Source organism: Lampris incognitus, chromosome 3, assembly GCF_029633865.1.
Source record: "Lampris incognitus isolate fLamInc1 chromosome 3, fLamInc1.hap2, whole genome shotgun sequence".
In the NCBI taxonomy this organism is placed as follows: domain Eukaryota; kingdom Metazoa; phylum Chordata; class Actinopteri; order Lampriformes; family Lampridae; genus Lampris; species Lampris incognitus.
This window is the reverse complement of record NC_079213.1, coordinates 95,546,069-95,607,065: the sequence shown is the minus strand read 5'-3', so window position 1 is coordinate 95,607,065 and position 60,997 is coordinate 95,546,069. Positions and strand designations below refer to the sequence as shown.

Genomic DNA, 60,997 nt, shown 5'->3' with positions numbered 1-60,997 from the left:
AGGTTTCTCAGTATTTTTACTTAAATGTCTAAAGAGGTAATTTTGCTGCATGCACTTGGTGATTTAAATTTATTAACTACCTACCAGAGTGGAAAACTGTGGTTTGTACAGGAAGCCAAGAGGTGTGTTGTGCGTAGGAGGTGCTGAGGTAGAAAAGGGTAGCACAGGAGTCAGACTGCTTACTGCAGCACTATCTATGGCTATTTTTACATCAACTGTTGCCACGGCCTGCTGATATTAATTTTCTACAAGAACTCTAGGCAACATGATCACTATTCCAAATAACCTCATCCAGCCTCTTATTGTGCGTTGTTGGCGAGGAGGTCTAGGATTTAACTCCAGTTTTCTTTGTAATATGTCTAAAGGTACTCTTTATTTCTCTTTTCACTTGATTTACATCATGCACGTAATCGGGATTGCACTTCTGCATTTGAAACGCCTGACAGAGAACGATTGCAGGGCCAGGTAATTGAAGCTGCGATGCTGCCACCAAGTGGCAAAAAGAAGAACAGCGTGTTTTTGTTCACCCTCTCTTCCGTTCTCAGTCAGGAAGTCAACAGAGGTTTTCGTTCTTTAACAGAGGCCATTTTAGCCACGTTCCTCTAGCAAGTGTTATTTTGGGCGACGTGAAACCACAAGGTAAGTAAATAACAAACTTGCCGTCCTGCTTCAAAATACATTTATTAACTTGTTTACCTACTACTGGAGAAGGTTAGAGCAATTTTACGTCGTGTTATTAAACTACTCACAAGCTAATTGCGCCAAGTTAGCTAGTGCATGTCCGAGTAACATTGGTACTGGGTTTGGTTTTGTTACGACATAGCTGATGTTTTGTTCTTCCTTTTTTTATCGCAAGACATTTGAAAATACATAGCTAACAGCGCATAACCAAATAAAATACAATGGGCCTCTTACGTTAGGTTAATTAAGTAACATCTGGGTATGTTTGCTTAAGTTAGAGCCAGCGTTAACAGGACGGAACACAGCTCAGGTAATTCTTGTTGAAACAAGGCGTGGTGTTTGAATTTTTTTTAAAAGTATGACAGGGGTCAAGTGAGACCTAACACACAGTTTAAACTCGTTAGAAGCTACAGATACGATCTGTCGAAATGACATAAGCGTGTCGCTTGTCTCAAATCGTGGCATTAAAGTCAGACTCTCAGTGGTGTGCATCTTCATATTGGAAGTTCACTGAACTTTCCAGTTTGAACGAAACACAACACGGACAGGTATAAGGGACGCCTTCTGTTTTAACTGTCATTTTTGTCTTCAAAGCATCACCCACAATGTCCGACGAAGGAAAACTGTTTGTCGGTGGACTGTGTTTCGATACAGACGAAATTTCACTTGAAGAATCATTTTCAAAGTATGGAAATATCGCTAAAGGTACGCTGTTCAACCGCTCAGTTTGCCTCTGTAGATGTTGGGGGGGGGGGGTTATTTTCCAGTGTTCCCATATTTCCGAATTAGTTTATACAGAGCCTTGCAAAAGTATTCAATCCCCTTGACTGTCATTGCTAATTTCTGGATTATAAAAGATACTCACACACCTGTTGCTGAACATATTATTTTTGTGAACCCGTAAGTTCCCAGAGCCAAAATAAGTTATGTTTCGCGGATTTTTTGTTAATAAATTAAAAACTAAAATATAGTGCTTGCATAAGTATTCAACCCTCACATATTAATACTTTATAGAGTACCCTTTTGATGCAGTAACGGCCATGATTCTCTTGGGGCAAGTATGTACAAGCTTTGTAGTCTGTTTTTGCCCATTCTTGGCAGAACTTGTACAGGTCTTGCAGGTTGGTGGGATGACGCCTCTGGACTGTGATTTTCAGTCTGCGCCACAGATTTTTTCGTAGGGGTTGAGGTCCGGACTTTGACTTAGCCTCTCCAAATCATTCACCTTTGTTGCTGAGCCATGCCATTGTTGCTTTAGTCTTGTGTTTAGGATCATTGGCTTGCTGGAAGGTGAACCTTCTCCCAAGCTTCAGTTTTATGGCAGACCGCAACAGGTTTTCTTTCCAATATTTCCCTGTATTTAGCGCCATCTATTTTAACCTCAATTTAAACAAGGTTCCCAGTACGTGCAGATGAAAAGCAACCCCATAGCATTATGCTGCCACTGCCATGCTTCACTGTAAGGAAGGCGTGTTTTATGGCAAGAGCAGTGTTAGGTTTGTGCCACACGACATTTGGAGTTTTGGCCAAAAAGCTCAACTTTCGTCTCTTTTGAATACAAAACTGTTACCCACATCCTAACTGGTCTCTCTCATGCTTGGTAGCAAACTCCAAGTACTTTTATATGCATAGTTTTGAGCAACGGCTTCTTTTTTACCACCTTCCCATACAGGCCAGATTTATGGAGAGCCCGCGATATGGTTGACTCATGCACATTTACTCCAGTTTCAGCCACTGACCTCTGGAGCTCCTTCAAAGTGATTGCAGGATCATCTGTGGCTTTCCTCACCAGCCCACGTCTTGCTTGGACACGTGCTTGGACGGCTAGGACAGCCTGTCCTACAAATCGTCTGGGTGGTGTGATACAGCTTCCACTTTCTGACAGTGGATCCAACAGTGTTCTGAGAGACATCCAAACACTTGGATATTGTCTTGTATCCCTTTCCTGCCTTTTGCATTTTAATCACTTAGTCTCTTACTTCAGTATTATGCTCCTTTATCTTCATTTTCTGATGGAGTTCACACCTGGCCAATGAACTTTACATAGAGTTCTTCCACTTCCATTTTGCTTAAACTTCCACTTCCGGTGTGGGAAGATGGCGGCACAAATTCAAGTTTGCGACGGCCTCGCCCTGTACTGTCCATGCAATGTCTTTGTCCATGTCTGTGTCTAAGTTTGTCTTTGTTTGATGGCTGGAGAGCTTCGTCTGCTGCGTCCTGTGGGCCCAGTGACCACCGCCCTGCCAGGAGTTGTGCTTGAAAAGGTAACACCGAGGGATGTCTGACAGGACGCGGAAGCAGGGCATGCTAAGCTAACCACTATCCCATGCAGACCGCAGTTCCGATAACACCGAGGTTGGTCTGGTGGTGACCTCGCCTAGCCTTGACTATGTTTGTAGTGTCATCGTGTGGAGTGTGGGGAGATGTGTCGAAGGTGTCTGGCTGGGGGAGCTGGCGTTGGATTGGCTGGGAGAGCTTGATCTGCTGCATCCTGTGGGCCTAAGGACTCACAGCCCTGACTGGAGCTGCGTCAGAAGAGGAAAGACCGAGGGCGGTCTGACAGGACATGGAAGTGGGACAGGCTAAGCTAACTGCTAGCCCATGCAGACCGGTAGTTCCGACAGTCATCCTGGCTGGTGTTCGTTCTCCTGGACAGTGATTTTTTTTTTTTTTTTTTTGTTAGTTTAGGTATATGTGTTAGTTTGGATATATGTGTTCTTGTAGTTCTTGTAGTTTTTGAATGTGTTTTTGTTTTTGTGTTGCACTGCTGTGGGTGGGGGAAATTATGTTTCATTTCATGTGCACAAATGCATGAAATGAAATGACAAAGTGTTTCTGATTCTGAGTGCTTTATATATCCATAAAAGAGACTGTTACTTTAATGTCTTACAGGTGCACACTATTCGTTCATCTTCAGCTGCTTCTCCGGGGTAGGGTCGCGGTGGTAGCAAGCTAAATAGGGCACTCCAGACATCCCTCTCCCCAGTAACACCCTCCAGCTCTTGCTGAGGGATACCAAGGCGTTCCCAGGCCAGATTGGACATGTAGTCCCTCCAGCTGGTTCTGGGTCTACCCCGGGGTCTCCTCCCAGTTGCCCATGCCCGGAAAACCTCCAAAGGAAGGTACCCAGGAGGCATCCTGATCAGATGCCCGAACCACCTCAACTGGCTCCTTTCAACATGAAGGAGCAGCAGCTCTACTCCGAGCTCCCTTCAGATGTCCGAGCTCCTCACCCTATCTCTAAGGCTGAGCCCAGACACCCTACGGAGGAAACTAATTTCAGCTGCTTGTATCCAGTATGCAGTTCTGAGGTTCCCAAAATGGACACACTTCTCACCTTGGCCGTGCCTTAAGATCCTGTCCATGAATATCACAAACAGAATCGGGAGACAAGGGATAACCTTAGTGGAGTCCGATACCCACTGAAAACGTGTTTTACTTTGTGCCGAGAATGCAGACACAGCTCTCACTCTGGTTATACAAGGACCAGATGGCTTGTACCAACTGCCCCGGTACCCCATACTCCTGCAGTATTGTCCACAGAGTGCCCCCGGGTACACAGTTGTAAGCCTTGCCACCGTGTACCCCGGGGCACTCTGTGGGGGATACTGCAGGAGTATGGGGTACCGGGGCAGTTGCTACAAGCCATCCAGTCCTTGTATAAAAAGAAAAAAAGGTGCACACTAATTATGTCCAATTGTGTTAACCTGAGTTTCTTTTGGGAATAATTTGTCATTTGTGTAAAGTTGGAGCTTTCAGAGCACAAGGGGTTGAATACTTATGCAAGTACTATAGTTTAGTTTTGAATTTATTGATAAAAAGTCAGCAAAACATAACGAGCATGCTGTTAGAGCTTATGGGTTCACAAAAATGAGATGTGCTGTCTGATACAGTGCTTTTTGTTTTTTAACTGTTCTGTAAGATGTCCTTGAGTGCTGTGAAAGGCGCCCACAAATAAAACGTATTATTATTTTTATTATTAAAAATAATATTGTTCAGGAACAGATGTGTGAGTATCTTTTATAATCCAGAAATTAGTGATGACTGTCAAGGGAATTAAATACTTTTGCAAGACACTGTAGTATACATTTTCAGGAGTGACTTTCAACTGGGTGTGATTGGCAGACACTGAGCACCATGCACGTGGCGTTTGTTTGAATGGTATCTATGTTCCATTGTGCAGGCTATTGTCCCTTTAGAAAGCTCTGTAGCTACACTGAATCACAGCACCCTCTGAAATGACACTGTTTACACTGGTTGACATTTGTTGTCTTTTTAGTTGACGTTGTAAGAGATCGTGAGACGAGGAAGTCCAGGGGATTTGGCTTTGTCACATTTGAGAACCCACAAGATGCTAAAGATGCAATGGCTGCTATGAATGGAAAGGTGAGTGGTTATTCAAGTTCATTCTTTTGTTTGTAGTGTACATTGAATGTTATGGAGTAGTATGTGTAGTGAAGATTCTCGAGGATCAGCGTGTAAATAATTTTTGAAAATCGACATGAGATGTTACTCATAGTTGAGACCAAGTTGGCTAAGACTCAGTCTTTCTCGCTGTTTCTATAGGAGGGAATCGCATGTCTCAAGTTCATGCCAAAATCTTGCTGTCTAGCATTTTAGGGCGATTCTGCTCAAATTCTGACCTGTGACCTTTCCAAATCGTTAAAATACACATTTAAATTTAGCATAAACACAACCAGACTAAACAGAAATTTAAATCAGTTCATCTGGACACAATGTTTATTGAGAGAAATGTTTCGTCACTCATCTAAGTGACCTCTTCAGTCTCAACAGACTGCGGGTATCCCCGCCTTTATAAACAATACAATGGCATAACGACCGAAAACAACAATCAGTTTCATATGCAAGTTGATGAAACTGTTCATTGTTTTTGGTTGTTATGCCACCGTATTGTTTGTAAGGGTGGGGATACCTGTAGTCAGTTGAGTCTGAAGAGGTCACTTAGATGAGTGATGAAATGTTTCTCTCAAACATTGTGTCCAGATGTACCAATTCAACTATCTGTGATTTCCTTCCCTGAGTTATTGAGCATGCATAGACATAACCAGACTACAGAATCAAAAGGGTTTTGGTTTTTTTTGCAGTTCACTTAGCTGTTTTGCTGTCATTTTTTGGCTTCTTACACCTATATAATTATATGAATACAAAGTTGGCATTAGAACCCAAAATTTCACATCATGTAAGGTGTGTATGTTTGCTGAGAGGTAAGGCGGCAATAAACTAGAAGATTCTGACATAACATTATCCAGTACTAGAGGAGCGCACTCAGTAGAGTGCAGATCTCCGCCAGGCGGTCTGTGAATGTTCTCATTCATCCAGGTCATGGTTATCCAAAGGAGTTGAATCAAGTGCGACTGGACTAGCTTGGTCTAATCAGAAAGGCACGAACTGAGGAAGCTTCTTGGATGAGAGGCGAAACGTCTTTACGGATATATACCAAGTCCAGTCGCACTTGATTCAACTCCTTTGGATCTCCGCCAGGCATACACATCTCCTATTCTCCAGTGTTTGAACTTAGCCGACAATCCCTTTCGCCTACCAGGAGAAGGAAATACACACACACATGGACAGACAAACCAGTGTTTTTCCTGCCATTATACGACTTTCGCGTAGCGCCCAAGTCGGTTGAACGGGAAATATGGAGGGAAAAAAATCTACCTAATGTTTTGCCTGTCAATCTGTGGATGTGCAGCCTCCTAGGCGGACCCTCACACAAAAGCGACCAAGTCTGACATGAAATGACAGAGATCAGGCTATCATAATTTCAAAGCCCTTATTAAAAGTACACACGTGTTTGATTGCCACGGTTTTCATGATATAAAATGAATCAAGGCAAATGGCTACTCTGCTGATTGACTTTGATTCATAAAACAGTAAAAACATAGCTCAGCCATAGGAAATGTTTTATTGTAGCTACTGAGATGATTTCCAGCTGTGACTAATCCTACTCTTGAAATGTTATTTTCATAGCAGAGTTTTGACATTTGGGACTACGGCACTTCTGCGTGGCAGCGAGGTGAATAAGGCGAATTATTTTTGGTTTATCCAGTGTTCCTCCACCTATCCAGTGCTGAGATCAGCAGTGAATGATTTGCTGGCTTGTGAAATTTGATCGACTTCTCATTTACTTTCAAGACTCATACCCGAATACATAATGTTTATGTTTTGACACTATCATTGCCCGAACTGACTCAAACATAGATGTCGCGTATGCGCACTGTTGACTCAGATTGAGCAGCATTGCTCGACTGAGCTAGAGAGTGAATGAAAGGAGGGAGTGGCGATAGTGAGAACTTTTTTTTTTTTGCCCCCCCCTTTCTCCCCAATTGTACTTAGCCAATTACCCTATTTTCCAAGCCGTCCCAGTCGCTGCTCCACCCCCTCTGCTGAGCCAGAGAGGGCTGCAGACTACCACATGCTTCCTCTGATACATGTGGAGTTGCCAGCTGCTTCTTTTCACCTGACAGTGAGGAGTTTCACCAGGAGTACGTAGTGCGTGGGAGGATCACCCCCCAGTCCCCCCCCCCTCGAACAGGCACCCCGACCAACCAGAGGAGGTGCTAGTGCAGCGACCAGGACACATACCCACATCTGACTTCCCACCCGCAGACACGGACAATTGTGTCTGTAGGGGCGCCTGACCAAGCCGGGGGTAACACAGGGATTCGAACCGTTGATCCCCCGTGTTGGTAGGCAACGGAATAGACTGCTATGCTACCCAGACGCCCAGACAAAAAAATTTTTTTAAGGTTTTTAATCATCAACCACGAGAGGTTCTTTATCATACAGTCATAACTGCACAAAACAATTTTAGGCTGATAGGTCCAGTAGTTTGCGAGATTAACTGCGGACAGACAACACGCATAATCCCCTCCAGGCTACTGCCTGGTGTAAATAAAGAGACTAACAAATGGGTGGCGAAAACAAACCAGTCAAGTTTAGGAGTTGTGACAATTAAGATCTAGGCTTAAAGTGGTACAAGCCTGGAACAACCATTTTTTTCTGAAACTGAATACATAAGACTTGCACACTTGTAATGTTTGACTGGTGATGGAATGCCTTTCTATTCGGGAATTTTGTATTCTACATGTTTGTACTAAGAGTGCACCATATATATAGGTTCTATAGATGCCGTGCACTCAGTATAAACCAGGGGTCAGGAACCTTTTTGACTGGGAGAGCCATAAAAGCCAAATATTTCTAAATATATTTCATTGAGAGCCATATAGTATTTTTAACGTATAATAAATGAAATATGTCTTACTTTTAATGCGACTTCTGGTGCTGCATGGCGTATCGAAGTGCCGCTTTATATGTGACCGTTTCATCGATGCAATGTTATCATTGCATATGAGACATACGGCAGATCCTGCTCTCTCCACAAATGCAGATTCCTCTGCGCACGCAGCCTGGAATGCACGGTAACCACCGTCTTTTTTTCTTTTCGCCCTCTTTTCCCTTACAAGGGTTGAAGCGGATAAACTAGTTGGCTATCTGATCAAATTGATTTCTTCACCTTTACAATGACCCGGACATGCTCGCGAGCCATTGGTTCCCGACCCACGGGTGACCCGTGACCCGTGAAATTTATCTTCAAAACTAATTTCTGTTTACTTTAAAATGACACAGTATTATTAAGAAATATCACAAGTATTTTAAAATCAGTTCCAAACTGATTTTTTTTTCAACTCAAAATTGTCTGGGAGCCATATGCCGTCACCGGAAGAGCCATATATGGCTCGCGAGCCATAGGTTCCCGACCGCTGGTATAAACTGTGCTATATAAACATCAATTGCATCTAGCATATACTGGCGGCCTGTCCAGGGAGTCTCCCCCGCCTGCTGCCCAATCACTGCTGGGATAGGCTCCAGCATCCCTGTGACCCTGAGAGCAGGATAAGCGGTTTGGATATTGGATGGATGGATATACTTTTAAAGCAGCATAATGTGTTATATTTTAGTTGGGGAAGTAAAAGCTTGATACCTTAAGTTTCAACTGTGCGTAAAAGCCATTTTTAGCGTTCTAAATTTTACATGAGATGAGTTTTACTGCAGAGGCCAACTTAATATAACTTTCAAACCATGTTTGCTCCTAGAAAAAAATCCGACCCAACTCCAACCCACTTATGTTGCCAAAATATAACTTTAGCAAGGAGAGGTCATGCATTTTAAAATAATAAAGATAAAAGTATCATAGGAATTTATGTAAAGACCCATATGTGATGTCAAACCAGTTGGGTCCAAGACAATAACTTACTGCCTAGAAAACCAATCTAATGAACCATAACACTGGTATCATCTGTGCCTCTCTGGATTCCTTTGTCCTTGCAGTCTATCGATGGAAGACAGATCCGTGTGGATGAGGCAGGAAAGCCTGGAGGACGATCCAGCAGCTACCGTGGTTTCTCTGGGAGCCGTGGTGGGGGATATACCAGAGGGGGCAGAGGAAGAGGTGGGCAAGGTTATATGGGTGGTAAGGGCTGGTATGAACATGTGGCTCTTTCCCCATTTGCTCAATCCATGCCCTTTCTCATCAGTAATGCATTTCTTCCATGTGTCTTGCTTTCGTCACAAAAGTGAAGCACTTCAAAGTTTTGAAATGTTGTAATGGCCTTTATTGAGTGTTTTTGGCATGGCCTGGAGGTAATGTTTTTTTGGAGTCATATTCTTTGGTTTTACATTTTCCCAGTGGCTACATCCATGGTTACATTGATGGTGGTTGAAGTATGTTACCCCCTTCAATGAGAAGCGCTTTGGGTGTCTAGAAAAGCACTATATAAATGTAATTATTATTATTATTAGTGTTATTATTATTATAATTACCAATCCTGCTCCTGGAGAGCTACCATCCTGCCGGTTTTCCCTCCCACCTTAATTTAATACACCTGACTCTACTAATACCTACTTATGAAGACCTTGAATATATCTGCAATTGCTGATTGTTGGGCTGATGGTGGCCGGTGGGAAAATTTTTACATATCGCCCAACTCTAATTGATGGTGTAAAAAAAAACGCCCAAATTTCAAAATGTCCCAAATTTTTTCATGTCCCAAACTCTCAATCCCCATCTCACTTTTGGCCTGCACATGTTACACTACTGTGCTAGGTAACGGAGGATTTTATGACAGGAGTTATGGAGACCGCAGCTTTGGTGGGGAGAGAAGCTATGGTAGCAGAAGTTATGGAGGCAGCGAAGAGAGGAGCTATGGAGGGGGATACAGGAGTGGTGGCGGTGGATACTCATCAAGTGGTGGATACAGAGATAGCAGGTAAGAACAGACAGACAAATTGAGATGATGAAGTTTAGCAATCAATTAATCATCCAAAGTAGATAGTAATGACGTAAGCTCGGGTGGCAGGGGAGGGATCGTCTCAACAGCCTGTAAATATGATATTGGATCCCTACCAGCTCCAGTGGTGCTTAAAACTTAAACCCCTGGGGCACCTCAGTAGCTGAATGGTTAGAGCGCATACCACATGGTCGCAGCTGGCGACCTTTGTTGCATGTCTTACCTCTCTCTCCCCATTTCCTGTCTGCCTCCACTGTCACTATCTAATGAAGGTATAAAAAAACAACAAAAAAAAACAAACCCCTAACCCCATCTTGACCTCCATGTGGGTTAGTGGTAGACGTAAATGATTGAGGTATCAATAAATTTTGCATCGTTATGGATGTGACTATTCACTTGGTTAACACCTATAAATGGGCTAGTTTCATGTTTGACCAGTGACACCAGTCAACCTCATTTTTGTGTTGTGACAAATTGTAAGTCAATGCTCAGCAACTTTACACATGCAGCAGCAATTTGCAGCATGATCAGAAGAAATTACATGTTTTTGACATTATGAAAGGTTACCTGGCAATTTCCTTCAAATACCTACTGTTTAGAAGTTGCCGCATTTGATATTTGTTTGGTTATTATTGAGGAGACAGCCCTTTTCCAAAGCATAAATGCCAGACATTGCTTGACACTTGAATTTCTGTTACAACAGGCAGTTATTCATTTACTTCAACTGTGCTCTTTCAGAGGACATGATTTACATGTTTATACCCTCATAGTAAAGCTCTTCTTGTGTTGTGCATTGTTTTCATGGTTTCAGGAGTCGTGGAGGATATGGACAGCGCAGTGGAGGAACATACAGGGACAGCTATGACAGCTATGGTGAGTATCTGAGTAATATACCTCAAGCAGGCTGTTGTGAAGTTTTAACGCCATTGAAGTGCAGCCATGTAGAAATATGGAAAGCTCTCATCTGGCTCACCAAGACTGGCACTGGAAAAAAAAAAAAACCCAAGCTCTCTCAGATAAGTATGTTAAAAGTAGTCAATGTCCACTTAAAGAATCCCAGCCACCCAAATAGAACATGAAGTTGATTCAGATTTTTTTCTAGAACTTGTTGATTTAATGAAAAAAGAAACAAAAACAAGTTTCCCCTTTTTATAAAGTCCAGAGCAAAAAAAAAATAAAGTCCAGAGCACACTTATATTTTCCTTCTACATACTTCTGTTAGGACCAGTTGATAGCTGTATTGCAAAACATTTTAGGCAATGAACTTTAGTGTTCTTTGTGGGAAAAATTATCTGAATGCTGCTTCAGTGTCTTTACATCTGTGCCTACTTCTTGTCCTCAGCCTCACACGAGTAAAAACGCAAAAAAACTTCCTGATTGCAAGATCATCACAACTCCTGGCTGTTCTTTTTCTTTTCTTTTCTTTTCTTTCTTTTTCTTAGCTGTTCTTCGAAGACCTTTTTTGGAGGGGGTTTTTTCTTACTGTGGTACTTCATTCTACAGATTTGATAGTATCTGCAATTCCTTGTTTGTGTTGGAAGTGTCTGTACCCTCTGCACAGGAGTAGTTAAGAATACTATGGGATTTGAATTGGTTTCAGTCTGTATGCTCCACATACCTAACTTTTTTTTTTCTTCTTTTTTTTTTTTGCTTCATGTTTCCCACCTGGTTTAGATATGAATACGCCTTGGCTAAGTTTGCAAAACCCATTTGATTTAGAGATACCTTTTTACTTGAGATGAAACTTGTTCAGCTGAATTACTTGGTGAGATCTCTGATGCTGTTCAGCACAGCATAATAGCTTCTACATCACATTCAGTAAATTACAATTCAAAGCAACAATGACCACATGATTTTCTAAGACTTTGCTTTTTACCCAGACTGGTACCAGACAAATTTTGGCCTTTCAAAACTTTGAACTCAATTAAATTTGCTCTTGAAGCTTGACAAGCTGTGATATACTCTCAAGGTCTATGCCAATATCCCTTCAGCTTTAATTCCTTTGGTTAAGCAAGTAATGAATACTTACTAGGAGCACAGATTTCTAGTAAAAATAAATGGTGCACAACATTACTTAATTTGTGTAAACGCCTAATATATGAAAAAATTAATGACTTGGAAAAGGGGCTAGAAAATGCTTAAAAAGCTATCACTTAAATGTATCTTCACGTTGCTGGGCCATTGTCACATACTGATGATAACGGTCATTTGAAGTCAAGCTGTAATGAAGACTTTCATACAGAACTTTTTGAAACCATCCAATACTGATTAATTAGCATTTCCGGATTAATAATTGCCTTGTGCAGTTGTTTAAACTAAGCCAGCTGTGGTGGGCAGATATTATCATCCACAACTATTATTTCAACTGTGAGAATTCTTGATTCAGAAAGTGATTTAGGATTACATGTCTTGGCAACTAAATGCACTTCATTTAACCGATATTACCTTCAGTGTGATTTTGGCCACATCAGACTAACTAGCTCGATTTACAATTGTCTTGATAATTAATTTGTCTCCAGCCAGAGTCAGAGCCCTATGTTTAGAAACTTGGACTAATGGAATCAGTTGGGTCCTATTTTTGGCTGACATTTATTGATGGAACAAAAAACAAATCAGCGAAACATACAATTCCTTTCAACTAGCTGAGTTTTGGCCAATACAGTTGACCAACAAAAATGTCGATTTAAAGTGAATTTATAGATTACTTTGGATGAATCTTTGGCCAGAGCCCATGGTTATTAATTCAGAAAGTTGATAACACTTGTCCATCAGAATTAAAGGATATACATGTTGAAACAAAATCATGTTGTAGTGGAAAGGACACCAGTGAAGTGGAAAACCAGTGAATTACCTGCAAAGAGGAAACCACTTATGGCAACATGTGTTATTCACAAAATGCTTTCTAGCCCCTTTAAATAAGAATGGACTATTTAAAAATGCTCACAGAGGGTGTCAATTGTGCGTTGCTGCAGTTGACAACATTTGGACTGATTTTATTTTATTTTATTTTTTTTAAGACCACCACTTCAAGAAAAATGTCACTTCCACCAAATGTGCAGTTTTATGTATCAATGCGTTTGGATTGTTTTTTTTTTCTTCCCTGACTTCATGGAGCCCTATTAAACTGTCAGATGAAAATGTTCTGATTTCTTGTGCTTCTAAAAGAAAAAAGCCAGATTATATGGCTTTGACGGAATATATCTTTAAAGAATATAGTGGAACAAAAATGAAAAGCTAGTCTTCAGGTGACATATGGGACCTTGTAAGAGTGTCTGGATATAATTTCCTGGAGAAAGGGGTACCTAGGGTTCTTATTTAAGGGCTGTAAATTGGTCTTCCAAAATGACTGGTCTGCTAAGGGTAGATTGGGTAGTAAGGGTGGGCTGATTAAATATTAGTCTAGATACTGAAATGTCCTGCTGGTGCTGCTGTTGCTGGTTTTGTCATAATGCTTCATTATACCCAAGAGTTGTGGCTGCTATCGTTATGGAAATCGACAAAGTCCTTGGAGAATGAAGTGTTGGGCCTACCGACACGTGAATCCTCTGGTCTCTGGTGAAAGCTGCTCTCTTGGCTAGTTCATTATTGGAGATAGGCCGGTAATGTGAGGTAATGATTTTTGCTCTCCTGTTCGCATCCCTCAAACAGTTCTCATTTTGATGTCCCATCTTATCTCCTATCTACCTCTCGCCACTTCGCCCAAATCAGCGCTGTCACTTTTTGCCATGCGTTGGCTGTTACTGCTCAGTTTGTTAAATGAAAGTCATCCAGTAGGACAAACTCTCTTTTGGGGCCAGTTCTCATAAATGAAGCGAAGCAGGAGCCTCTCGAAACTCAAAAGAACTTTTGAAAATACATTTATCTTCAATTTGCTCAAATACCCATTGTCTAAAATCTTGATAGTTTCTACAAGTTTTGACCGTCCCCCAACATACATGTGACTCATAAAACCATGTTACTAGTGATCTCAAAGTTGTCTTCATAAGATGTAGACTGATACCACATTTTTGGTTTATGCGCCAAATATATTCCTTTGGTGCACTTAGTTTCGTGTAGTTTCAATGTTTTTTTTTTGTTTGTTTGTTTGTTGTTTTTTTTACTTATTTGGAACAGATGCTTGTTTTGATTTTGTTCTCAAAACTAACTCTTGACCATTCTGTACTTTGTCTCGACACTGTAAAAAAAGTAACTGCATGCCTGTTTGTGCAACTTTGCTCGCCTGGGTTGGTGTACCTAATACAAACTATTTTCTTTCGCTTAACCAGGTTAAAATCGAGTCTTGGACAAGGATGACATACCTTTGGTCTGCTGGGTTACTTTGATCCCTTGGATATTCTTTTACATCTTGGGCAAAGGTATGCATCAGTCCTCAACTAAGTTCATTCCAGAATGTTAACTAATGCTTAGTAAAGCCACATGTGAATTCCTTCCCTGAGAAAGCTAATTTGGAAGAACAGTGTTCAAGATGCAAACTGACCACTAAGCTTCTTTGATTTTCTTACCTGCATTATTGAGTATGCATAATGACCACTAAACTTATTTTCTATCGATGTTATACAAACGGAGATTGAGCAGGGCTCTCCTTTTTTAATCCAGTCATTAAAACTTGGTGCAGAATACTAAGTACAGAATACAATGCTGAAGACGAGTGTCTGAATATTTTCGACAATTGTTTTACCAATCATAACATATCTCTTACAGATAATTGTATGTCTTGGCCTGAAGAATGGAAGAGAAAATGTTGAAGATCATTCAAGGCCCGCGAAAAGAACATACAGTTGAGAACACCAACCTAGCGGTGGTCTGTCTTGGGTATGGATCTGTGTCTTTACGCCAGACAGGTTGAACGTATTTTCGAGCCAAACTGCTGGTAAATACTACAGGGGGTTAATAAGACAGACTGTGTTCAGCTATTGAGCAAAAAGAGGCAACCCTCCCTATATTAAAATAATCGTAGCTAGATATGCCAAGCGAAAACTAAGGATCCAATGCGAAACCCAAAAGTTTAATTTTTGGCCCATAAAGTCTCAGTAGCTCTATAATTTTAGCGCTGGAAGCAGCAAACTAATATCATGAACTTGATGTAGGTGTGCATATTAGGGGTCGTCTCCTGTAGACATTTATTGCACTTTTAGAGCAAAGTAGAAAAGGTAACGATGCAGACGTGTTATGAACACATGGCAATCCTCTACCAAAAAACCCAAATGCGCCCCGGTAGCGCGGCGTACGAGAAACGTAGAGAAAGGGATAGTACCGCCTCGGTTTAATTCAGCGGCCAGTGTATAGCGAGTAGCGAGGGCCATTGGTGACCATAATCCTGGGGGGGAGGGGGGTATGGTAAATTTGACGTATTTTCAGGCACCAAATGCGATTTCGACAAGAGAGCTCCCATATTTTGTTTTTCCTGTTGAGGTTTTTCTTGTTCTTTCGGGTTTAGAGTCCAGTGATAGATGGCGTCGTACATATTGCACTGTTGTGATTTGTGATTTCGGGCCATACATTTGAACTTGATTGGATATCACAGACGATATCCCATCTCTCCAAAATAAAGGCCCGGTGACTAGTCAGATGACCCGTATAAATGCTGGGCACGGTAGGCGGAGCGTCTCCGCGCGCCCATTTCCTGTCCTGCGCTCGTGCCTGAGGTAACGTGTCGGTCAGTCTCGGCGAGTAGATTTTCTGGTGGGATTGTGAGTTTTACACGACATGTGCGAGACATTTGCTCCGAAACATCGCTTCAATAGATTTTAATGTAGTCGGGAGCTTTGCCTAAACCGAAGCCATTGAATGAAACGCGTTTTTTAACGTCTTGCACGAAAGCCAAAAGGAGGCCGGGGGCTTACGTTTCTGCGTCCCGGTGGAAGTGGTCGGCCGAGGCGAGAGCTAGCATTAGCCGCTTGTTGGCTATTGGCTCCATTTTTAACCTCCCACGTTGGTTAGCTTAAAAGTCAGAATTGATTAGTTTAGTCAACTAAGAGACCAGGATTGAATATAGAAATGTTGCGATGTTGCCCGAGTTGATTATTGTTTAATTTGACGACCATTTACCGCTATCTGAATAGGCAGTGGGGGAACAAAGGATAGGATTCTGGGGCCTTGTGTGTTGAGATGCTAGAAGCCCGATCTACTTTGCTATTTACTGCTGATCGTAGTTCTATATCGTCACTAACTGCTACCATTTACTGGGTTATATGCTTAACGTTTGTTACGCTTTCTTTTTCTTTCCAATAGGTGAAGCGAATTATGTCTTCTGACGAGGGGAAACTATTTGTTGGTGGGCTCAGTTTTGACACCACTGAACAGTCGCTGGAAGATGTTTTTTCAAAATATGGCCAAATATCTGAAGGCAAGTTCAATGTAACCACCTTACAAATTAAAAAATAACCCTTAGTCGTAGGTTACAGTTGAGATGAATGTACACATGCTCACTTTAACTTTTTTTTTTTTTAGTCGTTGTCATCAAAGACCGGGAGACCCAGAGGTCCAGAGGTTTTGGTTTTGTAACTTTTGAAAATCCAGATGATGCCAAGGATGCCATGACTGCTATGAATGGCAAGGTAAAATATGGGTTTGAGTTCTTGGCCTTTACTTAATATTATACCTTGCCTTTGCTTGATATTACATTACCATATATTTTCAATAAAACATTTGTCCCCCCTAGCTAAGTCCCGAGTATCCTGAAGAACTATGCTACATTACATGTTAATATGTCCTTGAAAACAAAAGAATTAATCCCTTATTCTTAAAACAGTGATTTTTAATGTCTCCCCTGCATTTTTCTTGGTGTTATTTATTTAAACCCCCCCCCCCCCTCAGACTTTGGATGGCAGGCAGATCCGTGTGGACCAGGCAGGCAAGTCAGGTGGCCGTGGTGGCGGTGGTTACCGAGGTGGATTTGGTGGAATGGGGGGTGGAGGAGGATACTTTGGAGGCAGGGGCCGAGGTGGTGGTGGAAGGGGTGGACGTGGCTTCTCGCAAGGTGAGTTTTTTATTCCTTTGCTAAAAAATTTTTAAAAAAAAGCTTTATAAAATAAAAGCACATAAGTCTTGAAATTGTGCTGTATCTAGAATTGCATTCTCACCAGGAATGTTTTGATATCAGGTGGTGGTGACAGGAGCTATGGTAGTGGAGGAAGGTATGACAACAGAAGTGGAGGTGGCTACCAGGACAGAGGCTACTACAGCAGAGACAGGTGAATAAATAATCTCAAACTCCAAGCCAGATTGGAGTAACTTTAGACCAAGCTATCATAGATGTCTTCAGTGTATTTTAAAAAGCTGTGTAGCTGCCTGAAGTTGTTAAATTGTTTTTCCAAAGAATTAGTTGCCTTAGGGTATGAATGAATTTTACATGCACTTGATTCTAATTGCTTCATAACATCTTTCCATCCTGTTTGTTTTTACAGGGGCCAAGGAGGAGGTTATGGAGACCGTTCAGGAGGTTTGTACAGAAACAGCCATGATAGTCATGGTGAGGTTTCATAGCTTGGTGTTAACACCGTTAGCCTTGTCAGCCACAAGCCGTATCCTGTTGGTTGCTGATTGAGTTCAGCCCACAGACAGGCCCTTGAATTATGTCAACTGGAGTGGCCTCATCTCCAGGCCTGCTTGCCCCAGTTCATTGTCTTGAGCCCTGGTGTATTACCTGGCTTTGGAAAAAAAAAATCTCCCAACTATTGTCAACATAAAGACACAGAGATTCCAACAGCAGTATCGGCGTTAAAGGAGCTTCCACGTTAAGCCAGGCTTTGCTGGACTTGTTTCCATACTGGATCCTGTCGGACCTCCCTCCTTCACCCTCCACCTGGGTGTAGAGCCTGATACCTCCTTATTAATCAAAGGGCTTTCTCCTCTTTGAACAGGGGGTGGCGCTGTTCTCATTGGTGTCCATTGAGGCCTCCTCTAGTTGATAAGTTGGAAGGAACAATATGTTGATGGTCCAGTTTAGAATTCAACTGCAGAGTGGGTTCTAAGGTAGGCTGAATTCAGTCTGAAAAAACTTCATGCTGAGCTTTCTCCAAGGTTGCTCCCAGGTCATGGAATACCTGGAAAATATCACAGAATTAGAACATTGTTTTCTAAGCCTGGAATGAAGGCTGCTGGTAGATTTGGATGTTTCTGTAGTAATGTCAACATAAATAATAATGGTTGTATGTCAAACAACCTGGGATATTCATACCAGGTCTTCAATAAAACTAAAATATTGATCATAAATCATTCAAATCACAAAATTAACTTTTGTGCTACAACATGGACGTAGGCTTTTTTCAGGACTTCAAAGTTGTCACTTGGCACCATGTCCTGTGTTATCCCCAAATTCTTTTCATCTGACTGTCATCACTAATTATTGCAGGATAATGTGGGCACACAAAGAAAACACCATGTAATTAACTGTAATCTTAAGATATTGTTGCTAGTTTACCCATGATGGCAAAACAAATTCAGTTTATTTCATTACAAAAACACTTATGTAATTGTAAGATGGTCAGGTTAAGCCTTGCAGTCATTTTTACTTTCAAATGTCGGCGCTTTAAGAAGCTACTTTTTGCATCTCTGACTAGGTCTCAAAAGATTTTTCCAGAAGAAAGTTTTTGCATCTTGGACTCGTTCAGTTTGCTATGGAGCTATCCGGGTCACACAATCAGAAAAAAACTAGGAACGGTGTAATAGTAGGGCCTCCTCGAGAAGTGTACTTTTTCTGCGAAATCCTATTAACTTTTTTCCCCCTGCTTCCTTTTAGGTGACGACAGTGGGTGGTAGGCTGGCATTTGGGAGCTCTGTCATCCAGGCAACAACTTTGTCATCTGCAGCCCCATTCGGATGACAGCGGAGCTAGCTAGACTTGAATTCTAGCACAGAACCAGCTGCACAGATTAAGAGAAACTGAAACTAATTCTGTAGATAAGAGCAGTCCTGGTTAAGTTCAGGAGAGGGCTGGCTTGCATTCTAAGCCGTTCCGTCCCAACTGGTCCTTTTCCAAGTTTTGTTTTTTATTTAACTTGTTTTCCATCCAGCTTTGTGATTTTTGTAATTGGTATGAAGGGAACAAATTAAGATTGACATTTAGTGCCGCCATTTCTCACATTTAGCTTTATATACCCATTAATAAAGATGAATGTGAGTGGCAGAATGTACCTCAACTGGACAGTGGTCGTGGTTTGATGCTGCTGTGCTCTATAATGGTAGGACTAAAGAACAGAAATCATTATTGTCCTTGTTATCATTCTTTTTAAGAGAACTAAGAGCGATTAAACCGTTTGTAGACTTGTTTCATATTGTAAGTATTCTGCTTTCATTTTCAAGTATCACAGAAATATTGATTGAGACTATTTTAAGTCTAAAATCTTTGCATGAAGCTGTTGGATACTGGAGTTTTTGTTGTTGGCTCAATTGGAAATTGAACTGGCACTTATTTGATTTGAAGTCAGGTGCTACTCGAGCTTCAGCTTCAAGCACTGAAAGGTGAAGCAGGCCAGGTCTGTCACGTTTTTCCTCAGTATTCAGAAAACAGGTTTGTTTTACAGTATGTTGTTAATCATGGCATCGTGCTGATTTTTTTTTTTTTGCGTTGAATTTTTTTAAAGCATGCTTTAATTTGACATTTGTATTTTTTGAAATAAAAGCTTAAATAAAATTTATCGAAAAATGTGATTTTGATGATCATCTTGTTCACCAGTAAACTTGCCGATGCCCAAATTTTAGAGACGTTTCAACCAGAATACAACCCAGCTCTTGAGTATTTAGTTGACAAGTGGCTGGCTGTAGAGTCCAGTACACCCCCCCCCCCTTTCATGTGTACAAGGGCATGTTTATTCAAAAAGTTAAAAATTATACTTGGTCTACTGTAATGGGACCGCGACAGGTTATATCAAAAACAATTTTTTTAAGATTTTGGCTTCGGTTTTAAGGAAAATAAACGTTATAAGGAATCGTATGAGCACCTTGTTCTGTGCAAGTCAGTTGATGCAGCAGTGCAGAGTAGCAGGTGTGAGGTGACATACCCCTGTCATAAGGTCCCACCACGTAAGTGAAATTCTACAGGTTGAATTCCCATACCCGCTGTTGTCCTGTGAGGTTTTGCTTTTAAAACGAGGGGGTGGGAATCTTATCCAGAAAGGGCCAGTGTGGGTGAAGGTTGGCCCTTCCTGGATAATGCCCAACCCCCCCTGTAATTTTAAAACCGATGAGCTGCAATGGCACCAGTTTTGAGCTGAAGATGGTTTACCCGTGGGGTTTTAGGCATTGAAAGTTATTTGTTAATGAGCTGCAGGATCTGTCAGCCAGTGACCAGACATGGCAATGCTCAAGAACCCCAAAGCTCTCAAAATCACGGTGGAAAAAACTTTTTTTTAATTCAAGGTTTTGTTTTGTATGCATGTTCGTCACAAGATGGCAGTGTTGCTCTAATAATTGCTTTAATCCATGCAAAAGCACTATGAGTTTATTAGCATCGGGAGAGGTTACGTTTCAAAGCATGTGAATAGGGTTGCCAACCGTGACTCATTCCTTATTATACATGAAATATTGTGTGTGTGTGTATAGTGTAAGGCACATATTTGTTATGCCCGCGTCGCCCCGTCCATCCAACCCCCGTCCCTGTCTCCTGTTCCTTATTTCCTTTTCAAGGAGTTGGCAACCCTAGTGAGGAACAACATGGAGTACATATGATCAGATCTAAGTGTACATCCACAGAGCAGGACAGCCTAAGTCAAAATAGCATAGAAAGCAGTATCAAATGTGTATAGGCTACATTTCATTTTCTCTGGTCATCTCAACACGCAACAGGGTTTGAACTGTTTTATTTGCAACTACATGGTAACGTGGTGATCAAAAAGTTATGATTCTCATAAGGGACCTGGCCACTTACTGATATATAAACATGAAAACTCGTTATCCTTTACAATTGAAGCTGTTAAAAAGTATACCCATATGTAAGCCATGGTTATGCATTTACAAAAAAAAAATTAAGTGTGAAATGTATAAAATATTCGATTCTTATTTGCTGACGGTCCCATTTGAAGATGTCATTACGTTTCAGATTAGGCCACAGGTCCCAAGTCCATTGCAATATCACCGCCTACTCCTGTGCTGCATGAAAACACAAGTATACGATGAAGCGATTTGGGAGTTATTTTCCCGCATAATTGAGTGTCTCGTCGATCCATCTTTTGTGGTCGGGGATCTTGGTGAAAGCGTAGAGCGGTTCGTTATTTAGTTGCATCGTACTGTAGGACACCACCCCATATGCCAGGCCGTTCTCGCAGACCAGCGGGCCGCCGGAGTCTCCCTGCAAGGACACACACACACACACTGTGTTTCTGCTCCGCTCCCTCACAAACGAGTGGCACCACGCGCATCCCCGGTTTTACTCATTATTTGGCGCGTATACTTACTCTGGCAGGTCCGTTCTGTCCTTCGCAGCAGTACAAATGCTCCTTGGTGCATAATGGTGAATCGGATAGGGTCACGTTGACCTCCATGAGCTTCGGGGACATGTAGGTGCTGTTTCTGTTCGGGTTTCCCCAGCCGGAGACGAAGCAACGACCCGGCAGGGCGCGTTCATCTTCGCCCGCGAGGTCGATGGGTCTCACGTGCTTGCTCAGTTTGACTTTTGAGCTCAGCTTGGAAACAAGAGGGAGAGATGTTTAAAAAAGAAAAGAAAGGAAAACAACAGCTTTTAAAGAAGAAATGGAACATTGAGTCGCATCCTTCCAGTACTCACTCTGTGCATAACTGTGGTCCACTGACTTCCACAATTATGAGGATGAGGACGCTCATCCTCATCAAGTTACGTCCACAATTATGAGGAAAAGGATACTCATCTTCATAATTGTGGACGTAACTTGATATGTACAACTTGAACCCCCCCCCCCCCCCGTTTGCTGTGCAGGTGAAAGTCTGTGCATGTCGTTGACATTTATCCATGGTAAATCTTGCAGGCATGGCGAAAAGTATGCCACGGCCAATAAACAGGAAACTGGTATGACCGCTGCAGTAGAAACCGGAAGTCAGTGGACTACAGTTATGCACAGAGGCGATTATTTCAGATATTCATTCATGAATCACTGGCCATGCGGTTATGTAACAGTCTCAATGATTCTACAGCGTTAATAATTCAGATGGATTAAACAGGACCATATATATATATATATATGTGTGTGTGTGTGTGTGTGTGCCATAGCTTGTTTGTTTGTTTTACCTTGAGCAGCATTATGTCATGTGACAGTGTGTACGGACTCATGCTGTAGTTATAATGCGGGAAGGATTGAGTCACAGTGATGTTCTGCTCGGCTCTATTGTAGTAATTGTGGACCCCGAATAAGACATTATATGAGCTGAAAAGACAAAACTTTCACTGTAAAACGGGTGAAAAATCGGCGTCACGGCAACACAGCAGATAATGATCGAGACAATTTACACTTAAATGAGATTGCATTGACGAACTTTGCCCACGCGACGATGTTTATACTTAAATGTTCTGTTCAAGCCAATTGAAATGGCCGTGGCATTCTTTGAAGTCAGTACTTTGTGTCTACAACCATGTTTGTTCATGCTAATCTTATTCCAGTAGTTCTGCAGAAAAAACAAAATATAATGTTGCTTTTTACCAATTATGCATAACCGGGAACATTTGGCATTCACGATCAAGAGATTTTGTTGTCATTTGTTTCGAACCTGTTGTTGTGCAAGTTGGCAAGGAGGGCCCCAGATAGAGGGGGGGGTGAAATTGTACTAAGTGAGGCCCTCTGAATGGGGGGGGCGGTCCGGTGCCACATCTTTTTTTTTTCTCCCCACTTGTATCCGGCCAATTACCCCACTCTTTCGAGCTCCACCCCCTCTGCCGATCCTGGGAGAGCTGCAGACTACCACAAGTCTCCTCCAATACACGTGGAGTCGCCAGCCGCTTCTTTTCACCTGACAGTGAGGAGTTTGACCAGGGGGACGTAGCGCGTGGGAGGATCACGCTACCCCCACCCCGACCGACCGACCATAGGAGGCGCTAGTGCATTGACCAGGACACATACCCACATCCGGCTTCCCACCCGCAGACACGGCCAATTGTGTCTGTAGAGACGCCCGACCAAGCCGGAGGTAACACAGGGATTTGAACCGGCGGTCCTGTTGGTTGGCAACGGAATATACCGCCACGCTACCCGGACGCCCTGTTGCCACATCTTCTCATGTGACCCTGAACTCTCGACATTGTGTTTGTCATCAAATGGGTAAACGTTGAACAGACCTGGCTTCGCAGTGGGCAGCAGTCAACACGAAGTCCTCATTCAGCAAAAATCCATCGCAGAACGCCTTGTTCGATTCCGGACACAACCGCTCCAAAATCACCATGTAGGGCCGACTATGAGCGACAGCCTCGTGGCCTCCATAGATCTTCCCTGAGTGGACTGGCGAAAAGATTATAGAGGGCCGTTATGGAGAGGCGCACATCTAACCTGCATCACCAAAGTGACCAACTTGTGTCTTCAAACCCTGATAAAAATCACCCGATATGTGGTGCTCATCTGACAAAATACTAAAAGTGGGCTGTGATTGCCCGTGTACTGTTGCCTGACAGTGCAATATACAAAAACAGACATTCACACTAATACATGCACAGCTTTTAACATTTTAGCTTACCTCCACCAAGAGCCAGAGAAAGCATCAGGAGTGCCACGCTTTTTAGGACGTCCATGGTGAGATTGGAGTTTAACTGAGCTATTAATGCTCTCTGACACCTATCGCTCTCATCCTCTGCTTTAAAGAGTGAGAACAGGAAACAGGAAGTTGTATGTGTTATGCAAAACACGGTTCTGAACATCATTCTTCCAATGAGGGACAGCTTGACTAGTTTGTCTCTGTTCGTACCTTCACCAAGAGTAAGAACAGTTTGTCTCTTTTCTTACCTTCATGTTACCTTCATCATATCCCTCTCGGACGATGTGGGGCATCTCTAACACTACCAAGTAAGCCTGACATTCGACAATGGACTGCATTTTATCTATGAACGGTGCTATACAAATAAACTGTATTATAATTATTATTAAGGAGCCTGGGTTTAAGTTTCAAACCAGACTGAGCACCGATGTTTCACATGCAGTGTCTGTAATGGCATGCAACCTTCCTTTTTTCTAAAGATTATTTCTGATTGGAATTGATACGGTGGCGCAGTGGTTAGCGCAGTCGCCTAACAGCAAGAAGGTCCCGAGTTCGAGCCCCGGGGTAGTCCAACTTGGGGGGGTCGTCCCGGGTCGTCCGCTGTGTGGAGTTTTCATGTTCTCCCACTGTCTGTGTGGGTTTCATCCGCGGCTCCGGTTTCCTCCCACAGTTCAAAGACATGTATGTGAGGTGAAACGGCCATACTAAATTGTCCCTAGGTGTGTGTGTGTCGTCCCTGCGTGATGTGGCCTGGCGGCCTATCCAGGGTGCCTACCCGCCTGCCGCCCAATTACTGCTGGGATGGGCACCAGCATCTCCGCGACATTGAGAGCAGGATAAGCGGTTGAGAGGATGGATGGATGGAATTGATCTTAAAAGGGTCCGTTTTTTGCTAAGTGTGCTTTTTTCTTTTTTTGCTTATGTAACGGGGGCAGTCCTATGCTGTTCTATGCTAGTCAGCCTGCTGCACGCCCGTCACTCTCATCATTAGCTCTGCGTTGTGTTCTATTTTGGGTGGGGTCCCAGGTGTTGTGGGGAGCCCTCAGTCTCTCATCATCATCATCATCATCATGATCAAGGAAGGAGCGGGGACACACAGGACTCTATTTGGCCCACCTTGCCATTTATTTTGGTTTCAAACCCTTCGACAACCGTCCAGTCCTCCAGCGGGAGCGGTGTTTCTTACGGACGTGGGGGTCGAAGTTCAACCACTGCCCGGACTCCACTCGTGTGCGTTAGAAGTAGAAACCGTCCACGGGACTCCGATGTAATAAAGGATAAACAAGTATTTTATCCCACAGCTTGCAGTATCTTCTTACAGGGATACTCAAGGTTACGTTCTCCTCAACCAGCAAAACTGTCCCACGGTAAAAAAAACACGTGTGGCTCGGCTCGATTGCTGCTTGAGACTCCTCCCACAAAACAAAAATGGCCTCTCCCGCGTTCCCTCTTCCGTGTACCCACAAGACCTCTCTCTTAAAGCGACAGTACACGTATATGACGGTTGTTGGAAAACATACATAAAAGTAAATAATGACATAAAATAAAATGTAGTAAACACAAATAACAGCACACAGACAGGATTTGGTGATATTTCATACTCAAACAAAATAAAATAAAAACATTAATTTTAACCTGGTTACATTCACCCCTCCTGAAATTCACCAACATCCTGACAGCAGGATAAAAAGAGAAAGAGGAAAGGAAAAGCCCATCACTGACTACTGGCACAAGTGAAAAGAAGGACCTAGTCCTCCAGTCAACTTAGGAGCTACCTCAGTTACGAGGTTCAGAAAATAATGAGGTTGATCAAGTCTCAGTATTCCCCTAGATCAATGTGACGCCTGATACGCCACACCATGCACTTGGCCCAAAACAACCCTGTCTGATAGACACCTAATAACTCACATTAAACTAGTTTGAATGACTCCAACCTCCATCAAAGTTCAAACCCTCACACTCCGTAGAAATGGCATCTGAGCCATAGATTCTATTAACCTGTTCACTGACCTCACCACCCTCCCTGTGCGTGTCCTAACCCGACCATCGCTCTCTACTTGTGTGCGTGAGACAGTGCGAGCTGCAACATCTGTATCGAGTGAGGGTGGTGCCCCTGTGTGCGAATCAGTGTGAGATATAACACCTACATCGAGTGAGTGTGATGCCTCTATGTGTGGTGCATGTGTGTTGTGTGGTGCGTGTGTGTTGGGTGGAGACTGAGCAGTGGCCCCCACAGGACTGACTACCAGACTAGACGGAATGAACTCTTCCGCTTCTGCCCACTCAGATCTAGGCGAGTCTCCAAGTGATGAGACTGCTAGCCCCACTGCATCCCCTGAGACCGTCAGGCCATCTGCACTGTCCTCCTCATCGGACTCTGCGCAGTCAAGCAACTGACTGGTTGTACTGGACTCCTCACCCTGATCTAACTCAGGAAGGGGCAAGAAGTTGACGTCCAACAAACGGTTCCTGTGCACCACTCTGGTGTGCCCCTCTGCATCCTGAATCTTGTAGACGTGGATATTGGGATTGACACCGACAACCGTGTACACTCCGTTCTCCCATTTGTCAGCCAACTTTCTCTTCCCTCGCTCACTCTGGTTCGCAACCAAAACACGATCCCCGACAGACAGGACAGTGCCCTTGGCGTGTCTGTTGTACTGTCGCGCCTGATGCTGCTGCTCAGCCGTGGAGTGCTTCTGAGCGATCTCCATTGCACTCCTTAGACAGGAAAGCAGAGACTGAGCATAAGAGTCATAGTCAACAACGTGAGGATCATGCAAAACCTGCCTGAACATAACATCCACCGGCAGTCTTGGGACACGCCCATACATCAGGAAGAAAGGTGCATAACCCGTGGTCTCGTGAACAGTGGCATTGTACGCGAGCGTGAGAGAATGGATCTGCTGAGGCCACTGTTGCTTCTGCTGAAGCGGAAGGGAACGGAGCATATTCCCCATCGTGCGATTAAAACGCTCTGTCCCGCCATTACCCATAGGATGGTAGGCCGTCGTGTGGGACTTCGCTACACCCGCCAACTTGAGAAGCTCTGCAATCAGGTTACTCTCAAAGTTTGTGCCCTGGTCAGAATGTATTCTCTCTGGAAACCCGTAAACACAGAATACATGATCCCAGAGTTTCTTGGCGACCTGCTTCGCTGTCTGATTGGTGCAGGGGAACGCGTGAGCAAGCTTAGTGAAGTGGTCAGTAACCACTAAGACATCGACTGACCGCTGCTTACTGTCCTCAGCGGACCAGAAATCCATACACACAAGCTGCATCGGTGCGGAAGTTTTAATGCTCTCCAGGGGCGCGCAAGCAGCTGGCTCTGGGGTCTTCCCAAACACACATCTCTGACAGCATCTGACATATGCTCTGATATCCCTCTCCATGTCAGGCCAATAAAAACGCTGCCTTGCAAGAGAGAGAGTACGGTCCTGGCCCTGATGACCAGCGTGATCGTGGATGCCAGACAGTGCCTTGTCTTTCAGACTCAGAGGTAAAACATACTGAGACCTCCTCTGCTTGGACACTGGGTCCTTTGTCACCCTGTACAAGACACCATCATTGACTTCCAACTTCTCCCACTGTTTCAACAGCCTGAGGACCTTCTGGTTAGCACCATGCCTCTCACGCCTCGATGGCCGCTTCCGAACAGCGACAAAGGGCAACACCTTGGAGATGCAGGGGTCCTGCCCCTGACTCAACCTGAGCTCCTCGGTGGATAACATTGGCAGTGTATCCTGACCACCCGACAGATGCTGAACGTGCTGGACCAAACTGAGTGCTGTGAATACTGATGCATCAGGCCAGTCACATTTGGCTTGACAAAAAGCCCTGACCTCAGCTGCATCACAAGCAAACCCAGATCGCGCACTACTCACTGTTTGGGACTGGCAACTGAGTCTGAAAACATCCTGCACAGAGTCCCCCTCAACCCCGTCGGCTTCCTGAACAAGGGCCGGGTAGGGCTCCCTAAGTAGCCTCTGACTGACGGGCTTGGAAAAAGGGTCGCGACTCAACGCATCCGCCACCACGTTTTTCTTCCCTGGCAGGTGTTTGAGATCGAAAGTGTAAGACGCCAACTTAGACACCCAGCGGATCTCACACGCGTCAAGCTTCGGCTTCGTTAGGAGATAAGTCAGCGGATTATTATCTGTCCAAACGGTGAAGCTTTGACCCTTCAGCCAGTGGCTGAACTTTTCACAAACACTCCACTTCAGCGCCATGAACTCCAGTCTATGAGCTGGATACTTCCGCTGTGAGGCACTGAGGGACTTGCTTGCAAAACCAACAGGTCTGGCCTTGGACTCTCCTCGGGGCACTTGAGACAGCACCGCGCCGAGTCCGTCCAAAGACGCATCGACCGACAAAATGAAAGGCACCTCAAAGTCTGGATGGGCAAGCACCACACACTCCAGTAACATCGTCTTCAACAGATCAAATGCTTCCCCACATTCCACCGTCCAGTCTGCGGAGGTAAGCTTACGGAAGCTGCCATGGGGCTTCTTATCCTTAGCTGACCTCCCCCTCCTCTTTTGTCCAGCTGTAAGGGCGAACAGGGGCTTAGCCACGGAGGAGCAGTTCGGGAGGAAATGCTGGTAGTAAAATACCATACCAAGGAAAGATTTGATCCTACGAACAGAAGGCGTGCACCCATCACCTTCTGCAGCAGATGACACTTCTTCGGAGCCAGTTTCAAGTTGTTCTCCCTCAACCTCTGAAACACAGTGCGGAGCCTCGACAGAGCCTCAACCTCTGACGGCGCGAAGACAAGAAGATCATCAAGATAGCACAAAAGCTTCGTGAAGTTCAGATCCCCAAAGATCCCAATCATCATTCTCATGAAGGCTGCAGGGCTATTACAAAGGCCCTGTGGCATGCGATTGTATTCATGCAACCCAAGGGGAGTCGTGAAAGCAGTGTACTTCTTGTCATCTTCATGCATTGGGATGTTGAAGAAGCCAGAGGTGAGGTCCATCGTACTAAAGAGGCAGTTACCACCCAGCGCGGCAAGACAGTCCGACTGGTGTGGCAAGGGATGAGCGTCTTTCAAGGTCCGAGCATTCAGCCATCTGAAATCAGTGCAGATCCGAAGCCCGCCATCCTTCTTCCATACCATAACCAGCGGTGAAGCGTATGCGCTCGAGGACTTCCGGATAATCCCTTTCTCCTCCATATCAGTGAGAACCTTTCTCAACTTCTGATAGTGGGCTGGGGGAACCCTCCTGTAGGGCAAGCAAAAGGGGCGCTCATCCACCAGATGGATGCGATGTGTGTATCCTGTGACCTCGCCACAGTCCAGAGAGTCCCTGGAGAAGATGTCATGGTACTCGGTGAGCAGCTGAGTGAGCTGGGACTTGCATGCCTCACTAACCTGACAGGAGCTGAGGTCAATGTCACTGAGTCCGAGCTCTGACAAACTCCTAGCCGGCTGGACAGGGGGACAGGCACTATCTGTGGCGTTGGACTCATGCCTCCCTGCAACTGATTGCAGTCCCTGGAAAACATTAAAGTCCTCAATCGCCAAGCATGGAAACACATCAGCCAACTTGCAGTTCCTTTTCAGTGTGATGGCTTTGTCAGATGGATTGACAACAGTCATGGGTACCCACCTATCACCCCAGAGCGGTGTGACAAGTCGACCTACGAGGACACTGCGTGGCATGGCCTTGGAGTCTGTCGGCTCCACAACAACAGTGCTTCCAGCTGACATAGGCACCTTAGCAGGAAGTCTGCCCCAGACTAAGTGCTCGTGCCTCGGTAAGAGTGTCACGGCCTGGGTGAGCTTAGCAGTACCTATCTTCTCAGGAACTGCACCACCCCTCCAGCGCTCTACATTCATGAACATGGACAAGAACTGTTCAACGTCAGGACTAGACGGATGTTCCTGTCTGGACGCGATGTCCCAGTACTCAGTACCACTCTTGAGTACATGGGCCACATGTTTAATGACGTTTGTGCCGACTATCAGATCATCATGCTGACCGGGCACGACCAGAGTGGGTATGACAAAGGAAACACCATAAAGCTGCCTTTTGAGGTCATAAAAACCATCAGGCCTAGTCTCCAGACCACCGCAGCCAATCAAGACAATGTTCCCTTCAGGCTGCTGCTTCTCAGGTAAAACACCCCCAGAGCGGAGCTTCTCTACTGCATTTTCACTGATACTGCATGACATAGAGCCAGTATCCAACATGCCATTAAGCTGCACACTCTGGTTGACAAGAACAGGAGCATAGAACAAGTCACTGAAAGCCTGAATCCTCTGTGTCGCCTGAATGACCATACGCGAACCCTGAGGTGCTTTGGCACACTTGTCTTCATACAAGTGAGCCAGGTCGGAGACATCAGTGAGGGATACATCTACATTACCCACACCATCCCTCTCTAGGTGTGGGTTTAGTAGTTTAACGGACGAGACTGACGACCAGCTCTTCCACCAGGCTGAGAACGGAGCTGGTGGGGCGGCTGAGGGTGAGGACAGTCCCTCTTCCAATGACCAGGGGACAAACAGTTTATACATCGGTTCTCCCGGCTGCAGTGGGAAAATGTGGAGTGATCCGGAGACTTACAAACCCTGCACAACCGCTGTGGTGCGTCTGGCACCCGCCCTGCGGCGTTAGCTGGCGGTTGAGTCAGCGTCGGTGTCCGGACTGCAGCGCTAACTGGAACCTGAGTCTGCATTGTGACCAAACGGTCTAGCAAGCTCACCAAACTCCTCATATAGTCATCACCGCCAGAGACAGGTGCGGGAGATGGTGTAGGAGACCTTGCACAAAATGGTATAGGAGATGACGCATGAGCCGGGACGGGAGATGGCACCACCGGCACGGTCGTGTTCAAGTCGGGAGCCATGTCGACTAGAGGGACATGAACCTGTGAATGGAACCTACGCTCTACCGCGCCTGCTTCACGTTGTCCACCTGCAGCAACACGGGACTTCCTCTCCAGCATGTGCTCATCAAGCCTCTCCTGGATCTCGCTAGCAGACCATTTCCCTGCGGACTTGAACTTAAAAACATTGGCAAGAGACTGATCTGGACAGTGTTTGATAAACATCATGCTTACCTCGTGGCTTGGCTCTTCAATACTACGGCCCTGCCACTTCAAGCATTCGTCAGCCACCTCCACTGTTTTATTAAGCCTAATCCAATACTCCATAGCGTCCTCACCTGGCTTGGGCAGCGTACTGTAAAAGTCCACCAGGGGCATGCTCGAGTATGTGAGGTCACTAAAGTGTTGCTTCAGTACATCAAAAATAATGTGGGGGTTCGCTATGTGGTCGACAGATGTGTTGCGCACTTACTTCGACAGTGACTAATGAGTGTCTGTCTATGACATAACTAACCATGAAGAGAATGGATTGGGATCAAATCTGTGTCTGTGCTGGATGAGTGGTCACTTCCTACATTGTGTTTTTACAAAATCTGTTTCTCTGGATTTATAGACTCATGTCTACAATGGCTGGCTGACTGGCAACTGGCTGACTAGTAAGATGGCGCGCCGCAGAGTATGACCCGACTCTGCCCAGTGACCCGCGACGTCATGAGTCGCTATCAGACACAACGCGGCGCACCGCAGGGTTCAGCGCGGAGGAAAAGAGCAAAATAGGCGAAGTTTCCAAACGTGCTAGCGAGTAAGTTCGCCGTTTTTGTTGCTGCCAGGAAAACTAAACCATTTCTCACTTAAGAGACTTCAATAGGTCTGTAGCGCTATTGACGGGGGACACTTTGTAAACCATATAACAAGCTAGTCGACTAAACTAGTCGACTAAAGGGTCCAACCCGTTAGAAGGGCTACCGAGCCTATTTATCCGTGAACGTTACACTACCCCCGTCCTTGTGGAAGCGCTTCCGATGGAGGGGACCGCCACGCGAAGCCGGATCTCACGCACCGCGGGCACGTTGTCGCCCGTGCGGAATACACGAGTTCGCGCCCCGCCTGTGACGGTCCGGCCGGGCTGCCCCCCCCCCCCGAATTCGCTACAGCATTATCTTTTCCCTCCATTTTGCCCTCCGTGGCTGGCTGTGCGGGTGGGTATTCGTGCGCCCACGCTTTTCAAGCCGTTGGAAATAATGGGTTCGAGAGCGCAGCGGTGCCGTGGACGCGTGGTGTCTGACTCTAAACGGCCCTATAGACTGCCTATGGTTTACCCACAGCACACTGCTTCGAAGATCCCGACCTCTATTTCTTGCTCAAAGCTGTGGCTGTCGTAGAGGAGCCTCTGAGTCTGTCATTTAGCCCCCGAGGTAACATTATTCTGATATTATCATGTCATAAAACGGTGAATAAATATAGGATTTGTTTGAAACCAAAGCTCCTTGATCGCGAAGTTAAATGTGAATAGCGAGCTTCCAAAGGAATGAGGGAGTCATTAAATTCAATTTGGAGGGAAATGACATCAATCAGCAGACTTTCCTTTTATAAGCCTGCATTAAGAGAATTCGGGAATATTTCTGCCATTCATTTTTCTTTGAGACAGGAGAAAAATGAATCAATTTTTGAAGCATCTTTATTGCATGAATCAAACACAGTTCATAATATCTGGGCATGGTTTGTGGGCTCTGTAGGTCTACCTCTTACCTTGGCAAAAGTGATGGAGAGACTGATTCTGACAGTGTTGTCTGTAGTGCTTAGATAATGAAGTGCTGCACCCAGAAGTGCTGCAGAAGTTTTGAGAGATAGTTCACTAAGTTTAAAAAGAGGGGCAAAAGAAAAAGGTAGACATATGCTAACAAATACAACCTGGTGCAATTATTGTGAAATAACTTAAAATCCTGAATAACAAGTTTTTTTATTGTACAAAGTATATCACCCCCCCACCCCCACCCACACGTATGCAGCGATGCACGTACACAGGTATGCAGCCAGGACCAAACACACACACACACACACACACACACACACACACACACACACATTGTGGAACAACATTAAAATGAGTGGCGTGGTTGCCACTTATTTCCCTTGGCTCATAGGGTAGCGTTACCCTATCTGTGTCCAAAGGAACTGACCACACAGCACAGGTATGTCTGTTACATCACTTCCTGAGTCTAGACAAAAATATGCCTCCTTTACCTGAACCGCACACTTTTTGATGCAGTTGTTTTCAATGGTGCACAAAAGGGGTTTTGTGTATCACCGAGAGGTGAGAGGGAAAAGAGGCGGTGAAGTGGAGGGGGACGACGATCGAGGACGTAGAGGAGGAGAGAAAGAGTGAACAGGTTTTTTGGGATGTGGGCTCCTGGAGCCTCGGGCAGAAATGGGAATCACAGGAGACGAGGTAGGGAGGAGCCGGCCTTGTAAGGAGAGCGGCCTCACCGCTGGCCCGTGGGTTTTATGGAGACCATGGGGGCTGAGGACGCTGGCTGGTTTAGCCATTGAACGCAGCAACAAGGAACGAGGAAACCTAATAACGGTCATAAAAAGACCATCAATCACAGCACAAAATTACATGTTTATTCAGAAGAAAGGAAAACGACAACAGTAAAAAGGCAATGGGCATTCCTCAGAAAGTCACGATAGATCGGACCATGGGCTCGACTGAAATCACATATGGAGACTGAGGTTGTGTCACTGTCTATGTTCAACAATTACCCGAGATATTAGATGACTAATGTCTGCGCTGCTGCTCATAAGTTATCTATTTTGCAAAAGAGATGGTTGGACTTAATTGTAGCTATATGTTCAACATTTCGCCCGCGTCACAGAAAAGTTCTTCCCACCGTAACCATTGGTCTCTTTCACGTGGCTCCATCAAGTCAGGGATGCACCACTGTTACATCCACCGAGGTTTACTTTAACCGGACTAAATTGTATTGGAAAATGGATATGAAGTTTGTGAATGAATCAAATGAAAAACTACTATTCAGCTATTAACACAGCTTAGAAAATGAAAGTAGTGTGTGTGTGTGTGTGTGTGTGTTGATTTATATAAGAGACCATGAGTGCATAACTACTGATGTGACACAGGGTTGTGCAGATGGCTGTTGCGAGACAGAAGCACTTCGGTTCACATAATAAAAAAAAAAACTGAATCGATTGTGTGGATGAACCTCACTTATTGAGAGATGTGTCCACTTTCAAGGGAAATAAGACTGTTCCCCGAAGAAAATGTTGCACGATTCTTCCAAATGGTCTCCACACGCACAAATGATGAATGTACAAGTGCGCGCGCGCGCGCGCACACACACACACACACACACACACACAGTGGTTAATAAAAGGATTAACATAATGGAACTGAGGTATCTTTGGGTGCAAAAGATGAATTCAGAAGTGGTCTACTTCCGTGACGTCACATCTATCTGTCTTTGTTGAGAGTGTTGTTCTCCTTTAAGGTCATGTATGGCGGGGCCTCTGGTTGGGGTCGACCTCATGAGATGTTGTTTTAGTTGGAGCAAAAGAGATGTAAAATATTTAAGCTTTTCATTCTTTAAATTTGCCAAGTGGGGCGTAGCGGTCTATTCTTTGGCCCACCAACACAGGGGATCGGCAGTTCAAATCCCCGTGTTACCTCCGGCTTGGTCGGGTGTCCTTACAGACACAATCAACCGTGTCTGCGGGTGGGAAGCCGGATGTGAATGTGTGTCCTGGTCGCTGCACTAGCGCCTCCTCTGGTCGGTCGGAGAGACTGTTTGGGGGGGGGATTGGGGGGAATAGCGTGATCTTCCCACACGCCACGTGCCCCTGGCAAAACTCCTCACTGTCAGGTGAAAAGAAGCGGCTGGGGACTCAATGTATCGGAGGAGGCATGTGGTAGTCTGCAGCCCTCCCCAGATCAGCAGAGGGGGTGGAGCAGCGACCGGGACGGCTTGGAAGAGTGGGGTGATTGGCTGGATACATCCATCCATCCATTATCTGAACCGCTTATCCTGCTCTCAGGGTCACGGGGATGCTGGAGCCTATCCCAGCAGTCACTGGGCGGCAGGCGGGGAGACACCCTGGACAGACTGCCAGACCATCACAGGGCCGACTCTCACACACACATTCACATCTAGGGACAATTTAGTACAGCCGATTCACTTGACCTACATGTCTTTTGACTGTGAGAGGAAACGGAGCCCCCGGAGGAAAGACACGGGGAGAACATGCAAACTCCACACAGAGGACAACCCGGGACGACCCCCAAGGTTGGGCTACCCCGGAACCCAGAACCTTCTTGCTGTGAGGCGACCATGCTAACCACTGTGCCACCATGCCACCTGGCCGGATACAATTGGAGAGAAAAAAGGGGGGGGATCCCCCCCCCAAAAAATGCTAAGTGATAACCAGCAAAGCATCTTTCATTAGCTCACATCTCCAAAGCCTTCAACAAGTGCTAATACAGACCCTAAGTTAAACCACTAACGTCCCATGTAGAATGTGTAGAATGACTCAGCTATCCACGGTCCTGCGACTTTAAGTTCGTCGACCCAAATGGAAACCGCAGAGCATACAAGACATTTTTTTTCAGTTATCTGATAAGATCTTTATGATTTCCTTTTGAAAAAAACCTCTTGCAACACAAACAGGTCAAACTATTGCACCTTGTGATTCTAGTTGTCATGGGGAGCAACAATTCAAACACTCTGATCAAAATTAGACATCAGCAAGGGCCAGGAGAGGCCTACTGAGGCATCTTGGTCATCACCGATGAAACCATTCAGTCATTCATGAAAACAAACGAGGTTTTCCATTTGAAAAATAAATCTAAACCTGCTTTTAACAACGTTGTTGTAGGAATGAAACAAAAGTCCATTATGGGTCGGTATCACGTAATTTACTACAGACGTAACACATAGGAATTCCACATCCATAAAGGCGTTTGTCTGTGAATATAATCATCTACTTTTTGAAACAATAACTGAGGAGCTTCAGGCGGTACAACTGTTCCACGGTAAATTTATGATGTTTTGTAATGGCTCTCAGTGAGATTTAGATGGTGCTACAGCTCTGGATGTAGACATGATACATGCGCGGTCCATATTCAGCATTGTGTGAACTAGCTTTTAACCATTGGACGGCCAGTTTAAATCCCCGGCCCAGCTGAGTATGGCAATGTGCCTTTCTCCCCCAACAAGTGCTCCCATTGTTTAGCTAGAACCGAAGAAAGAAGGTCACTTTACTTCGTCATTGTGCAGGTTAAAATGAAATGTGTTCTCTGCATGTAACCCATCCTATTGTATAGGAGCATCGAGCAGCTGCAGCGCCCGGGGACCAACTCCAGTTCTTTCCATTGCCTTGCTCAGGGGCACAGACAGGAGTATTAACCCTAACATGCATGTCTTTCTGATGGTGGGAGGAAACTGGAGCACCCGGAGGAAACCCACGCAGACACAGGGAGAACATGCAAACTCCACACAGAAAGGACCTGGGACAGCCTGTGGTTCGAACACAGGAACCATCTCGTTGTGAGGCAACGGTGCTAACCACCGGGCCACCGTGCCGCCGTTAAACTAGACGTTCAGTCCCCACGTTGAAATGACATGCTGTCGTGGCTGCTGCAGCAGAGGAAGCTCATTGGTTTGGTTGTGTTTAAGTATATGAATCTACAGCAGGGGGCAATGGCTTGCATTTCATCATGCCATCCACCTGATCACAGCATCAGTGTATCTGATCCTTGTTAAGCAAGAGTCAGAATCATTATAATGCCCATTGTGGTGATAATAATAATAATAATAATAATAATAGGGCGGCACAGTGGTTAGTGCAGTCGCCTCACAGCAAGAAGGTCCTGGGTTCGAGTCCCGGAAGTTGTCCAATCTTGGGGGTCATCCCAGGTTGTCCTCTGTGTGGAGTTTGCATGTTCTCCCTGTGTATGTGTGGGTTTCCTTTGGGTGCTCTGGTATCCTTCCACAGTCCAAAGACATGTAGGTCAGGTGAATCAGCCATACTAAATTGTCCCTAGGTGTGAATGTGTGTGTGTGTGTGTGTGTGTGTGTGTGTGTGTGTGTGTGTGTGTGTGTGTGTGTGTGTGTGTGTGCACGCGCGCGCATGTGTGTGCGCCCATGCTTGCAGGCACGTGTGTCGGCCATGTGATGGACTGGCAGTCTGTCCAGGGTGTCTCTCTGCCTTCCGCCCAATGACTGCTAGGATAGGCTCCAACATCCCATGACCCAAATTCGGTTAAGCGGCTTGGATAATGGAATGAATGGATAATAATAATAAAGCACTTTTCAGAGTACTCAGAGACGCTTCACATAAGTAAAAATAACATAAAACACACTGAAGAGGTGAGTTTCGATTAATGATGCGAATCTGGACAGATGGGTGCAGTCCCTGATGTGTTTGGGGAGGGGGTTGTGGGGGGGGGGCAGCTATGGAGAAGACTCTGTCACCCCAGGTTCAGTGCTTGGTCCGGTGTGATGGAGACAGGAGGTTGGCATCGGAAGAGTGAAGGCTGAGGGAAGGAGTATGGTAGTGGAGCCGATCAGTGAGGTAGGAGGGGGCCTGACTATGGAGGGCTTTGTGACTGAGGAGAAGAATTTTGTATTGGATCTGTTGTGGGACAGGGAGCTAGTGGAGGTTCTGGAGGACAGGGGTGATGTGATCATGGGAGTTCTGGATGTACTGGAGTTTGTTTAGGACTTTGGATGATGAGCCGTAGAGAAGAATGCTGTTGCAGTAGTCATCTCTGGATGTGGTGAAGGCACGGATCAAGGTTTTGATCAAAAATGATGACTCGGCCTGCTGTTGACACAGGCCTTATCTCATGGAGATAAAGATGTGTGTTTGACTGTTTCACTTTCTGTCTTGGGGAGACAGACTTAATGTCTAATGTTTAAATATGTATGTGATTATCAAGATTTTAGCTCCAGGTTATTTCAATGTTTATCATGGTAACCTAGTAACCTTCGCCTCATCATTGGGGTCCAGCAGCAGCAGCTTTATCCAACTGTCTTGGCTTTGCAAACCGCCCACTAGTGCAGAACCCAAGGTGTCTGCCTGTCACCGTGACAACAGCAACAGGTCTCAGACATGCTGAGGGGGTTTCAGATGACATCCTGTAGCGTCAACCACTTAAACCCAGTCTGAACGATGGAGGATTCATGCTGAAGTTTGCCGTGTATATTTGGAAAGCTGGAAATGTAGAGCCGGCCGGTTCAGCTGGAGCTGGCTCTTAGTGTCCTGAGAGACGCTGCAGGGACCCAACAGAGAGGCAAGCAGTTTGCATGTGAACTCTCAATGAAACAACCCTTTCCATTTCAGGCATATGATTTGTCTGCATCACATAAAATCTAGTATATGTGTAGTTTGAATCGGCTCCATTAGACAGTGTGTAGACAGAGAGCATCAGCTCAGTGAAAACAGAGTATAGAAGTTGTACAGTGACTGTTCATGGACCACATTTACTGTCCGTCAGTGCTGTTGCTGCCTCTAAAATCCACGTTCACCAATGCACTGCAACAGTGGCAGGTTTAAATTTAAGCAGATTTGAATTTAAGCCCAGTTACCCAAAGCCTAGCATCCACTGTCTCTCCCTATGGCTGTAGGCCGCTGTGAGTTGTTAGGTGTGAATGATATTATTCAAAATTGTAATAAATACATGTCTGAAAAAGATGCTATGTGAAATCTTTCCGGTCAAACGCAAATTGTTTTTTGGTGATGCACATAGCTATCTGGAAAATGCATGTTAGTAAATGTCATCAACCCAAAATGGATCATTTACTCTTCTTAAATGTCAGCAATTGTTTTGTGAGAAGGATTATCTCATACTGATGTGTAGGTCATTCGAGGGTCTATGCTTAATATATGCTCAGCATGACTTTCATACAAAAAAAGGGGGAGATACAGTAAGATATGCAATTGGATGGTTGAGGGGAATCAGTTCATCTGGACACATTTATTGACAGATACGTTTCACCACTCATCTAAGTGACCTCTTCAGTCTCAACTGACTGCAGTTATCCCCACTCTTATAAACAATACAGTGGCGTAACAACCAAAACCAACAACCGGTTTCCTGTGCAAATATGGGTGTGACCATTTGCTAGAGTTTCAGTGGCCATGTGTACTATTCACAGAGGACTTGGGAATAGTTGCAAACACAGCATTGTAAGATGGCAACAGATGTGATCTGCGATCTTAAACCCCCCCCCCCCCATCCCGGTTCAGGGATGGTCGTTCTCTCTTCAAATAGATGGCCTCTTTGACTCCCTGTTCAAACCAGCGTTCCTCCCTATCAAGGATGTGCACATCCTCATCCTTGAAAGAGTGGCCACTGGCCTGTAGATGGGTGTCGACTGCGGAGTCCTCCTCTCAACAGCTGCCTCAGCGTAAACCAGTGGTTATTCTGTATGTGGCGGGAGTGTCGGAAAAGCTGAGACGTGTATTTTCAAAACATCGCATCTCAGTTGCTTTCAAACCCCAAAACATGCTGCGCCAGAACTTGGTCCACACTGAGGATCAGCTCCCCCGGCACAAACAGAGCAATATAGTATATGCTGTTAAGTGCTATGAGGATTGCCGTAACTTGTACATTGGGGAAACTAAACAGATGCTGGCCAAGAGGATGGAACAACACAAGAGAGCTAACATGTCAGGCCAGGACTCCACAGTCGACACCCATCTACAGGCCAGTGGTCACTCTTTCAAAGATGAGGATGTGCACATCCTTGATAGGGAGGAATGCTGGTTTGAACGGGGAGTCAAAGAGGCCATCTATGTGAAGAGGGAACGACCATCCCTGAACCGGGGCTGAGAGTACATCTGTCACCATCTTATAAGGCTGTGATTGCAACTATTCCCCATATTTGCATTTGAAACTGATCATTGGTTTCAGTCGTTAGGCAGCTGTATCGTTTATAAGGGTGGGGGTACCTGCAGTCAGTTTAGACTGAAGAGGTCACTTAGTGATGAAACGTTTCTGTCAATAAACGTTGTGGCCAGATGAACTGATTCAACCTTCTTTGAACATCCGGTTAGGTTTCAAAGAATTAAAATGTGTGTGTGTGTGGAGTGGTGGAATACATATACCTCATATCATTATATATATGCTATACTATGTGTGTATATATATATATATATATATATATATATATGTTACGACCCTCGGTCTGGAGAGGGTGCAACTATTAGTGTACTGAGTAACAGTGAGGTGAGGGTGCAACACAGTGAGACATAAACGTATAGATAATAAAATAAATATATTTATTAACAATGACAGGACAAGGGAACCGAACGGTTGCCAAAACAAACTATTAACAAAAGTAACCCACCCTTGACAGTGCTGAAAAGCACCAAACCTAAAGACAAAAAGGTGGCAACCGCTGCTAACCTAGTGTGTCTAACAGAGGTAAGCTACGTGATGGGGTGTTTGCCCATGGGCATCTTACCTTGATCCCCTCGCCAAAAAGAGCTAAACAACTAAACATAACTGGCCGCTGAACTGAAGACCTGTGGGGGTTTAAATGGGAGACTGAACAGCTGATGAAGATTGGATTCGTTGACCGGTTGATTAGGTGATGAGGAGCACCTGAATGTAGAGTCAGAGTGATACAGGAGGCAACACAAAACTATACGGACACACCCGTGGCCGTAACAATATATATATATATATATATATATATATATATATATATATATATATATATATATATATATATATATATATATATATATATATATCATAACCTCATCAAATTATCATCCAACATTCAATGTGTGTGCCATTGTGTGTGCCTATTTCTTGAATGTGTGTGTAAAACTTACTCTGATTTACAAAATTTGCTTCATTTTCTGATTTCAACCCTTGCTCTTTATTTGTTTATTTGTTTTATCTAATATATCTGAAACTTGAGCTAGTAAATGGGCTTCTGGTGCAGATCTCTCGTCCTCATCTGACAGCCTTGACACATGAAGCAAACCAAACAGAGAGCCCTCATTTGGATTATCCTCACACTTCCTTCCCAATGTGACCCAACCCTTTGGCAGTAGAAGGCTGTATGGAGCAAAACGGAAAGTATGGGAAGCTAAGCCACTTTTTGAACTCTTGCACCACTGCTGGTTGTTGTGCTCCCAGGGTTTATGGGTAATTCTCCAACAGCTGAGCGCTAACACAACATGTAAATGGATTTTCCATCTCCATCCGCCGTGCAGGAGAGCAGTCCACGTTCTCATTATGAAGCCATGCTGTTTATTTCCATTTTCTGAAAAATGCTTCATCAACCCTAATCATACTGGCTTTCCGCAGCGCTAAACCACAAGCAAACTGCAACAGGGTCACCTCGTCAGTTTCCTCTTCCTGTCTTACAAGCATCACAGCTGGTCCGAGTTTTTGTGCAGCCAGCACACTTACCCAACAATCATATTAGTCCCAACAGCTGTGAGAGAATATTATTAGTCAGAAAACAAGCAATCATGTGAAAATAAGGACAAAACCTCAGCTGCCAGCTTCCTGCCAAATTTGGGCCCATATTGAAATAACTCGCCAGGCATGAAAAGGGAGAGAAAAGGACAAACCTTAAGTCTGAGCCTGGAAGGACATAAATTATGTCAGCCCTATGGATGTTTTTCTGTTCTGCTTGAATCCTTTCAATTCAAAAAACATATGGTGTCTATCCGCTTAGACATGGGATTCATATTTAGATGTATCAGATTTACTCTAATATAATAAGAGGATGGGAATATTCTTTGCTTTTCTTTTTTTTTGCATTTTTCAAAAGATGGACACTTTTCCAACAAGCTAGTTAGGCCTTATTTTTCTTGTGAGAAATAAATGGTCCTACCAGTAGTCCGTCTTATATTTTGCAATTTCTCATGTTTCATAGAAGGACCTCTTTAACGTCAGGAAATGGCAAACAAAAAACAAAACACATTTGACTTATCATTTTAACAGCAACTCACCACAGTATGTGGATGCAGGCATGCTCTTTAGGTAGCATCTTGCTCAAAGTGGTGATAAGCACACCAGAGATATGACAATATAGAGATAAAAATGATGAGATAAAGGATGCCCTGAGCTGTCTTGTGGTGTAGTGTTTATGAGCTGCTGCAAGGTTCTACAAACCAAAATTAAACAGGCCCATCATGTTCATCCATGACAACCGTAGTGGTTATATGTGGACAACTGCCCTGGCTCTTACTCCACAGCCCCACACAGACATGCACTCTCACCCCCAGATCAGGATAGGGCCATCCATCCATCCATCCATCCATTATCCAAACCGCTTAACCTGCTCTCAGGGTCACGGGTATGTTGGAGCCTATCCCAGCAGTCACTGGGCGGCAGGTGGGGAGACACCTGGACAGGCCGCCAGGCCATCACAGGGCCGACATACACACACACACACACACACACACACACACACACACACACACACACACACACATACATTCACACCAAGGGACAACTTAGTACGGCCAATTCACCTGACCTACATGTCTTTGGACTGTGGGAGGAAACCGGAGCACCCGGAGGAAACCCACGCACACACGGGGAGAACATGCTAACTCCACTCAGAGGATGACCCGGGACGACCCCCAAGATTGGATTACCCCGGGGCTCAAGCTCAGGACCTTCTTGCTGTGAGGCGACTGCGCTAACCACTGCACTACCGTGCTGCCCCAGCATGGGGCCCAAAAGAAAAATCAAAGCATTTAGTCCTTGGGTAAAAACTCCCTCAAACACACACACACACACACACACACACACACACACACACACACACACACACACACACACACACACACACACACACACGTGCCCACAATATACCTCCAGAAAGCTTTCCATCTGCTCATCAAGTCAGTCTGTGTGAGCAGACAGGAACGGCCCTCAGAGGGGTATTGTATAGGCTTTCACTGCCGTGCTAAGAGGGTCTGTAAGTAGTCAACATGAGATTGAAATATATCAGCCCTTTCACGCTGGGCAAAATAAGGGTCAGATGTAGTTAATAGGTAAAGTAAGCTGATACCTATATATTCAGACATTTCCGTTATGCCCAATATGGATGAGGAGGATGATTGAAGGTCCAGACGTGGCAATTGGTCCCATTTTGGACAAATGTCATATTGGGTCATGGAATTCACCATGGAGCTTGTTTCAGCACAGGATGCCTTCATTTAACAGACTGACTGAAACTGGTATAGCCCCCCCCCCCCCCTTGGCTACTGTGCAGTAAAATTGGCAATATGGCAATGTGTGCACACATGGAGAGATAAGCATGTAAAAAGTTCTGACTATTTGTCTCCCCAAGGAGAAATATCAATTGGGCTGCAGTTATGAGGTCCCCTTCTTCACTTTCCTGTCGAGGTTTTGACACCAATTTGTACGATAATTTTTTTAAAATTATTTGTTTGCAAAAACATTTGCCACTAGAGGATGCAGGTCTATTATATGCTGAACAAAACCAGAGCTCTAATGAAATGTGAATGTCTTTTCCTGAAACCACGCTAGCCAGCTTCCCCTGGGTTCACCTTAACACGTGAAACATTGAAATGCGTGATGATGCCAGAGGGAGGGGGACTCAATAAACACACGCCGGTATTCTGGGTATTTAGCAGTCCCCGAGAGAAGAGAGGCAGGTATCTGGAAACGGAGAGGGCGGCCGGGGAAAATGGATGCACAGAAAGCACTAGAAGGAGAAGAACTGAAAGAATATCTTTGGAGGGGCTTGCATGGGGTGGAAGACGAGTCAGACAGTCTGTCTTTGTCATTACAGGAGCGTCACGGATGGAGAAAACAGATGAGCGATTTTGAAGCGAATATTCCCTCAGAGAACAGTTATAAAATGAGGGAGGTGGGATCAGTCTGTGTATGTGAATATTTCTGGTGTGTGTGTGTGTGTGTGTTTGCATGCGTGCACGTTTGGTGGTGGTGGTGGTGGAGGGGTTTACATGCATAAAAGTGTGCACGACCATGTATGAGCGCGCACACAGGCACAGTCTCCTATGTCTGCGTTTATGTGTTGTTTTGATAGTGAAATAATAGGCCGGCCCTCACTAAGACCACCCCTGCTGCAACCAAGTGTGCTGCAAGCTTCCTGCTGGCCTGTGATTAAAGGTTGTAGTCAATACAACAACAGTTTAATGGGCTCCTCCGTCACGGTGCTGCCCTGGAACCCTAAAAACCCACCTCTGGTCCTCAGTCATAGTTGTTTGCTGGCTGAGTAAGAGTCAACAGGTTTTCTGGTGACTTTCCAGGGAACCTTTCTTGTTTATTTTTCTTCACCCCCCCCCCCTCTTTTATCCCCACAGCTAACCCGGCCACCCCCTCGCTAATGTTTTGGTGACTGAGCAGCATGACATAAATGGTTCAGTAGGCTTCTTAATGGCCTCTGTAGTTGACTATCAAACCTGCTGTTAGCTGATCCGGCTCTGGCTCCATTTTGACGGGTTACATTTGGTCCATATAGAACCGTTGTTTTTTTTTTTAAGAAGAGAGGGATGAAATAATTGGAGTTGAAGGGGAACTGTGAGGGAACAGCTGGGAGCACAAGGAGATGCCGGGGCAGAACCTGCGGTTGATGGAAAAGGGATTGATGGTAGAGAGACAGAAGAATGCGGAGATGGGATGCTGAGATGCTGGGAATGACTTTATAAGTCAGTCATGTATCTCATTTCTATTGTGTCCGCACAAGTAAGCTGTTTGTGTTTTCTAACACTCAGAACTTATAAAATGGTGGTGGATGGATTTCCCCCTCTTTTTTTTTTTAACCCACATCCGGCTTCCCACCTGCAGACATGGCCAATTGTGTCTGTAGGGACGCCCGACCAAGCCGGAGGTAACACGGGGATTCAAACTACCGATCCCCGTGTTGGTAGGCAACGGAATAGACCGCTGCACTACCCAGATGCCCAATAAAGTGACTTTCTGGCTTTCTTTCTAGACCTGGACTTGGGACTTATAAGTTAAACTAAATCCAGTGCCTCTCCGGATGAGCACAGAACACTTTTTTAAGTTGTCAATCAAGAGATGTGACATCATTGGATATGGCCTTCAGGGAGAGGGTGAAGACTGCTCGATGTTCCCAAGCAAAAAGTTCACCAGATATAGGTGGCATAAAAACAGTTACAGTTACCTAATATTTAGGTAATATTTAGGTTTTGTTTTTTTTTCTTCTACATACAGATTCATGTGAGTATTGTAGGGTCACCATGATGCCCGTTTAGGTGCAAAATAAGTGCCATATCTAAATTTTGTTTTTTTCCCGTTAAGATAACCAGCTGGCCTGCAGCATTGCCTCAAGGCTTGACCCTTTGGGTTGAAGTGATCTGAGCTTGTCAGTGCAGGGTCAAGAAGAACAGGAACCAAACTGGCTGTGTGGTAATCACCGCATGGCACGCTGACTGACCCTGTTCTCAATTTCAGTGCAATTGCAAGTTTGTGGGAAACGGCTCATTTAACTATCAGAACTGCAACCACCAAACAAATTCCATTTGAAAGGAGGAGGAGCGAAAGAATTTATTAATTCTTTATAGCTTGAAAAGTCAAGGGGTTTGAAGGGGGAGCCCGTCAAGTTCAGAGAGTCCTCTTATCCGTGGGAAAGAAGCACATTGTGTTCCCTTTTATTGGTTTATTTTCATACACTTGTTTTTGAGCGGGGCTTGTGTGTATGTGTGTGTGTGTGGGGGGGGGGTGTACCAAAGTAGCTCATGTACTAAATTTGGTCTTCAGCATTAAGAAAGCACAATTTGTCATATCACAGGTGGGTCACATCAATCTGTATTGAATTTAGAGTGATGGTAATTTTCCACGAGCACGGATTCCTCCCAGCTGCCAAATCACGTAAAGCATGCACTTAAGCGTGCAGAACAACCAGGAAAAAGTTTTTGGAGAGTTTTTTGATGCACAGCTGCAGTCCAATGGCTGTCACTCAAACAAAATAAGAAGTTTTTAGAGATTTAATGCTCAAAAAAAAAAGAAAAAAAAAGAAAAAAAACACCTTTGTATCACTACCAAAAACAACAGAGAGGCAATCTTTGGAAACAAACTGATGAACTGTAAACTGCCAGGATTGAGGAATGGTATTTGGAGAGAGAGAGAGAGAGAGAGAGAGAGAGAGAGAGAGAGAGAGAGAGAGAGAGAGAGAGAGAGAGAGAGAGTTTTTTTGCCGGATGGCAGGAGTGAAAGGAAAAGATTATGTTCTGTAATCTCACACTGCAGACACTGATGATGGTAACTCCTTGCCAGGATGATGGAAGGCCATTGTGATCTGCCCTGCGATCCTGCAGGTGGTCAGACCTGAGATATATATCTGCGGCGGAGGAGCTCAAGTCAACAGCTCCCCTGCAGCGCAACAGCGGCGGGGCCCTCATATCCAGCTGGTGTCTGCGGTGGGGCCCGTCAGAGCTCGGTATCCTTTCATTCCCTCTTCTGCTAGTTTCCACGATTATTCAGCTCGTCCCAGGATCATCAATGACTGGTTTGCTCCCCCAGTCGTGAGATTATTTACTTGCCGATAAATCCTTACCCTTGATCTGTAGCGCCATGTAGCCACTGTGTAAAGATCAAATCTGGATACAACCAGATGAACTGATTCAACCTTCTTTGATCTTCTCACCTGGATTATTGAGCATGCATCGAGACACTTGGTAAAGACTTTGAACCAGTTTTATTGGAACACATGGCAGTCGGGAATTAGGTAAACGACCCCCGAATCGTGCTTCACAATGCCCGCTGGAAGAGGCCATCTTTGATACTTTCTTTTGCCCTCTATCTATGTGAAAATGTTAACTTGGGTTTCTTTACTCCTTGTGTCTGTATCCACCTGATGAATACAGACCATGAAAGTGTTAAAGGGGTCTCTAAAAAGAGGTTATATACACATCTGAGGTGCAGTGCTTCCCGATTAAATCAATCAAGATAAGAATTTCCCTTTAGCCTCATCTCCGGTTGCTTGACTGCCTGAAAAGAACGCACGGTTATCACTAAGAGACATGGATGAAACTCCATATTGTCCCCATTCGTGAAAGTCGTTTCAATATTTTGCTCATTTGTTCTTCTTTTCCATCCCTCCACAATGCACCCCCCCCAAACACACACACACACACACACACACACACACACTCTCTCTCTCTCTCTCTCTCTCTCTCTCTCTCTCTCTCTCTCTCTCTCTCTCTCTCTCTCTCTCTCTCTCTCTCTCTCTCTCTCTCTCTCTCTCTCTCTCTCTCTCTCTCTCTCTCTCTCTCTCTCTCTCTCTCAAGAAGTCGATGGAGGAAGAAACAAAGCAATAGGCCATATTTAACTGCCAGCACAGCTGCAACAATTATCTATGGTCCAGTCCAAGCCTTGAACAACAAAAAAAGATGAATAGCTAAGTTCATAAAATTTGAGTTGTCCCTGGTCTGGACCTGCATGTTTCCTTTTTTTCTTTTCTGTAAGGTATGCAGAACAGAAATAGTCAAGCCATATTGTTAACCGCTATCTACGCCTGAGATGTGAACAGCAAAAATGCTTTGCCTCGGTCGTCTCTCTGTCCACGATGGATCATTTTCAATTCGATGATATCTGCTCAGGTGCTCAGCACACCTCCAAAAAGGGGACTGAATTATAGAATCTTATTCCCTGCAGCTTCCTATGGAAGTATGGATTTGGGCCCTGACTGGTCTCTGGACTCTGCAGGTCTGAGAATGGAAAGACACTCAGCACCTCATTAAGTGATCCGCTGTGACTGTGCTGCTCCCAGCTGTCTCGATATAAAGTCAGGTAGAAAATTCCCTGGCGGACCATGCAGATAATTCTGCACAGTTGGCTCCTGCACCGGCCTAGTGCCTATTTCAGCAAGTGCAACTTGCTATAGTGGACGAATCTGAAGTGATATGTCTGTGCATATGTAGTAAGGGTGCCATTGAGATTGATAGGTTGGTGGGCAATATTTGCATGCAAGGTCAAGGGCCGAGGTTGTGAAATATCATCTGGATGCATGCTCGATAATCCCATAAATTTGAATCAGTTCATCTGGACACACACACACACATACACACACAGACACACACACAGACACACCCTATCATTGGCTTCACGATAAGACTGTGGGTTTACCATTTCAATAACCCTAAAAGTATTTTATTGACATGGGGGGTAAAGTATCTACACGTAAATAGAAAAATAACTAACTTCTTTTGCTTTAGGCTCTTTGGATGGAATAATGATGTATGATTTGTGTCATGAGTGTTTTAATTAGCCAAGCCGTGCTCTCTGTGAGAAGGTGGGACTCCCAGGGAACTTGTGTGTGAACTGCTTAGAGTATTGCACACGGCTATTTTGCAACCACTTCCTTATCTCACCAGGATGTGGCCAATTTATAGATTAACAAACTGAAAATTACTGGATATGCAGAAAGTTCTGCCTGAAAATTAGGACACAAAGTTCATGACATGCACATGAAGACATGCATGTAAAAAAAACAAAAGGTTGCAATACCTGAACTGTTACTGGTACAGCCAGTGATGAAGAAACAACATAGTGCAACACAGAACAAGGCCAAAAGATCACAAGAGGTGGTTTGTGTTTCAGCGGGTTGATGTTGAGATAAATAATTGCCTGTTTTTAACACTCTGCAGAAGAAGAAGGAGAAGAAGGAGGAGGAGGAGGTACACAGGCTCTGAAGAAGGTACACAGACAGATGACATGCTGTGTTTCTCTCCGTGAGACCTTTGATTCTGAATGCTCACTTTCCCAGATGGAGGGGGGTCCCCCTAAAACCGACGACTGCCCTTACCTCTGACATGCTCTCCTCTCCATCAGAAGAGATGAGCTTGTTGGGCCGGCGCTTTGATGTGGTTAAACTCTGGGCCGGTGCAGATTTAATCCTCCCCTGCATGGTCATTCAAGCAGCCCATGGCAAAGCCCGGCTCGCTTACCCTGAATCCTGACTTTCAGAGTCACATGCCAAAGACAAAACTGATGTGACATCTCCGGGTTGGAGTCATTTCACCAATTATTCATTTCTCATGGCTGCATATTAATGGAGCTCTGCTTAAATCCTTTACTTGATACTCCGGTGCTCCACGTGTGACTTCTGTTGATGCCGTAATGTATTCAGACCAAATATGGGGATTTTTTTTTTTCGGCCGTTGGTCTCTTGAGCAAAATAACCGTGGTGTGGTATAACAGATGGCTAACAACCTTAAAATTGGCAGCATTTGGGATCTCCTCCTGTCAGCTTCCCTCACAAAATGTGTGTAATCTTTTAGCGCGTCTTGAGAATGAATTTGTTTTGTACCCTGTCTCAAACTAGATGAAAGACAGAAATGCGCGCGCACACACACACACACACACACACACACACACACACACACACGGACACATGCACACATGCAGCCCACTGTTAATTTTTGTTTAGTTTGTGCAAAAGCCATGGGCCTCCAGCGATCCAGACTCTGATTTGTTGAACTCCAGACTGTAATAGTCCTCAGTCTGCCTCAATGCACGGGAGCCAAGAGGCATTAATGTTTCCTGAACAGTGGTGATGTTGGACATGTGCAGGTCCTTAAGGCCTCGAGGGCCGTGGAGCTCTTAATGTAGTTCAGCAAGCTAGAGAAGGCTAGGAACTGGGAGCTGGGGGAGGAATCTGCAGCAGCACTCAGCTAATCCTTGGTAGCAGCAGACTGGAACAGGCTTAACACCCCCCCTCCATGGACCACTTAGCAGTCCAGAGTTCTGCTGGGTTTTTTTTCCTTTCTTTTTTTTTCTTTTTTTTTTTTTGTCCTTGATGGCAGGCACCTTACTGCCAAGGGACAATCTCTTATGCCTGCTCCTTTACTTTAGTAACCCCCTCCCCTTTCCTCTCGTTCTCCCTTCTCTCTCTAGCATTCTCTCGCTCTCTTTTCCCCCCTCTCTTTCAGCTAACGCACTTTGCAGAAATCCACAGCTCCTCGAGGAAAACTGACATTAAGCATGAGAAAGTGACATGTTTCATGTTCTTGTGAATTAAGGAGTGGCGGAGAGAGAAATCTCTTACACATGCCTGCCAAATGTTGATGAGAGCGTCCATTTTCCCCGAGCAGTGTGTGTCTGGAGCAGCTGACAGAATGGATCTTATGAAATATCATATGGTGGTGCCGCATTTATTTCACCTCTATACATTTTCCTCCTCATACTTTTTACATTATGCCTACATAACCCGCTAACAATCATGAATTAGCACTTGTATACAATGCCCGTCTCGCCCGGGGCTGACAGAGTGCTAGTAAATCGCAGCTGTCCGTTTACCAGCTCATCGCATTATGTGAACGACGCTTTGCTTTACAGCACATGCCAGATAATTTTTCTTCCAATCAACACAATATATAAACAGCACCCAACGAAAACCATCTGGCGCACAATAAAACCATCACCGTAGTCAACGCAGGCCCTGCCCCTCCTCCGCCGGTCTTGGTCTGCATTTCCAAAAACGCTGAATTTCTGCCCTCTCTCTTCTAAGCCCTCCCCTACCCCCCATTCCCTGACCGCCTGTCTGCTCGGGTGAGAACAGCAGACCTAACCTTGGAAAACAAGGCCTATTGTGTCTGGATATAATCAGTAGTGAGGAGATGAAGGGAGGAATGCAGCGTAGTCTGATCTCTCCTGCAGACCTGCACGAGGCGTGTAGGTGGACAAGGGGGGGTGGGGGTGGGGGGGGCAGATCATGGCAGGCTTTAAGGAAAGTGACTCACTTGTCTGATGTTATGCCTAAGCTGTCTCATAGGTGTAATTAAATAATATATTTTGCTTCTACAAAACGGTCAGACAAGACCATCACAAGGATTAGGATGCGACAGGCATGTAGGTCAGCTCAGATGCACCTTTTATTGTTTCGGTTTGAGAAATGTGTCTTGGATGCTGGCGCCGAATGTTGCTGTTTTTCTGTTGCGTACAATCCTCCATGTCTTAGCTGTGCACCTCTGGTAGTTGAGCTGTAAAACATCATTTCAGAGCTGAGTATTTCATCCTGTCAGTGCACGGGCTGGAGAATACGGCGTACTTTATATTCGCATTTCAACACGAACATTTCCGCATGAGAAGTAACTCTGTTAAGATCAAGAATGCCAGTGTGATTTTGCCGTGAGAGGTACGTCGACGGGGCTGTGTGGTTGCATAGAGAGGGTGTAGATAGATAGGAGAAACAGAGGGTGTACAAGCTCACTTGAGTTTCAACACCCTTGTTGCAATTGTTATGACTGAACTTGGGAAAAACTCCATTCTCGAGCATAACTGAGGAGAAAAGGCCAGCATTAGGTCAGCTGTCAACATTCAGTTTTTCATCAGTGACACACACACACACACACACACACACACACACACACACACACACACACACACACACACACACACACACACACACACAATTCATTTCTTTTTGAAAATGGGTTGTCTCCTATTCACCTGAGATGTGGATAAAGAAAACAAAGGCCGGTTGACACCAAGTACAAAAGCTGTGGTTGCTGTTATGTGACTCACTGATGTAAGCCCACACAACTGTGGTATGCACTGCCGTTGAACTCTGATCTTTTCTCTGAGGACATGCTGTCATTTCCAGAGGACCAGGGGATTCACTACGGACTAAGTTCAGTGCAGGGTTTGGTTTCCTGCTCAAGCCTCCAAACAAGCGTTAACTGTGGCCTAGCAGGAGCAATGACATAACATAAGGATAGATACCTTTCCTTCCGGCAGTCATAGAGAATAATGTTATCATACAGATGCCATCGGTTGCTTTACATCATGCCATTCTCACATTACCACCTGGGTGACGAGAGACACAGTGGGACTTGCGGATGGAGCAGGTAGTGGCATTCTCGGCTTGGCAGATGCATTTGTATGAGCTAATGAAAACCATACAGGCCGGGGAGCTGGTCTCCCATCCAGCCTTGGAACGATGAATTAGTAGACTTTTGAGGGTGGTAGCTGGGTTGAGGACAATGTTTTGGGGGATAAGACGAGGCTGATGATGGATGAGTTGGACTTCGCTTGCAGCAAAAATATCTCATCATAGCCAGGCTTACTCCTCGCCAAATTTTACCCTGCACAAGCAGTTCCACGCTCCAGCGGTAGGAGCATTGCATCAAAACACTAAAGGGAGTTTTGGACCACGCTACACTCCTGTGGCTAGCTTGAACTTTTTACTTATTCTCTGCAACTTTATTTGTTTTTTATTGTTCCCATCCAGCCTGCTGATTCAAAATTTCCACAATGCATCTATTTCAACTGTCTTTTTTTTTTGCTTCCTCCAGATACTTGAATCCTTTCGAGTATGGTTAACAGTTAAGTCAGGCACAATCCGTGCCTTTAAATTTTCTTGCTTTTCAGATTCAGTGGACGCCTTGCCAAAACAGAGCTTTGGCCTGCTGCCTGTCAGGGTGTCAGTGCCACCTCACGCCTGCAGTCTGCCCTCTCCACTCGACAGCTTAATTGCTCAAGCATGGAAAGCAAGCACGTTTTTTTTGAGAATCTTCTCAAACACATTTCTGAACCTCACCTTCTTATAAGTACAGAAATAGAAAGGTGGACAGCACCGAGGGACTAGGTCTGAACACCTAAAGTGAGAAGCTGTGAAATTCCAACCTGGGCTGAAGCGAGGAGGCTCTGTGCTTTATTGTATAACGGTTTACATAAGCCTGAACAGGACAAAGTTAGATCACTCAATCCTGCTAATCAGTTGCAGATTCTTGATGGCCCTGATTCATTTGAATGCTTATTCATCTGGAAATGCTATGGTAAAGTGTATTATAAATAATTGATGACATTAACCTCCAAGCAGCCATGCATTAATTTTTATTCATTTATTTATGTCTGTTTATTTGTTTGTCTGTGTCTCCATATAAGAATAGTCCTATATGAATATTTTCCACTGCTCCAGAGCCACATAGTGATAAATCAGCATCAAACAGCTATAAAATGTTTAAAACAGACAAAAACGATCGCCAAAAAGTAAGCATTAACCTCTGTGAAAACACGATCTTCTTCTTCTTTCGGCTTGTCCCCTGTTTTTCAGGGGTCGCCACAGCGGATTTTATTATTTCCATCAATACCATGTGGTGAGAGCACAGCACCAACGGCGGCTGTTGTTAACCTGGGCCTCGACCGATCCAGTATGGTCTTGTCAATCCACATGCTGATTTGGCAAAATGTTACATCAGATACCCTTCCTGACACAACCACTAACCCTACGGACAGGGGTACAGATAAAGCGCTGGATGCCATCCCAGTATTCATGGACTTGTGCCCATGCCTGTTACCTGTGAAAACATGACACAAGGGGCATCCAGGTGGCTTGGCGGTCTATTCCGTTGCCTACCAACACGAGGATCTCCGGTTCGAATCCCCGTGTTACCTCCGGCTTGGTCAAGTGTCCCTTCAGACACAGTTGGCCGTATCTGCGGGTGGGGAGCCGGATGTGGGTATGTGTTCTGGTCGCTGAACTAGCGCCTCCTCTGGTTGATTGGGGTGCCTGTGCGGAGGGGGAGGGGGAATAGCGTGATTCCCCCATGCGCTACGTCCCCCTGGCGAAACTCCTCACTTTCAGGTGAAAAGAAGCGGCTGGCGACTCCACATGTATCGGAGGAGGCATGTGGTAGTCTTCAGCCTTCCCCGGGTTGACAGAGGGGGTAACGCAGTGACGGGGATGGCTCGGGAAGAGTGGGGTAATTGGCCAAGTACAATTCAGAGAAAAAAAGGGGGGGGACACATGTCAAAATGGTAATAATGAATTTTCCCAAAGGCCAGTCACTGGGGAGAAGACAATAAAATAAAATAAAATAAAAAAACAACCAGAGTGCTATAGGGTATATATATGGTTAAAAGACTTGTCCTGAACTTTAGTATTCAAGGTTTGTCAGGCATGTAGAGGCCTGCTATTGACATACCCCTTTAAATTTCCATCAGATCGCATATATTTACTTAAGTCCTCCTTCACCAGTCATAGATATGGGAGCACATGTCAGTCATACAGATGGACGCTGTGTCAGTCTGCTTAGCCGATTAGCACAGAGCCTGATCATGGACACTGTCTCATGTTTCCCAAATCTCCACTTTCCCTTTTCCTTAATGGATTGCCAGGGTCTAGTGAAACAAAATATTGACAGGTGATCTAGCATTCTCTCCCCTTGGTCACAGCATGTATTCACAGCAGTATGGCTTTCCTATGTGCTCATGCAGCAAACATACACATGAGTCAGTTTTTCAACGTTGGGATCTGAACAAGAGGCCTCTGTTATGCAGCGCTGCAGTCTAGACAGTAAGTCACGTAACTTATAGACTATACTGCCAGCACCATGAGGACTATTGGCATGATACTGAGATGGAGTCAACGTGAATAAAACGTGAAGGAACACAGTATTAAAAGAAACACGTTAATTTGGCAAGGTGGGCAAATTGTGGTTTGCATTTAAATACCCAGCCTCATTGCCGCTGGAGAAATCCACCTTGTGTATTGGTGATTAATAGACTTTGTTTACCTCTGTTCATTGTAGAGAGGTGGCTTACTTATCCACAGATACTCTACAAACGCTCCAAGCTGGATCTCTAATCTTCTGATGAGGTTCTGTCTTTTTGAAGATCCAATTACTGCATAGGTGCCATATTATTCCTTCAGGAAGGTTTGAAAAAGCTTAGCTCTCTGCAGATTTCCTCTTTGAGCTAGTTTTTTTTTTTTGCAGTGAGTTACAACGTTATACTGTGATTTACGACTGGAGTGACGGCTTAAATCTTGTTTCAGGTAATAAGAAACGCAGGGTCCACTGGTGATTAGTAATAATGTTAAGGAAGTAAATGTGGAAAATTCAACCTCAACACATCTCACTGCCAAAGGCCTGTGCAGACCAGACCGCATTTCATCATGTCTGCCATCTACGGACAATAATGGACTTCATAATTGATAAGTGAGAAATGGGTTTGAAATTTTTGCTCATTATATTAAAACAATGGTCCACATCGTAACCACACATCTGGCAACAAAAGAAAGAAAGAAAAAAAATCCAATCTTCTGTTTTCTATTTGCTGTTGTTGTTGTTTTAAAGAGCGGTACTTCACCGTTATAAATTGAGAGGGCCACCAAAAAAGAATATAAAATGTTAGGCAGCAGTAACTTGCATTGTCTGAAACCAGACCTATTTGATCTGTTCCTGCTCATAGGGCTGAATCAATGGGCCCCATGCAGTCATAATGATACGTTTGAATTTATGATGGGCTACATTTAACAGCCTGGGTTTATTTTGGCTTGTGGTTGAGTTTAATGTGGAAATTTAGATTTATAGGGAAATTATTTTTCGTTTGAATGCCAATCCCAAGAATAAAAAATACACCTTGAGTTCTGAGTAATGCTCGTGTATGATGTATCGTATCTCTTGAATGCATTCACTGTTTACAAAAAAACAAACTATGAACTCACAATAGCCCTTGTGGCGTTCATATCAACTTCCAATTCACAAAAAGTACGGTATAAAGCAGGAAAACCAAGGCTGGAGAGGAGGGAGCGACGAGGCTATGGTGCGTTCGGGGGCATGCAGGCTACAGCGCTCCTCCACGTAGGCTCCGTTCACACCAACGGGCTACGCGGTGAGACCGCCCGGGCGGCGCGGCTCGGAGGAGATATTCGTACCCAACAACAAATGGCCGGGTCCGTTCACCCTTGGCGAAAAAAGAGCCCCGCAATAAGCAGCGCCGACGGACACTCGATTTATTTCGATCCTTTTCATGGCTTCTGACTCCTGGAGCGAAGAGGGAAATCCGGGGAGCGAGTCGTGGAGACTCCTGGGCCCGGCCTCGGAGCTAGCCCAGCGGCCGTGCCGGCTGCTGTACTCCTCCCTCGGCCGCCGTGCGGACGTTTGCCTCTTCCACGTTAAAGGCGAATTCTTTGCGATGGACGCCCGTTGTTCTCACGCCGGTAAAGCCTGATCGCTGTATTCTCGCTTTGATTAACCCTTCAGCTGTCTATGGAGGAGGAATAAAGCACCTCACACTGATATGTACAAATACAAAACAACAACAAAAATGTTTGATATCGTGATATCGTGTTTTGGATCTGTGATGCTACTGTAGGTGACACATAAATACTAAAATATCATCTATTTGTTGGTCGTGGTTAAATAAATGCAGCGTTAAACGAAAAATAGAGCCGCTTTATGCCCCCTGCTGTCATATTGCTACGCCTCTATATCTGTTGAAAGTAACGCCGGTCACAGGCTACATCCCAAAACAAGACACCTTCCGTTTTAGCTCATCAGATATTTAAAATGTTATTGAATGTGTATTTATTGTGTGTGTGTGTGTGTGTGTGTGTGTGTGTGTGTGTGTGTGTGTTAGGTGGCCCTTTGTGTGATGGAGACATCGAGGAGGCTGACGGCGTCCTGCAGGTCTTCTGTCCCTGGCACGACTATGACTTTAATCTGAGAACAGGGCTGTCAGGAACCGGTCTTCAGGTCAGGCCAAGTTACCTGTCCTGCCAAATGTTGTATCCCCAAAAGAATATGTTTCCATATCGAGTATATCTGAAATGCTGCTTTGTTTATAAACCATGTTGATAATCCTAAATTAGTATATAAAATGATGAAAATAATCTACACAATAATAACCCTGGTGATGCCACGGATACATGGGATATATTTTCTTTTGGGGATACGAAATTTGACACTACAAAATAAACACCCAAATGACACTATATATCCCCCATAATGCAACTACGTCTATACATTATTGGTTTAAGAATTAGCTAGTCACGTGTTGTCTTTGACAGCATAATCCATGTGTGCGGTTAGTATTTCTTTCTCTTTGCAGATGAGAGGACAAGTTAAAACAAGCAAGCTAACATGAATTTGGCATTAGCATCACAGAGATGTTGAATCCCACCTTTGCCACCTGAAATTTGTTCATGCCCTGCTCTGTTAAAATGTTTGTGGTGATGATATAGTCACTTGGCTCATGTGTTATGTCCCTGCCTATATCATATTATGGCCTGCTGCAGTTACCTAATCACATTGTTTTAGGATACAGCAGTAAATTGCATAGGCTAGCCTCGCAAAGTGTAAAGTGACATGCGTAATGTTAAGCAAACAAAACATGCTCATTTTGAGCCTCTGTAACCATGTGCGTCTGGTGAAGATTTAGGCCCTCCTGTCATTGATGCATATGGGAGCTGACCTGTATACATTATGAGTTGTGCACACAAATCCTTTTCCGTTTGACACAGGTCCAGTTTCAGCTGTTTGGCAAGGCATGAGAATTAAAATCTCATCAATCACTGTTCCTCTATAATCTTCGTCCTGTCTCTGTAATATCTATCTAGTATGATCAAGAGTGAAGAATCAGCTTCTTAACCTGTTCAGTTAAACTTATCAATGAACATACATGGTTCAACGTTTCATGTTGTAAACTTTGAAAGCAATCCAAACTGGAGATTCCCCAGGAGTTTCCCATAAACTTTCACATAAACATATTTTCCCTGCTTTGATTACTCAGTTTTATATAACATTTGCGCTCAAAAAAAGGTATAAGAGACTGAAATCAGAGATGCTTAAAATGTTTCCGTGCAGTGCTCAACATGGTTGTCATCACAGTTTAATATGAAAGTAATACTGTAATCATATCTTTACAGTAAAAAGCCGTGCCCTCAGAAAAGAGGGCTTTGACACCTTAATGTGCTGCATACATGCTAAGGTCTTCCTGATTACAGCTGGAATCAGGTGTTGTGTTTCTCTACTGTTGCCCCATGTGTCTCATGTCTTTTGTTTTATGTGTTTGTCTGTTTTAGCAACAAATCTATGAAGTCAAGCTGGAGGACGGTAGTGTGTATGTGAAGCACGCAGGTCCTCTCTCCTTACAGCCTTTTCCTGCAGACCAGAAGAGGTGAACATCTTGAATGGTTGTTTTGTCCTTTGACTTTCTCCCCCTCGTTGGGACCACTGACTCCCTGATTGTGGAGCCTCCTGCATATAGCAAACCTGTTATGGCCATTGTTAAGATTTATTTCACAAACCAAAGCCGTCCGAGACATTCCTAAGCTTTATCTATAGTTTTTCAGGAACTTTTCCACTTGGATCATCTGGAGCTGCTGTGTAATCTGTTCAATATCGAGGAGGATTGTCTGAAGGGGACATGACATCATTGAATTTTATTTGAGCTTTTTTTTTTTTCTGCCAAGAGACTGGGTTGCAAACCACGTCTGATGCTAAAACAAGAGTCTGGAGCTGTTTATAGCACATCAGCGAGTAGTAATGTCTCTGATTCAGTCCAGCATTAAGTATAATTTTTACTTCCACATCCATATTGCACAACCAGCTAGCATTATTGACTATTTGGTATTCTCTGGAGATTTGCGTATTGGATTTCTAAATACTAGTCCATAATTTGACGTTTTAATATCTTCTCTGAGAATGACAGCAGCCATGGTAAAGCTTCATTTTTGATGGTATCATGTTGACATTGAGGTATCCTCTACTGCACAGCGCTGCCCTCATGCAGGTGGTAATTTTTGACCATTTTGGATTTTCAAAGTTTAATAACTTTGTGGAAAAAAAAAGATAGACATGCCGCTCCCTGAATGCTCCTAAAATTGCATATATTTTGCATTAAAATTAGTTTTAGATCAATTGCACACAAAAATGTTACGATAAGATCGACCTAAAACGACTGAGCAGTCAAAATGACCGCGCGTAATTTGCACATCATGTCATTATTTATGACGTGGGTCATTTCCTTCATGAAGTTCATTGCTCTGTCCTAGAAACACACTAGCATTCTCCAGTGCAGAGTAATAGTCTAAACTTGATTTTTGATTATTGCCAACATGTCTGGGTACATCTGCTCGTTTTCCGTAAATTTTCCAATGTCCCATGCTAATCCTCACAATGTGGACTACTTAACCAACTATGCCTCTTCTTTGTCTGTATTTTCTCCTTCTTCATGACTTTTTTTTTACCATTGCTTCCCAAATTAGTGTAAATTCAACCCTTATTCTTGTGACTGAAATAACTCCTATCCCAAAATCTTCTCTCTACTATTTTGGTGTTATTATGGTGTCCCCTCAGATTCTAATAGAGAGTATGAGTCGTTGTCTGCAAAGAACAAGTTTCACAAGCTAGACTTTGACACTTTACTGAAGGAGGCCCAGAAAACTCTGAAGAGGTAACAAGAGGCCTGCCACTGGAGGTAACAAACACTTACCTCAGAGCTGTTGGGTGGCGCCACACCTCCAACGCTGCCTTTCATAGACACATATACATACAGGGCCCTGTGATGGACTGGCGGCCTGTCCAGGGTGTCTCCCCGCCTGCCGCCCAGTGACTGCTGGGATAGGCTCCAGCACCCCGCGACCCCAATTGGGATAAGCAGCTTGGATAATGGAGTGTCTGGGTACAGCCGCCGTTTCAGACGCGCCATGACTACCACCGAGGCATTGCAGTATTTACAGGCGTTGGACAGCAGCCATTTTAAATTGTTTGAAAAATAGTATTAAAGTTAAAATGTTAATTTTGGTGTCAGTCATTTCTTAACAGTCATACTAACATACACTACCGTTCAAAAGTTTGGGATCACCCAAACAATTTTGTGTTTTCCATGAAAAGTCACACTTATTCACCACCATATGTTGTGAAATGAATAGAAAATAGAGTCAAGACATTGACAAGGTTAGAAATAATGATTTTTATTTGAAATAAGATTTTTTTTACATCAAACTTTGCTTTCGTCAAAGAATCCTCCATTTGCAGCAATTACAGCATTGCAGACCTTTGGCATTCTAGCTGTTAATTTGTTGAGGTAATCTGGAGAAATTGCACCCCACGCTTCCAGAAGCAGCTCCCACAAGTTGGATTGGTTGGATGGGCACTTCTTTGAGCAGATTGAGTTTCTGGAGCATCACATTTGTGGGGTCAATTAAACGCTCAAAATGGCCAGAAAAAGAGAACTTTCATCTGAAACTCGACAGTCTATTCTTGTTCTTAGAAATGAAGGCTATTCCATGCAAGAAATTGCTAAGAAATTGAAGATTTCCTACACCGGTGTGTACTACTCCCTTCAGAGGACAGCACAAACAGGCTCTAACCAGAGTAGAAAAAGAAGTGGGAGGCCGCGTTGCACAACTGAGCAAGAAGATAAGTACGTTAGAGTCTCTAGTTTGAGAAACAGACGCCTCACAGGTCCCCAACTGGCATCTTCATTAAATAGTACCTGTTAGAGCCTGTTTGTGCTGTCCTCTGAAGGGAGTAGTACACACCGGTGTAGGAAATCTTCAATTTCTTAGCAATTTCTCGCATGGAATAGCCTTCATTTCTAAGAACAAGAATAGACTGTCGAGTTTCAGATGAAAGTTCTCTTTTTCTGGCCATTTTGAGCGTTTAATTGACCCCACAAATGTGATGCTCCAGAAACTCAATCTGCTCAAAGAAGTGCCCATCCAACCAATCCAACTTGTGGGAGCTGCTTCTGGAAGCGTGGGGTGCAATTTCTCCAGATTACCTCAACAAATTAACAGCTAGAATGCCAAAGGTCTGCAATGCTGTAATTGCTGCAAATGGAGGATTCTTTGACGAAAGCAAAGTTTGATGTAAAAAAAATCTTATTTCAAATACAAATCATTATTTCTAACCTTGTCAATGTCTTGACTCTATTTTCTATTCATTTCACAACATATGGTGGTGAATAAGTGTGACTTTTCATGGAAAACACGAAATTGTTTGGGTGATCCCAAACTTTTGAACGGTAGTGTATGCAATGCATTAATATCTCAATTTGGGTATTTATCGTGACAGAATATAGAGTTTAAAATTTTGATTTGATTATTTTGACCGCCGATTGTCGTTTTAGGTAGGGGTGAAATCCCAGTCGTTCAAGTGGACCCCATGTCCAGTACATGTTTCTTGAAATGATTGCCACCAAACCAAATGGTCAAAAAAGTATCATAGGACAGCCCCATAAGGTGTGGGAATCACCATCAAGCATCATGTGAAGGTGGGACTTGGTTTTCTGCAACATGATTACAGGAGCACATGGTGTGAGAAGAAGGTCAGATTATTTGCTTTAGTCTCATCTCATCTCATCTCATCTTCAGCCTCTTCTGGGGTCGGGTCGCGGTGGCAGCAAGCTAAGTAGGCCACTCCAGATCTCCCTCTTCCCAGCAACGCCCTCCAGCGGAGGGCTTGCTTTAGTGAGCTGTAAATAAAAAAATGTGTATGTGAAGGCGTGGAGAAGAAGCTTTTTGACAGGTTTTATGATGTTTATTTGTTTTGCATGTTCAGAAATTCAGTTTTTTCTTCTTCTTTTCGTTATGCCATAAGGGGAGGAGGAAGCAAGGGCCAACCAGGATGTCCGCTTGCACAATACTACCTCACATTTGCAAATAATGTGTGACAAGAAGGGGCGATTGTAACAGGGCAGTTCTATGCTGTTCTATGCTGGTCAGCCTGCTGCACGCCCGTCACTCTCATCATTAGCTCTGCGTTGTGTTCTATTTTGGGTG

General features: G+C 44.4%; 4 protein-coding genes across 7 annotated transcripts; 3 read left to right on the top strand and 1 right to left on the bottom strand.

The window, feature by feature from the left end:
* The first annotated feature begins 587 nt into the window (after positions 1-587).
* Positions 588-14,739, top strand: LOC130109269 (cold-inducible RNA-binding protein B-like). 2 transcript variants are annotated; one of them, XR_008809989.1, is made up of 8 exons: positions 588-639; positions 1,276-1,386; positions 4,961-5,067; positions 9,034-9,154; positions 9,809-9,971; positions 10,804-10,865; positions 14,258-14,347; positions 14,694-14,739. XR_008809989.1 is itself a non-coding variant. In XM_056276076.1 (7 exons), exons 2-7 carry the CDS (start codon positions 1,287-1,289, stop codon positions 11,346-11,348), a joined length of 567 nt encoding a protein of 188 aa, XP_056132051.1. In that variant the 5' UTR covers positions 588-639; positions 1,276-1,286; the 3' UTR covers positions 11,349-13,130. The 2 variants fall into 2 exon arrangements, 1 of the variants encoding a protein (XP_056132051.1); XM_056276076.1 differs by lacking the exons at positions 14,258-14,347; positions 14,694-14,739 and adding an exon at positions 11,335-13,130.
* LOC130109270 (cold-inducible RNA-binding protein-like) lies at positions 14,692-19,643 on the top strand. Of its 3 annotated transcripts, none has more exons than XM_056276079.1 (7): positions 14,692-14,804; positions 16,224-16,338; positions 16,443-16,549; positions 16,809-16,971; positions 17,095-17,185; positions 17,399-17,433; positions 18,733-19,643. In XM_056276079.1, exons 2-7 carry the CDS (start codon positions 16,236-16,238, stop codon positions 18,750-18,752), a joined length of 519 nt encoding a protein of 172 aa, XP_056132054.1. In that variant the 5' UTR covers positions 14,692-14,804; positions 16,224-16,235; the 3' UTR covers positions 18,753-19,643. The 3 variants fall into 3 exon arrangements, with proteins under 3 accessions (XP_056132054.1, XP_056132053.1, XP_056132052.1); XM_056276078.1 differs by lacking the exon at positions 14,692-14,804 and adding an exon at positions 15,617-15,637; XM_056276077.1 differs by lacking the exon at positions 14,692-14,804 and adding an exon at positions 15,617-15,682.
* A 682-nt stretch (positions 19,644-20,325) lies between these two features.
* Positions 20,326-23,718, bottom strand: si:ch211-212d10.1 (granzyme B(G,H)). The gene is made up of 5 exons (XM_056277600.1): positions 23,625-23,718; positions 23,233-23,392; positions 22,192-22,327; positions 21,386-21,613; positions 20,326-21,279 (listed from the first exon to the last, which is right to left on the bottom strand). The coding sequence occupies exons 1-5, from the start codon at positions 23,677-23,679 to the stop codon at positions 21,121-21,123; spliced, it is 738 nt and encodes a 245-aa protein (XP_056133575.1). The 5' UTR covers positions 23,680-23,718; the 3' UTR covers positions 20,326-21,120.
* Positions 23,719-55,054: 31,336 nt separating this feature from the next.
* On the top strand, positions 55,055-58,980 carry si:ch211-212d10.2 (uncharacterized protein LOC557710 homolog). Its single transcript, XM_056277590.1, has 3 exons — positions 55,055-55,429; positions 55,849-55,964; positions 57,293-58,980. Exons 1-3 carry the CDS (start codon positions 55,240-55,242, stop codon positions 57,389-57,391), a joined length of 405 nt encoding a protein of 134 aa, XP_056133565.1. The 5' UTR covers positions 55,055-55,239; the 3' UTR covers positions 57,392-58,980.
* Positions 58,981-60,997: the final 2,017 nt, after the last annotated feature.

Excerpts from the sequence above, each read along its gene's own strand:
- LOC130109269 (XM_056276076.1), top strand. The coding sequence starts at position 1,287 with ATGTCCGACGAAGGAAAACTGTTTGTCGGTGGACTGTGTTTCGATACA. Across the intron at positions 9,155-9,808 it reads CAGAGGGGGCAGAGGAAGAG|GTAACGGAGGATTTTATGAC; the intron begins GTGGGCAAGGTT and ends CTACTGTGCTAG. Across the intron at positions 9,972-10,803 it reads GGTGGATACAGAGATAGCAG|GAGTCGTGGAGGATATGGAC; the intron begins GTAAGAACAGAC and ends TCATGGTTTCAG.
- si:ch211-212d10.1 (XM_056277600.1), bottom strand. The coding sequence starts at position 23,679 with ATGGACGTCCTAAAAAGCGTGGCACTCCTGATGCTTTCTCTGGCTCTT. Across the intron at positions 23,393-23,624 it reads TTCTCTGGCTCTTGGTGGAG|TCCACTCAGGGAAGATCTAT; the intron begins GTAAGCTAAAAT and ends TCTTTTCGCCAG. Across the intron at positions 21,280-21,385 it reads GACAGAACGGACCTGCCAGA|GGAGACTCCGGCGGCCCGCT; the intron begins GTAAGTATACGC and ends GTGTCCTTGCAG.
- si:ch211-212d10.2 (XM_056277590.1), top strand. The coding sequence starts at position 55,240 with ATGGCTTCTGACTCCTGGAGCGAAGAGGGAAATCCGGGGAGCGAGTCG. Across the intron at positions 55,430-55,848 it reads CGCCCGTTGTTCTCACGCCG|GTGGCCCTTTGTGTGATGGA; the intron begins GTAAAGCCTGAT and ends TGTGTGTGTTAG. Across the intron at positions 55,965-57,292 it reads TGTCAGGAACCGGTCTTCAG|CAACAAATCTATGAAGTCAA; the intron begins GTCAGGCCAAGT and ends TGTCTGTTTTAG.
- LOC130109270 (XM_056276079.1), top strand. The coding sequence starts at position 16,236 with ATGTCTTCTGACGAGGGGAAACTATTTGTTGGTGGGCTCAGTTTTGAC. Across the intron at positions 16,339-16,442 it reads ATATGGCCAAATATCTGAAG|TCGTTGTCATCAAAGACCGG; the intron begins GCAAGTTCAATG and ends TTTTTTTTTTAG. Across the intron at positions 17,186-17,398 it reads GGCTACTACAGCAGAGACAG|GGGCCAAGGAGGAGGTTATG; the intron begins GTGAATAAATAA and ends TTGTTTTTACAG.